Here is a 63,044-nt window from a genome sequence, read left to right as displayed (position 1 = left end):
GCACTGTGTGAAGTTGCCAACCATCCAGGAGTCTCCAGGGATTAAAGATTAAGCTTTAATTAAAGACTGGCATGTGACGAAACCGCCCGGGTTACGTCCTCCCAGAGCTGGCAACCCTGGAGCAGGGGAACTGCGGGGTGGGTCTGGAATGGCAGGGACCTAGCAGGGATGGGGTGCGATAGCAGAGCTTGGGCGGGGGGGGGGGACAACATAGGCCTGGGAGAGCACGGAAGTTGCAAGTCAGCAACATGAGCCACCCAGCCAGGAGCCTGGGGTCAGAGGGGATTTCCCCTCATCCCTTGTTTTGCCAATTGCTGATTAGCTGATAAACTGGGGCCCCTCCAGGCAGATCCTGTGACCTCAGCAATGTGGTCTGACGGGCTCTGCAGTTGGAGCTGAGATGCGGGGCTGGGACCAGGTTATCCATCCCGATGTAGCTCACGAAAGCTCATGCTCAAATAAATTGGTTAGTCTCTAAGGTGCCACAAGTACTCCTTTTCTTTTTGCATCCCTCAATGCTTATCAGCCTTATGCACTGCCTCTCCTCCCATGCCTGGTCCAGGATCCCCCTGGGTCCAACGTGATGTCTCCATGGGATCATGGCAGAACACCAAGCACAGGATAGCTGGATCCTTCCCTGCTGCTCCTCAGCATGTGAGTTTTCTAGAACCCTGGGGCCCGCTGGCCCTGGCCAAAGCCCCAAGCAAAGTGCGTAGCGCTGCTCGCGAGGCCATGCTGCTATTAGCAGGAGTCCAAATTCGGCTGTATCTGTTCACGGAAAAGTTCTAACTGTGAACGGTTCTACAGCTTGACAGAAAGCAGGGAACATCCCGGGCGAACGGCTTCCAGCAGGGTTTGCTTTGCCTTTCGTTGGTCTTTGAAATCTGTCAAAATTCGGAAAATTTCAACACTGTGAATCCTGAAAGTTTCCCCAATTTGATCCTGAGGATTATTCCCTGGAAGGTTCATCACAGAAGCCCTTTGCTGGATTTCCCATCGTCCTCCCACTTCAAATGGCGCAGTCATCCAGACAGGAAGCAGCAGCCCACACCACGTGGCTCAGGTGACCAAATCGCACAACACTAACGGCGAAGAGCCAAAGCGATTGCATTATAACCCTTAGCTGACTCCTCTTCATTCAGGCTCTGTGCTGAATACTTAGGAGTAATAAATCCACTGACAGGGATTCTGGATTGAGTCGCTAGCCCGGTGTTTCCCAAAGTGGGACATGCCCCACAGGGGCGCAAAGTAGTTGAGGGCACAGACAGACATCAGAATCGTTCTGCAGAGACTCCGCTTCTTTTTTTAGGAAGGCTCTATCTGCTTGGGTTGCCAAGGACCCTTCAAACTACGAGACAGGTGTAACCAATGGCTGCCTGAGTTTGAAGAGAGCCTATAAAAGTAGCTCGGAGAAGCGAACTGCCCCCATCATTTCAGTGGGGGCTAACTCAGGTACCAGTGCTGATACTTGTAACGTCAACATTGTAGGAAAGGAGGTGGAGGCTCCAGAGTCTGAAGAGCTGCATCATTTGTCCCCAGAATGTGGGGTGCAGACTGGGGGCAGGGAAGCTGTTTACATTCAGAGGGGTTGGCCTTTAAAGATGGGCAGGGCTCCATTCTCCTGAAAAGGGCACTCCGCTTTCACAAGGCTGGGCGGTGAGGCGCTAACCGAAAAATGGGCTAAAATTGTAACAATTGCTAGTAGGGAGTCCAAGCATCTCCAGTCCTGAGCAAGCTCTCCCTGCCAGCACCCGGCCCGGAAGATAAAAGCATCTGCTCTGTACCTGGGCAGGCTGGGGGAGCCTTTGTATTCTTGGCTTGCAATCGTGGGCCTCCAGGATCAGGTCCATCTTGTGCAGTGAGGAAGAGTCCTGCCAGCGGGGGCCATGACGTGGAGGAGAAGGGGGGATTCCCTCTGGGAACCGGTTCTCAGCCCTGGACACTGGCTAGAGCTGGGGGCTAGTGCAGAACGGTCCACGGGAACTGTGCTTCCAATGCTCGAACCAACTGGCCGCGCCAGCCAGTCTCCGGGCCCCGGTTGTGGGCGTGTCTCAGCAGGGCTTTCGTGGGCGGCCGGCCGGCTCCTGGGGCCAAGCCGTGTGGAGCAGCTGTTGTCAACTATTCCCCTCTCACCAATTTCAGATTCACCATCACAGATACTGTGCCCAAAAGCTGACTGTCAGAAGGGCGCTCACCCAATCGCAGCACAGACACAGGGCACGTGGCTTGTGCCCGAGCAGAACAGCTGACGTTGGGAATGTGAGCCCTGGGGAGGAGCGGCAGAGGGCACTCGGCGAACGCTCTGGGGGTGTAAGGAAATCGTCACTGTTGACTGGCGATGCTCACATGCCAAGAGGCGTGAGACTCCCAGATAAATGGCTGGGTACTGATGAGACACCCTGCTCTTCCGCTAGCCCCATGCCCGGGGTGCACATGGCCTCATCCGCCGGGCTACGTCATGGGGCAGGCGAGGCCATGGCATTCGCATTCCATGCCAGGCTCAGGCCCACAACGCGACATGCCTCAGCATGGCTGGTGTGATGTACAGCTTCTTCCTCTTCTTAACTCCTTCCTCATACGCTCACACCAGGGCATTGAGAAAGCTTCCTGCTCCACGGGAACCCAGCTACCACCAGAGGGTGGGCATCGTTCCTCCAAAGCCAACGCAGCAAAAGTCCCCCTCCCACCACCCTCTGCAAAAAGCACTCGCGTGTCAGATGTCCTTCCTCCAGCCCCCAGGCTAACCCCAGCAGCTCTCTGGCCATACCCTGATCCACCCCCAATCCTTGGGGCTAAACTCTGGGGCGTACGGGCCTGTGATTCAGTGATTCTGCCTTAATCCACCCCTGCACCCCCATACTCACGAAGGGAACCCAGGCCATGCCTGCAGCCTGTGGGACTGTGTCTTGGACAGCAGTGACCCAGGCCAGGACGTAGGGGTCAGAGCCGGCCTCAGCTAAACCGGGCTCCCTGTTTCGCCATGCTGTGGCAAAAAGGGTGAATGTGACCCTAGGACAGGTAAACAGGAGGAGTGAGTAGGAGCAGGGGGTGGTTTTCCCTGTGTGGACGGCCCTGGGGAGGCAGATACTGGAACAATGCGACCAGCTCTGGTGTGTGCGTTTTAAAAGGGTGTTAGCAAACTGCCGAGGGCAGAGGTGGCGGAAGTGCACCTTGAGGGGGGAGCAGGAGGACGGACAGCAGTCACCCCAGCCCCTATCTGCTCCCCGATCAGATCCGAGGCGCCATGGCAGCCTCTCCAGCCCCTCTGGGTCCCGCTCCAGCCTTCACGTCTCACATGTGAGCGCAGTTACTGCCTCCCCATTGGCTGGGGTGTGCCCTGCCCCCTCCCACTGTTAGGGGTGCCTGGCCAGAAACTGCCTGGCTCTCAGCTCCCAAACAACCAGCCAAGGGGCAGCAGCAACTTCGGCTGGCTTGGGGCAGAGTCCGAGGGGGAGGGAAGCCGAGCAGAGGCAGAGGCAAAGATGTGGGGGTGGAAACATTGATCAGCCCCTGTAACATTTCCATTGTGGGGGCGGCAGCTCCCACAGCCCCCCACCCCATCCCTGGTCCCAGGGAGACGGGACACGGAAAAGAACCACAAACATTATCCGAGAGCTGGAGAAAAAGCCCAACAGCGAGAGATTGCCCGAGCTCCCTCGGCGTAGCTGCTTGGAAAGACTGAGAGGTGAGAATCTCCACCGGAGAAAATCTTCCCTAGCTGAAAGAGGCAGAACAAGAGCCAGTGGCTGGAAGCTGCAGCCAGGAACGGTCCAGTTAGAACAAGGCCCAGGCCGGGCCCAGAGCGGGTGATTAATCATTGGAACAACCTCCCCAGGGCAGTGGTGGCTTCTCCATCTCTTGCTGGCTTCCGATCCGGGCTGGAGGCCTTTCCTGGAAGATGCTTCAGCCAAACTCCTTACAGGGTGGCGGCTGAAGCTGAATGGCATGTGCTGTGCCGGAAGTCAGCCAAGTTGGTCCTTTCTGGCCTCTGATTCTCTGAAAGCCACATAGCAGCTGCGTTTCCCCTGACACCTTCGTACAAGTCTGATTCAGAGCTCGGCTGCTTGTTAAGCCGTAAGCATCCTGGATGCTTTCTAGAGACCAGCAGGGACGGTGTCCAGGCCCTGGACCGATAACACTCCTGAGAGGGTTGCTGTGGTCCGTCCCTCCCCTCGGTCCCAACACATTTTGCATGCGCACATTAACGTGCCCCAGGCGAGCAGACGAGCGGAGCAAAGGGGTTGCTAACCTCCTGCATTACCCCAACAGCTGCTCTGTGGCTATGAGGAGTCTGTAAGACAAGCAGATCATATTTACATTCACATTAATGCAGCCCCAGTCCCTCGTCCTGCTGCTCCCGCCACTGAGTCAGAAGCAGGATGAGTAGATGTTCCAGACAGACATCCAGGAGTGGTGGGCTTGCAGGGATGGAAGGGACTGGGGCAGACACATGCTCAGACAAAGCTGGGAGCCCACAGCCCTGGCTGGCCAGGGAGGCAGGAAGTGAACATTGGATAATGGCAGGAGAACATGTGGCTTCAGCTTGAGATCCATAACTAGCAAACTCCTGCAAACAGTGCAGCTGCCAATTCGTGGTTCACCGCAGGTTGGTCTGGTATGGGGAGCGAGGCGGTAGATCTGGTGGATGGGCATTATGGGGGATGCATGGAGAGATGCAACAGTTGTCTGGCCGCTGAGGGAGAATGGAAGGATGGGCAGATGCCAGTGAATTGGCACACAGGGATAACATACACAGCCAGGCTCTGTATGGTCCTGTATGCTTGCGGCGCATGGTCTTTGTCACGACCAGTGTCCCCGCACAGATCTCTAGCTATTTGCTGACAGGATTTATTCGCCTGTGTGGTAGATATCTGTAAATATTCAACTGTGTTCCTCCCCACCCCCGCCGCGCACCCGCAGGGATCCATCCCTAGAACACAGCACGTCCCAGAGCTTCACAATTACTTATGCAAAAGCGATGTGCTTGTGCACATTTGCATGCCCGATTTGCAGTTGCAGAAAGTGGCTGGTTGCACATCTCACTGGGCACTTACTTACTCTCTCAATGTCTCTGATCGCACGTGCAGTTGGGGTAATTGTGTGTGCAAATTAGACAAATATGGGCAGTCTTGGACGGCTAAAGCAGGCTTTTTTTAATTAAGGTTGCGTTGGGAAAGAACCCCTCGAAAATATGACAAGTTTATAGCTATGTGAGGAAATATTCCAGTCCCCCTGGGGGCCATCACAGAGTATGCAAACCTGGCTACACCTACACAGTAATAATACTTTACATTTACACTTTAAACCTTCAAAGCACCCTAAAGACATTAGCTAATTAACAGTGAGTAAAGCACATGAAGTACTTGGCATGCCCGGAAAGATGCTCATCAGTGAATTCACACATAATTAGCAAATGGAAACGATATTAAAGGCAGGGCCCTTAGCACCACCCTTGTCAGGAAGAATATCTGGGAAAGGGTGTTCTCCTAAAGAGAGCACTGCAGGCAACGTCCCTTAGCCTCCTTCTCCACACCTCAGACAGGAGATGCTCTGGGTCTCTTCTTACCTTTCCCCTTCCCTTGCTGTTTAATGCCATTATTGTTTATTATTATTATTGTATTAATACTGCAGGACCTAGTGTCCCCATTTGCGATCTGGGCCCCACTGTGCCAGGTGCTGTACAAACACATGGCAAGAGACAGTCCCCGCCCTCAAAAGCTTGTAGTCTAAATATACAAGACAGGCAGAGGGTGAGAGGGGAAACTGAGGCATGGAGCAGTGACATGACTAGCTCAAGGCCACACAAAGCAGAGCCAGGAGTAGAATCCACTTCTCCTCTAGTTCTGCACCCTTTGCACCACTAGACCATTCTGGAGACATGAACTGCACAGTGGCCACAAGTTTCCCACAAATTCACAAGAGCTGTTTTCTTCTCCTAGCTCCTTGTAGCCAAATATTTGGAGGGTCGGTCCCTGGCCCTGCTGGATCCTGGACCCGGCCGAAAGTGACACAGCATCCACCAGGCAGTGAGAGGGCTCCAACCACAGAGCTCAGGTCCAGATCTGGAGCTGAACTTCCACAGAGTTTGGGCCATGTCTCCCCAGCTATCTGCAAAACAAGGCTGGGAAAAAATGACCTTTAAAAGATGGGGTTGTAGTCAAAGAAACAGGCTTCTGCCCATTTAAATGAAGGATTGCAAGGAAAGAGACATTCTGCCACTTCCCTGCACTATAAATAACAGGCATGCTCAGCTGTGACTCCAAACAGAAACCCAACCCTGAGGAAAAACAGGTGCCAAGGAAAGTGATAGCAAAAGCCCATTACTTCCACCGGCGCAGGGAGGGCCGGCTGGCTGGGAGGAGGAAGAATTCTGTTTATTACAGTCAAATGCTCAGACTTGCCGGATGGAAAGGTTTTCAGGCTCCCTGGCGCAGGCCATGGGGTGTGGAACGTGGCAGGGTGGCTCTTTGACTGGGCTGTGGGTCCAGGCCTCCCCAGGCCAAATGGTAACATGACAGCTACAAGCATGGATGCTCCCTTCCACTGCAAAGTTCTCCTCATTCCTAGTGCAGCTTTGGGGCACGTCTGATGCAGCTGCCCCTCCCATCTGCCCACTGGTGCACCAGTAACTCACCACCAGGCACTTGGCACATGTGCCCAGCCCCCACTTGCATCTGTCTCAGTTATAAACACACATCCAAGTGGATGAGCCCACCAGGGAGCTGAGTCACAGGGTGCCTGGTGGCTAAGCAGGGCTCGCTCCAAGCACCAGCCAAACCTGCAGCTCTGGGGGATGCTCTGTATCTGGGACAGGGCCCCAAATGACTTCAGCGTGCAAGTGACAATAAGCAGGAAAGATGCAGAGGTGTACAGAACTCCGGCCTGCTTCCCTCCATCAGATCTCCTGGGTCATGCCTGGGCCAGTGTGGGGAAAATCCCCCAGACCATTCCAGTCCCCCGTGTGCTTGTGACGGCAACCTTACTCGCAAGATGTCGCTGAGATTAATTTGCCCATTTATTCCCCCACCATAGTATCAGTGCAGAGGCCTCTCAATGAATGGAATGACAGGTAAATTTAGCCCACGCCTAAGCAGTATTTCCCACCCCCGAACCCCCATGCAGTCGGCCTGTGGAATTCACCAGGAACTTGGGTACATTTCATGAGCTATGTGGCAGTCCTGGGCTAAAATAAGGGCCATCCAATCCCATGCTCCAAACTGGAAGATGATCGCAGAGCTCAGGGCAGAATTCCCCTCTCCTCCCCTCCTCTCCCCTCCATAGAGCATGGTGCAGAGGGCTTGGTGCTTTAGGGTGTGAGCTGGGGGTCATCTTCCTATCAAACCTCAGGGGCTGGGCCCAGCTGGGCCCTGTTTACAGTAAGCAAAAAAGTGTGGAAAGATGCTATCGACTGGAAGGTCTGGAGCTTTTCAACAACCATGTGTCCACACACCCCCGCCTCCTGGGCACCTCTCAAGCATTGGGTGCTGTACCTGAGAGTCCAGGGCTGGCTGAACCAGTGCAGCCAACAATGGTTCCTCTCTCCCCAGTGCGGACAGGGAGCCAGAAATTTTGCGCCTGCCTCGACTCAGCAGAGCCTCCTATCCGTATCCCACTATGTACAACCTTTGCATGTGCCCATTACCAAAGAGTTCCTGCTCCACTAATGCACTGGGCCGGGCCTCTGGGCTAGGCCCCCTGCAGCCCCACAATGCGCTGGCCCAGCCTCGGCTGGAAGACATGCTGTGTGGACGCACTCCATGGTTCTACCAGGGAGGGTGCTGCTGTGTGGACATACTTAACCCCCTGCAGCAAGGACTCGAGAAGGAACCCACCCTCGAATGCAGCTGTCCCCCACAGCCTCTTGGACACCCTGCCCCACAGAAGCAGACGTGATGGCCTGATCCGAATGGCAAGTGCTCGGCTAAGGAGCCAATGCCAGATCCTCGGGATGCTATTGCTTCTAAGAGCACAGCGTCCGCCCGGCTCACTCCTACCCCGGCCCTTCGGTGCACAACCTTCATCCTAACTGCCCTGACAGGGCGTTAGCAGGTCAGCCCCGCGGCTCATTACAGTCGCATAGCACATCATGCCTCCCCCTTCAGGACAGACTTGCCTGTACAGCACCCTGCACTGTAGCAATAGTAAATAATAACAGGAGGTCCTCTGGCCATTATCTTTGAAAACTCATGGCGATCGGGGGAAGTCCTGGACGACTGGAAAAAGGCTAATGTAGTGCCCATCTTTAAAAAAGGGAAGAAGGAGGATCCTGGGAACTACAGGCCCGTCGGCCTCACCTCAGTCCCCAGAAAAATCATGGAGCAGGTCCTCAAGGAATCAATTCTGAAGCACTTAGAGGAGAGGAAAGTGATCAGGAACAGTCAGCATGGATTCACCAAGGGCGAGTCATGCCTGTGACTAATCTAATTGCCTTCTACGACAAGATAACTGGTTCTGTGGATGAAGGGAAAGCAGTGGACGTGTTGTTCCTTGACTTTAGCAAAGCTTTTGAAACTGTCTCCCACAGTATTCTTGCCAGCAAGTTAAAGAAGTATGGGCTGGATGAATGGACTATAAGGTGGATAGAAAGCTGGCTAGATTGTCGGGCTCAACGGATAGTGATCAATGGCTCCATGTCTAGTTGGCAGCTGGTATCAAGTGGAGTGCCCCAAGGGTCGGTCCTCAGGCCGGTTTTGTTCAATATCTTCATTAATGGTCTGGAGGATGGTGTGGATTGCACCCTCAGCAAGTTTGCAGATGACACTAAACTGGGAGGAGTGGTAGATATGCTGGAGGGTAGGGATAGGATACAGAGGGACCTAGACAAATTGGAGGATTGGGCCAAAAGAAATCTGATGAGGTTCAACAAGGACAAGTGCAGAGTCCTGCACTTAGGACGGAAGAATCCCATGCACCGCTACAGACTAGGGACCGAATGGCTAGGCAGCAGTTCTGCAGAAAAGGACCGAGGGGTTACAGTGGACGAGAAGCTGGATATGAGTCAACAGTGTGCCCTTGTTGCCAAGAAGGCCAATGGCATTTTGGGATGTATAAGTAGGGGCATTGCCAGCAAATTGAGGGATGTGATCGTTCCCCTCTATTCGACACTGGTGAGGCCTCATCTGGAGTACTGTGTCCAGTTTTGGGCCCCACACTACAAGAAGGATGTGGAAAAATTGGAAAGAGTCCAGCGGAGGGCAACAAAAGTGATTAGGGGACTGGAACATATGAGTTATGAGGAGAGGCTGAGGGAACTGGGGATGTTTAGTCTGCGGAAGAGAAGAATGAGGGGGGATTTGATAGCTGCTTTCAACTACCTGAAAGGGGGTTCCAAAGAGGATGGCTCTAGACTGTTCTCAGTGGTAGCTGATGACAGAACAAGGAGTAATGGTCTCAAGTTGCAGTGGGGGAGGTTTAGGCTGGATATTAGGAAAAACTTTTTCACTAGGAGGGTGGTGAAACACTGGAATGCGTTACCTAGGGAGGTGGTGGAATCTCCTTCCTTAGAAGTTTTTAAGGTCAGGCTTGACAAAGCCCTGGCTGGGATGATTTAATTGGGGATGGGTCCTGCTTTGAGCAGGGGGTTGGACTAGATGACCTCCTGACTTCCCTTCCAACCCTGATATTCTATGATTCTATGATTCCTCTTTGAGGGGCAGCGAGGTTGTGAGAGAGAGCACGTCCCATGTTAACCACAGACGATCAGGCCTGGACCAGTCATGTAACCCAACCCCCTTTGCAAGGAAAACTCGGAAAGACAAAACCTTCCCCAACAAAGCTCTGTGAGGGCTTGGTCCATTCTTCTACCGTTGACTTCATCCTGTGGGAACGGCTGCCAAGGGCTGGCACGTCTAGGCAGGCAGCGCCCAGGAGCCCAGGCTGCTGAGGACAAAAGCTGCCACCGATCAGCAAAGGGGGGCAGCAGCAGCCCCTCAGAGGGGAAGAGGCACCTGCCAAATCCATACCTATATAATCCGAGGGAACTGAGCGCCAGAGCTGAGAGATGCAGAAGCTGAGGGGGGGCAGGGAAAGCTGCCTCCATGGAGTAGAGGGGGACACCCCAGCTATACAAGAAACTGCCCCACTGTTGGAACCAGCTGGGCCCCCCCACCCTGCACTAGGAATTAAAGCATGGCCAGCAGTACTTTAGGAGCTCTCGTTAGTGGCATGTGTCAATTCCCACTGTAGATAGAGGCTCCGGCATCCAGGGCCACTGGCAAACTCCCATGGCTACGTTAACTGGAGCATTGACATTGCCACCTGCTCCTCCGCCCCATCCCTCCTTCTGCTTCCTCTTCCCCAGCCCTGTCCCCTCTTTGCTAAGGGCCTGATCGGGCCATAGTGGCCCAGGCCTGCATGAGGGAGGGCGGGGAGCAATCCTAACCCGCCCTTGTTTCATTTGCATGGAAAATAATCACAGGAGGCCCAGCCAATTCTCTCGGCGCCCTGACGCAATTAACAGCCCCAGCAACACTGAGCAGTCATTTCATCAGGGGCTCTGCTAGCTAGTCACCTCCCGGAATGGGGTCCCTCACGTGCCACTGGGCACCGGCGAAAACACCTTCCCACCCCTTCGACGTTCCTCTCCAAAAGTTCCTCCTGCCTGCAGCTGTGGCAGTCTGGCCAGGGAGAGAGGCGATCCCTTGGGTCCCCTCCATGGAACATGCATGGGGCACCGCCCCCTGTTCTCACACACACACACCATCTAGCACATGGCCAGGTAAGGAGGAGGCAAAATCTAGCCCTTGGCTGCTCTTTGGTGCTATAATTCTGTGCAGCTGGGGCTTGGTCTGCGAGGCCCCTCACACGCTGCCTGCCTTGCAGAGGGCAGGCTGGTAGTTTGCAAGTTCCTAAAGAGCAGCTCCCCATAGATGATCCCAATGCAGCAGACAGGGGGGAAAGGCCTGGGAGCAATAAAGGCCACACGTTCACTGGGCTTCCTCCTGAGCGGCACAGGCTCTGAGGTCTAGGGACATCCTGTGCATCCCAATAAAGATCTGACCATCCCTGCCCAGACGACAGCCTAGGGGGTCAAACGCTGCACTGCTTAGAGGTGTGGTGCATGCTGCTTCTGAGCATTCCCCCGGAGACATTCTGCCTGATTCTGCACCAGCCCCTACCACTCTGGTGCCACGGCTCGGCACCCTGTCCCTCCAGCCCCTGTGGCTGTATAAGCCAGAACTGGGATCTCCATTTCCCCCAGGCCTCAGCTCACCCATCTGCAGAAGGGGCTACAGTGAGAGGAATGCCGCCCTCCCAGGGATGCTGTGAAGCTCAGTGCTTGAACACATCTCACTTTAGATCGTCAGGTGAAAGCTGCTCCAGACTTGCATGGGGGCATTATTATCCCGGCCAGGCAGAGATGAGCAGCTTTGCATCTTTTTCTTCTGTGCTGTGCGGGGCTGATAACCTTACCCTGCCCTTAGACACGGCCATGATGGGTGATGCAGGAAACTCCGCAGTCACCGCATAGAACACAAGTCCCGTTCGGCTGCTGTGGGGCGAGGGCCCGGTTAACCAACCGTGGAACATTACCATTTTCCAACCTCAATTAAAAAAGCCATAAGAATAACATAAGACACCCTGTGACAGCAGATCACTCCATTACCATCGGGGCTAGAGGCAGCCTCTCTTTATCAATAAAATGGCTGTAACCGATCAGGGGGGGATTTGTGAATATTCAAAGTCCCCCCGGAAGAATCAGTCCTGTTGGGTAGGATTATGCCATCGTTTGCATGGTGCTTTGAAACTGCAAAGCACTGGGAAGTATTCGAGCTGCCCTGTGTAAGTCATCAGTCTTGTTATTGAAGCATAAAAGGGCATCGCCTCATTTCCCTTATTGCGCAAAGCACCCGGTTATTTTTCCAGTGGCTCCTGCATGCCATCCAATAACCAGGTTAATGGGACCGCAGCTGTATCATCGTCGAGGCGTTCTCACGGTCTGCGTGTCATCACCATGTTCTTTTTCCAGCATTATTTATTATTAGTCTTTCAGATGAAATGTAAATTTGAGGTCCTGGCCATTAAAGATCCCATGGGTAAATTCCACCTCAAAGGATTCACATCCTGCCAGCTTAAATCACCCCACTCCTCACACAGTTGGATAGTATTCTTCACTTCCTGTCCTAAATTTTGCTGTGCACTAGTAACCAGCCACAGTGTTCCACCCCAGACATGGCTGCACTTCAGTGGTGTGAGAAATGATCTGTATATGCTCCACATTCTTATATGGCTCACAGGGGTGTGAGGCCTAACTAGTATTTGTAAAGTGCTTTGAGATCCTTGAATGTGAGCCAGGATAGAAAGGCCCGGTAATATCATTACTGTGTTTCCCAGACTGGACAATGACTTTGGGTGTCCATGAGAAAGGGACAGGTGTGCACAGACTCTAGAAATGTCCAGTTTCAGAGTGTGTTGGTGTGGTCCCAGAGAAGATGGAGGAGAGCTGTTCTTTTGAACAGTGACACTTTGCAGACCATTATGAAAGTTGGTATTTCGAGCTAGCTTCATAGAGTTTAGAACTAGAAGGGACCATCAGATCATCCTGTTTGAGTTGCTGGATATCACAGACTATTATATTGCACCCCGTTACCTGTATTGAGCCCAATAACGCCTGTTGGACTAAAGCATCTGCCAGAGAGGCAGCCAGCCTTGATCTGAAGTTATCAGAGATGGAGAATCCACCACTTTTCTGGGGAGTTTGTTCCAATGGCTAATCACCTGCCTGGTGAAAAGTGTTTGCCTAGTTACTACTTTGAATTAGTCTGGCTTCAGCTTCCAGCCACTGGGTCTTGTTCTGCCTTGCGGTTAAACAGCCCTTTGGTACTTCGTATTTTCTCCTCGTGCCTTTGAGTATTTGGAGAGGGGAAAATCAAACTGAAATCTAGTTAAGGAATGCAGTTGTTTTTCTGGAGTAGATAGGGGTATGAGATCAAACCACAGCTAGGCTTGGGGGTCCCTGAGTGCTCACAAGAGCTTCAAGCGGCTTCAGAACATGCTCGGTGCATATTCGCTTAACTCGCAAATGGCACTGGAGCCAGCAGGGCATTCACCAGCCCTTTGCTGTTCGCTCCCCACTCCTAGCAAACAGGTTTGCTGGCAGCAATGCTTAGAAAAACAGCAACTTCTGGATCAGGGGCCTGATATTCAGAGGTGCCAGCCCCTGAGCTCCCACAAATCACCTAGTGCGGGTGTCGCGCTTCTCTATCTCAGCATCTCCGAAGAGAGGGTGAACGTCCAGACACCGCATGGGCATTAGGGGATAAGTTAGACAGTGCCTGCCTTACCACCACGTGTCCTAGGGTAGGACAGACCCTCAGCTCAACAGGGGCAGTGGCACGGCAGGTTCGGAGACACGCACACGCAGGTATGTGCATCCACGAACACTGCTCCGTGCACTCCGGGAAAGGAGTGCTGCGCTCGGAGAGGAAGCAGCCCCGCTGGGGGCTCTCAGCCATTCACGCCGGTATTTCTCCCGTCATCGCCTTCTCACTGTAGCCCAGTTTCCATTCTGCTGGTACGCAAATAGCACTTGGAAAGGCTGAGGGTGAGACCGAGCGTTAATTAGCACCTGTCAGAGCCGCCCCGTGCACGTCACCGCCCCCAGCACGCTGCTGCTCCACACAGGGCCAGAAATGCCACCTCTAACTTGAGAGACACAAGGTGGGGGAGGTAATATCTTTTACAGGCCCAGCCTCTGTGGGTGGAAGGTACAAGCTCTTCTTCAGGTCTCTGTGTGGCTCAAAAGCTTGTGCCTTCCACCCACAGAGGCTGGTCCAATAAGAGGTATTACCTCCCCCACCCTGTCTCTCTCATATCCTGCCACCAGCAGGGCTCCAGCAACCCTGCCCTCCCACCAGTTAACAAACACGTGAAGCGGGCCGGAGCCTGCGTAGCTATTCCAAGTTCACACCAGTGCAAATAAGAGCCAAGTCTGAGCAGGGTCAAAGTGTGCGGGTCTGTGAAACACTCTCCCCTAGCCCAGGGCTGAAAGCAGGTCCATTTCTCCAGCCTGTCTCCCCACCCCACATTTTATGGGGTCGGATGACGTGGGATCTCATCCGAACCCCAACCTTGCAAAGCCACCGAATCCTGGGGCTGCCCATCTCACCTGCCCAGGCATATGCTGAGCATGCTTTAAAAATGGAAAGAGAAATGATTAAAGAAATCGGTTCACAGACATGGGGGCAGAAAATCCCGATGGGCCCAGCTCTGCTATGCACATGCTGTCTCTAGTTACTGGGCTGTTCTAATGACAAGAAATCTGTCAGCTTTGCTGCCTCCCGGTGCTCCTTCCAGGGCTGGGACCCCGTGGCATGGAGTCCCCTCTACATGCCTGCCCGCCTCTTGCTGAGCGTGCATAACAAGCCTTCTCCCTCACAGCCCTGGGACAGCAAATCCGGTGTGGTCCCTCCTTAAAGGCTGGGCCGTACAAGCAGGATATGCATGTCCCTGCTGTGGCCCTGATGAGCCATCTGAATTCGCCCTCCTGCCAGTCCCGACCGCCCCCTTCAGAGGCCCTCGCTCAGCTTTGCTCTTTTGTCCAGGAGGTAGGTAGGCACCTGCTGGCGAAGGGCAGTCCCAGCCCACTGCGGGTTTCCCTGCTGCTCCCTTCCTTGGGCATGGCTAAGGGCCTGCCACTGCATTTACCCTGCCCTGTCCCTTTAACTGGGAATGGCCCTCCTGTCTTGGCAGCCTGCATGTGAGACAGGCACAGCCAGGCCTGCTCTTGCCTGGCCACTCCTCAGATTTCCAGCCAGCGAGTGACTAATGTACAGGGCACATTCCAGCCAAGGCTCCCAGCACCCTTGGGAGAGAGCAACAGCCCCCGAGAACATCGGCTCCCCTCGCCCCAGCCCTATGGAAGGAGGCAAAGCTTCCCTCCCTCCTTCCGCCAGAAGCGAGGCTCCCCTCGTCCCTCGGGAGAGACACACGGCTCCGCTCACCCGCCGCAGCGCTCCCAGGATAGGGAGAGGCTTCCGTCCCCTGCCAGCCGAATGGCAGAGCTCCCCTTGCCCTGCACAAGGAGGGGAAAGGCTCCTGCCCCAGTGGGCCAGAGACACCCAGCTGCCACCAGCCGTTTCCAGCCCCGCTCAGGGAGAGAGCCCAGGCTTCTCTCACTCTGGCCCCCTCCAGAAGGGGCGCACATGTGAGACTGCCTGCAGCCCCTGGGGAGAGCCAGGGCTCCCATCAGCCTGTTCCCCTGGAAACAGAGCCGAGGCTCCCATCCAGAGATACCGTGTCCGGAGAAGGGGAAATCCACTGAGCAGGACCCTGGTGTGTGAGAATTTCCCCACAGAATGAGCGGGACCCAATCCCACCATTCTTCCGCCCTCCCCGGATCTGGACAGGCAGCCCAGCCCTTGGTGTGAGCTCTGCGCCCAAATCCCATCCAGGTCCCACCTCACCACATGCCGAGCTCACGCCCCGGACCCAGACCTGCCCTGCCCAGACCCGGACTCCACCCGTGGACAATCAGTGGACTGATTTTATGTCTAATGCATAAAGTTGCAGCCATTCTGCTACCCCTTCAACGGCACCTCCATGTTCTCTTTCTTGGTGCCATCTGTCCCCCCATCCTGGCATCCCTTCCCCTGCCTGTTACGGACCTTTCCGGTGCTGGCGGATCAAAATGTCTGGGCCCCCAAGGAGGGAAAAACAGGGGCAACGTCTCCTAACATGAGCCCTGGAGACCAGGTGCTGTGCATCCAGCAGGGCAGCAAGGGGCTCCGGGAGATTATCTGCCTGACACCCAGATGAAAGCTGCCAGGGGACCGATAGGAAATCAGCTGCCGGACACTGATACAGGCAAGGAGGCTGCGCTGGTCGGACAACGTTGCTCTCTGAGCAACCCCGGAAGGACTGACATGGACCCAGGCTGCTGGCAGGGGCTGCTCCCGGTTCCAATCCAGACCACTGCGATCTTCTAGTTTGTGATGTTTGCCATTGTGCTTTGTCCCAATGACTCCGATAACGAGACTCCCCCACCACCTCTCCCCGTCCTCACGCTCACCAATCTCATGGTTAGGAGACTTCCCATCAGCCCCTCACTTCTAGGGCAACCCTAGACAATTCTTGTCCCTCCATGGAGCTTACACCATTCTCCCATCCACAGGGACCTGCCAGACCTCCTGGAATGGTCTCTTAGAATAGGTGCGAACCATTTATGCCAAACCCTCTGTTCCACCTGGCTGTGACGCTGGAAGCTCCTTTCCCAGCGCCGAAGCAGAGCTCTGTGCGGCTCCAAAGCTCGTCTCTCTCACCAACAGGAGTTGGTGCAATGTTCCCTCCCCACCATGTCGCTCTAATACCCACGTGCTGTCATTCAGCCAAGGTGCACACGTCTCTCTTGATCTGGCCTCGTAAATCAAGCCCTCAGTCCAGCCCCTTGTTCTTTGTCCGATTCTCCTCCTGTGCACTGAGACCAGGGTGCAGGGCGAGATGCCCAGTGCACAGTTGCAATAATTCACCGCTGGGGCTCCATTTGTCTTTTAAGTTCCTGACTTTTGCATCCTCCTTTGCTCCTCGACACTCCAGATTCTGGGGTGTTCTGGCACCTGGCCATTCAGCTGCTGCTTCAGACAAACCCTAGCCCAGATCGCTGCTGTACTCAGCTGTCCAAGAGGCATATGCGAAGTGGCATAGAGAAGAAAGAGCCCTTGTCATCCCAAGACCACTAACCCTGAGCGCTCAAGCCTGGGTGACCCCCCAGCGCTTGCGTTTCAGACCAGCCGTGCTGAGCTCTCTTCGCTAGACTTGCACGGTTTTGTTTTGCGCTGGCAATTCAGCAGGGTCAGGCCTGAGGCTGCTGTCGCTTAAGCACCCTGGTGTGGTCCTGTTATAGCGGCTGGGCAGGGAAGAAGAGAGCTCTGAACGTGAGCAGGTGCCTTCTCCACTTCTTAATCTTTGAAGTCTCCCTAGAGACTCCCCAAAGCTGCCCCAGATCAGCCGTAAGTCTCCGGTTACCTCTTTTCCCCTTGCACTGGAGACTGTGGCTAGGGAGAGAAGGGAAGGCCGGGCTGGCCACACACTCGCCCCTGCTTTCTGTCCCTTTGTGCAGGGGATTAGGAGCCGCCTTTAGACAAAGCGGGCACGTGCAGCTGGGATTTACAATCACTTTCTAAATAAGGAAAAACCAATCGGCAGGCGCACTGGCCCCACACATCTGCCCCCCTGTAAGCTGCATGACGAGGTCTTTTTACAGAAGCTCCTGAGGTCACAGCACCCGTTCCTGTACCACTAGGCCAGCCTCTCTGATCCACTCCTCTGAACAACGGTGATTCAGACCCGGCAGTGCTGGGCCAAGATGGGGGCAGTAGCCCTGCTGCTTGCAATTTGTCCCTCGACCTGCGTCTGCCTTCCTGCCCAGTCCGAATGGTGCCTGCTGTAATCAATACCGGGGAGTTTAACAGCTGTGTTCCGGAGGTCTCCCTATGTGACAATAAACCCAGAAACAAGGCAGATCTCCATTTGCATAGCCCTGAACCGTTCTGTCGAGAGGTATCAAAACCAATCAGGCGAACAAGATTTCATGCAAATCAGCTGCTGGCGGCCTTCCCTTGGATCGCCCCTTTGAGGGGGATGCAGGAAGACTTTTGGTTATTTAATGCAACCCAGATCAATGTTTCCAGCAAACCAGACATGCAAAAGCAACCTGTCATTACCTGGGGGAGGAACCCCTGATCTGTATCAAAATAATATGCCACAGTTAAGCAACAGGAAGAAACACGTGCAATGGACAGCAGGGTCCTTCCACAACAGAGAATTGCTTCATTTCCAGATCAAAGGGCAGTGGGGTATCTCTGCAAAGGGGACAGGCGAGCAGGGCATGCACACACCACACGTCAGTGCGGGGAGAAAATCACCCACCTCGCTCCGACACAACGCACAGTCTCCCAAGGACACTTGATGCTGACTGCTTGCGAGAAGCTCTGACGGCCTTTAGGCCTTGTCTACACAGGAAAGCATGACCAGCTATGCAATAGTTACCCCACTATAACCCCCGCATGGAAACACTCTTAGTCCAGTATTAGAGGGACTTTTTTCTGGTTTAGCTAAAAACCCCTTCCCAAGAGTCCACCCAGGGGGAGTTACAGCAGCAGAACTAGACTGGCTTAAATTCACACCTTAGCTTATACTGACAAAAAAACCCTTTCCCATGTCGACAAGGCCTGAGGCTGAGAAACAGCCTTTTGTTCATCGCCCGTAGGAACTACTTCCATGGACTGCAACCCTCTCTTGGTGCCAGTCCACTGCTATCGGCTGGACAGAGGAATTTATTTACAGTGACGGGGGGGGTTTTGTGCTTTGCTCTTTAGTCTGTGTGCCCAGCAGGCGGTTGGACGGAAGACACCTGGATCTGGACTACGTGATTCCCCAGTGAGCCTGCTGCAGCTTGTTAAAGTGGGCTGGGGAACAGCTGGAGGAGTTGGCGCATTGTTTGGCAAGGTCCTGGTACTAGAAATCGCCAGTCAAGTTATAGAAACACCATGGGCTTGTGCGTTACCAGCTAAGTCAGAATTATGCTTCTTACGTGATTTCCTACCAATTCATGCGACTGCAAAGTCTTTTTGAAAAAAGACCTCAACGGCCTTTGATTATGCACCGAGATTGTGCCTTTGAAAGTGGAAAATTTCCTATCCCAGTTCTTAAAGACAGTTCACTTAGGGGAGGGCGGGGAGTTGTTTCATAGAAGTATCTTCCATTGACAAAAAGGTATGATGATGTGACACAAGGACATCTGAAGAACTGTATGGGGACCCAGCCATAGTAAACTAGAGCTGGCATAGGTCAGGATTGAGGTGCATTGGCAGGGCTGTCTGGAGATAATACTTAGAACTTTTCCTCTGCAGGGACCTTCAGAAACCTTAATCAATCTTCCTTAGATGCCTGCCCATAATGATCACCTTCCCCATTTCCCAGATGGGGAAACTGAGACAGAGAGGTTAAGTGACTTGCCCAGGATCAAAGAAAGAGTTGTTGTCAGAGCCAGGATGAGCTGATGGAAAGCCCCTGGTTGTCTGAGCTGAGCCAGCACTTCCCCCTATCAGCACTGATCAACCTCCCCTGGGGTTAATTAGTGACTGTTCCCAGAGTGCTGTAAAAGCGCAAAGCAAGATTCTGCCTTGGGACATTCCCCAGCTGCAGAGGGGAGTCCCGTGTTCAGGGTCTGGCTGCTGGTTTGGAATCAGCAGCGCATGGATGCTTCCAGCAGCCTCTGCCACTGGTGGTTGCTTTGCTGCCCAAAGAGCATGGTGGCTAGGAGGCAGTGATGCCCTCACACTGCACTGGTGCCGTGCAGAGATTTCTTTCTTTCTAGGATGGTGCAACAAGTTTAACTTCACCAGAGCAGGATGGGGGCAGGTCTCCCTCTCTCCCACTGCACCTGAACCCTTCAAGACCTTTGTAAACTGGGCACGGATTGTTACAGATTTCAGTAATGAAGAGGGAAGCTGTCCAACCATGCAGCTTATACCATCAGCCCCCAGCTCTGAGACAAGTGCAGAAGCAGATGGCATGAGCCACAGGGGCTGCAAGCAGCCGCTGTGGGTAACACAGCTCACACGGCAGACAGCTAGCAACACCTCAGCACTCCCCAAAAACATGCCTCTGCAGCTCCACTGCTGACTAGAAGTGGGGCATGCCCTCAAGCTGGCACAGATGGGGGCTTACACAGCAGGGCAACACATGCTTTGCCATTAAACATGCACTTAGCAGATTACACATGAAACCTGCTAGGCATGCCCTGATCTTCCCTGGAGCCCAGCTTCTGGGTCACAAGCACCAGCTAACAGCCGGGCAAGGGTTAACTGGACATGAGACCTTGCCCGTTTTGCATCTCTGTCTCTCCTGAGCCACTGCATGCTCTGCCTGCTCCTTGATTGTCTCTTAAACAAGGGCGTTCCCTTCTCCGAAGGCTCTGTACCTCAGTGGCTGAGACACGCCACCTTGCAGGCCAGAATCAGCCTGGCAGAGCTGCTCAGGGACTATGGAATTGTGGAGAGTGGCACCTTCTGCCCATTCCCCATGGGCACCACCCCCCTCCTTAGCTGCGCTCCAGCCCCACGGAGGGCCCTCCAACTCCTGCAGGTGCCACTGAGTGCAGAGGACCCCTTGACATCCTGATGCTTCTTTTGGGGGACTGAGGGCAGACCACTGATGAGCCCGGTACTGCACAGTCTGGCAAGTAGGTGCTAGGGTTTTGGTCACACTCTCCGCTGTGAACAGCGCAGAGAACTGAGAAAGAGGGAGATTTATTTTACTTTGATTTTATTTTCTCCTTCTGAAGAGGGCAGGTCCCCAAATGCCAGCATGGCCCCTGCCTGGGCCACATATGTACCCCCAAACTCCATTATTTACTCACTTTGAACCCAGCTGTGGTGAGATCAGCCCAAAAAAGGGGATTACATTTATTCAGAAACCATCCCTCTGCAGGGTGGTCCTCCCGCCAGAGTTATGGGGTGTCAAGCTGGTTTGCGGCCAAGTTCAACAAAACAAATACAGACCATCCAAAGGACAGGACTTTAATAAAATCAGTCAGGCTTTTACAGAACAACCGTCAGCAAATACAGTAAAAATGAGACGAGACCAATACAAAACCATCTTCATAAATAACTGGGGTCAGCATTCCCAGAGCTCTTGGGCTTTTTTGACTGTGGCAGAGGAAAAGAGAGAGAGAGAGAGAGAGAGACAGAGAGACAGACAGACACACACAGAGCAAGAGCCTTGATAAGCCTACACTGAGGAGGTAGATTTTTGCCTTTATGGCTAAGCAGCCGAGTCTCTTGCTATTTTCAGCCTCGCTGCTGAGCTTTATTGAGCCAGCGCTGGCATGTGGCACTGTCCCTCCCACGCTACTGTACTGCCCTGCGTGCGCTTTCCAGCTTGGGGAAGGAGGTTATATTGATCTCCTCCAGGCAGATCATAAAGCTCCCGCCAATCTACACTCGCTTCCCAACAGCTCCACACGGCAGGCAGTTATCCATGAGGAACGTCTCTGCTGGGGCATGAAATCAAGATGCACAACATCAAGGGGATGCATCACGGCAGTTTGTGATAAGACTGTTTCCAGTGGAAGTAAGTAGTAACCCCGCAAATCATCGTTTTCCTATTATATGTCACTTACAAGGGTCACTTCCCCCCCTACACACACACAAGCATCTCCCCAAGGGATCAGCTATTAAAAGGCAAGCTGGCTTCCAGAGAAATGTACACAGAACTACAGCAAAGTAGAAGCTGTGAAAAGAATGAGTCAGGGAGCAAAGCCAACAGCCAGGGCAGCAAGATAAAAGTACAACTGAAAGGGGACTTTCAGGAGGGACAGATCTGCCATGGCCCCTCCGGAGTCACGGAGCAGAAGAGCATGCCGCTTGGGCTGACAGTTCAAAGAGCAGACCTGGCTGTTCTTTCCGTGCAGCGAAGACGAGTTTGTTTCCATCGCTCCAAACTCCAGGTCCTCGACAACCCAAGGATTTCTCCTGTAGACACCCATTTCCTCCTCCCCACAAAAGAGCTTAACTAATGTGGGTTGGGAGAATTCACTCCCCTGGAAACCTTGTGCAGAGGGGGGCCATGTTCTCTTGGTAACTGAAGCAGAGTGAAGAGTTTCAGGGTAGAACAAAACCAAACCAAAATTAAGTTTCATCTCGATCAAGCTGCCTCCTAAAACTGCTTTGTCTCTAACACTTTTGGGAGCTAGTAAGGCTGAGCATAAAACACAAAGACTTGCTGGTCTGGGGGGTTTCAGAGGACCCCTGAGGTGACCATCTGAGGGATGGAGAGCGTGGCACACGCGCACCCCATCCACCCAGCCGGCGGCACACTAGGCCTTGCGGAAGAACAAAAGTTGAATTACGTGCCCGATGGTCCAAGCTGGGCTGACACAAACCGGCTCCTAGGGTGCATGAGACACACTTCGGATTCTACCACTAACCGGAGCTCTGCTAACGTGGCCGACCCTGCTAAGAACATTCCTGCCCGCTCACAAGGCAGGACGGGGCAGGCTCCGCACAACTGGTCCACCCTGCCTGGAACGGAGGGTGCAGTCCAGGGTGGGGGAGGGGTCTTAACACCAGATCCCCCGAGTTCCTCCTTTGAGGGGGTTGTGTTTGTGTTGTGCACGCAGGGCTGGAGAAAAGCCCTCCACTGCAACAACCAGATCCTCAGCCGCCCTGCAGGAGGCGGGCGTGTGTTGGCTGGCCCATGAGCTGCACAGATATTCCCTTGGGCTCGCCCACGAGGTGTGTACACACGTGTGTTCTTCCAACCGTCTCAGGAGAGCGAGGGCGTTTACAGTCCTCTTGGCGCTGATTCCGAGAACGGTGCAGGCAGGTGCCAAATATGATCGAGGCAAGCAGGTGCAAGCCAGCCCTTTGCCCTCTCACTGGCTCACGGGGGACTATACTCCAGGCTCTTTATTAATAGCTTGCATATTTACAAGACCAGTGCCTAATAGGAAGGAAACCCCTTCCCAGGGCCAGCTCTGTTGACCGGGGCAATGCGCAGCCCTGCAGTAACTCCGGAGACTACTGAAAGTCCCATTTGTGCTGCCAGGCTGGCCCCGCTCCTCCCCTCGGCCCCCGTGCCAAGGAAACTCGCCCTCTCTCATTGCTAGGGCCTTGCAACTCTCGAAGTTCTCGGCTCGGCGACGTCTCGTCGCTGCAGGGACCAGATCTCTGAAGGCCGCGGGCCAGGGGTAGGGGAAGGGGAAGGGGAGGCCAACAGGGGACAGGGACTAGAGTTAAAGGATGCTCTGTCAGTGAGACTCCACCACAGGGCGTTTCCCAGCAGGACCAGACTGAGTCACGCAAGAAATTAAAACACCCCCTTGTACATCACACACACACACACGCTCAAAGGCTTTGCGATCAGAGTTCGTGGCATCCATGGAGTCACTATACGTTGGATACCTTTTGGGGCTCTCTGGCTTGCCGTAGTCCGTACAGCCACTTGATCACCCTGGCATTGCGCTCGATGACAGAGATGCCGTAGGGCATGCGCTCCGCCTGCTTGCCCTCCAGGGTGGCGGCACTGCGCTGGGAACGGGTGCACTCCAAGCTGGTGGTGCTGGCGCTGTGAAACTTGATGGAGACGATGTCCGAGCTGGCCCGGGCACAGTGCTCCGCCCCTATGTCCCTGGCCTCCTCGGGGTCCAGCCCGCAGTAATTGAAGAAGCGTTCCAGGTCGGCCGTGGCCCGGGAGTACCTGTCACTCAGGTCGGACTTGGACCTGTGCAGGAGGGTCTGCCGCTTGGCGCTGTCTGTCCGCCTGTCGTGGGGGCTTCTGTTTGGTGAGCTAAGGGAGCTGGTGGAGGGGATCCTGGCCTTGGCGGGTGAGACAGGCATGGGGGTGACCTGGATGGTTGGGGTCACCCTGGCCCGATGAACCCCGCAGGGCCGGACATCCACTCTGCGCACAGCCACCGTGCTGGAGGGCTTGGACGTGACAGAGCTCTCCGACAGCTTGCTCATGCCATCCGAAGGGCCCTTCCTCCTCCGCACAGCGGGGTGCCCACCCAGCTCTTTGCCCAGGGGCTCCCTCGTCTCTGCTCTCCACTTGTGCTCCCGGGGGCTCTCCGACTTGGGGAAGGGCAGGGGGCTGTCACAGATGTTGATGAGGTTGTTGAGGATCTCCAGGTTCAAGGAGGTCTTTGGCCCACAGGCTTCCACCCTGCGGCCCCCTTGCGGGGTCTTGCGGTTTGGCATCAGCATGGCTCTCCGGACCCCCGGGGTGAAGAGGGGCTGCTTCAAGAGCGGCTTCACCGGCTCCTGCTTGGTGCTGGCGACCTGCTGACTCTTCACGTACTTGGCTTTGTCCGCCTCCAGCCTCTCCACGGCGCTGGGCTTCTTGGCACCGGTGGCCGCCTGCTGGCGGAAGTACTCAGGCCCCTTGTTGAGGATCCGGAATGGCATGGCCGAGGTGAAGGGCGCCGTCACCGAAACCCCCTTCATCACGTCCCCAGCCTGGAGGGTTTCCACGGGCATGCTGCTCAGCTGCTGCACGCCCCCGCAGCTGCTCCTCCCCACGCCGCCCACTCTGCTTGCTGGCTCTGCCGTGCCCTGTGCAGCAGTGTCCATCAAGGGTCACATGCCACCCATGTCCGGTAGCGAAGATTAAGGCTGAGTGTCAGTCCCGGCAGCAAAATCCCTCTGATCTTCCAGAGGAGCCTGGAGCGACGAGTCCAAGGAGCCGGCAGCCTTGGTGGGGTCTGCCCCGGGGTCACGCTCCACTCGCTGCAAAGAAGGGAACAGAGATCAGTGCACAGCCGAGAGCTGGCAGGAGCGTGCCGCTTCCCTACGGAACGATGCTGCCTCCTGCTTCTGCCAGCTCAGCCAGACAAAGGCACGGGCAGGCCTGCCGTCTTCGCCAGGAGGCGGGGGAGACCCACGCCGGGCTTCCTATTTCAAGGCACAGGCCCCGCCCCCCTTCCAGCCAGGTCTCTCCCGCCAGCCAATGGACAGAGGCAGAGACACTTCAAATAGAAACCTCCCCCAATAGAGGGAGAGCGGCTCTAGACAACTCCTTGAATGAAAAGAGGGGAAGGAAGGAAGGAGGAGAGCAGGCAGTTACAGCCTGGCCTCCTGCCATGATCAGCCCCTTCTCCTCCATGGCCCTCAGCCAGGCTTCCCCGCCCACCCCACCATCACCTGCCCTCTTCCCAGATGGGATGCCCAGCCGACCCCCTGGGCCCCTGCCCCTTGGTCTGCTGGGATGCCCCATGCATCCCCCCTGCCCCCCGGGGAGCTGCCCACGAGCCACAGCCATCTGCACGAAGGAGATTTACATGATATCAGTGGGGGATGTGAAATAACATCCCATGGAAACATGGAGGGCTAAAAACCCAGCGTCCAGATCATCCAAACTGCGGGATCCCCCCCACGGCTGAATGGGTGAGACAGGGCCCCAGAGAACAGAAAGGGCCCTTGCCTAGACAGCTCTTTAAACTGTCCCAGGATCTGCAGAGGCATCTCTCACCTCCCTCGCAAAGACTAGGCTCACCCTGAGCTCGGACCCCTGCCCCAGGAGACCAGACGCCCTCCCTTGCTGATGGGTTAGGCAGCCCCTCGGGAGGCCGGGGAGCTCTGTGCTGCGGCTCCTGTGGCAAACAGCCTGTGTGCGCCTCTCTTCCCTGCATGTCCCAGCCTGGCTGAACGGGACGCGTGGTGGAAGCATCTCACACTCTCCAAAGGGGACAGCGACACTCAGCCTGATGGCCGGGCCGGCTCATCTGGAGCCACGAGTGTGAGGGAACGGTACTGCAGAGGGGGGTCCATGACCGGGCAGCGCTGCACGCACGTGGAAAAGTGATCGCGCCGGGCAGCTGGATGCTACACCAGGGAATCTCTACGGGAAGCCTCCCCTCCCCATATCCCTGCTCGGCTTGTCACAATGACAGGGCCTCAGTCTGGGGAAGGGGGCCACAGAGAGGAGCTGCTGTCTGCCAATGAGAAGCACAGGTGCCGGGCTAGGAAACACAGCCCTGAGACAGCCATGTGCCCCCCCTGCTGAGGGGCAGACAGAGGAGAGCTAATGTCGAGGGGGCCCACCCACACTTTTGGGGGATCTTGCTGTGAACACATGCTGAGCACTCGGAGGCCTCCGGGGTCCACTCGGTGAGTGTCACCCTCAGTGTGACCTTTGGGGAGAGTTGCTGTGTTGAATTCTTGCACGCCCAGACACGCAGGGAGCAGGGGCTGATGTCACGGAGGCAAGAGGTAGCTGGAATTTAGGGTGAGGGGACATATAGAAGGAGCCAGGCGAAGGACCCTCATTACTTTGCACCAACCCTACCATGCCTAGGAGGAGCGGCCCTGAGAAAGCTCTGATGTGCCCCACACGCGTGTACGCAGCTCCCAGCACTCACATGAAATGCAACTCCCTACAACGCAGTGCTCTGTAAACTGGAGGCTTCTTTCTTTCCACCGCCCTCCCCTCCTTAATCCTAGTCAAAGGGGCATTTTAAACAGCTTACAACTGCTCCTGTCTCTCATTAGCCCCGGGGATTAGCAACGGGCAAAGCACAGCGATTCGCATGGGAAATGCACCGGGAGGTCAAGCTGCTCATCGGCATATCTTAGGACTGGGAAAACCTTGGCAAGGCAGCCTCACTCCCGGCCCCTCAGCACATCCGGTCCCAGCCAAAGCGCAGGAGAAAATGACTGGTCAGGGAGCTCTTCCGGAGCTCAGAAAGGAGATGTGGAGTTAGCTCTGGAGGGGGTTCAGAAGGGCACTCATTTTTTACCCGTTCTGGCAGGTGACAGTTGGGGACTGGGAGCCAGGAGCTCTGTGTTCTGCTGCAGACACCCCCGCCCCCCCCCCCCCCCCGTGTGACCTCAGTCTAGTCACTTCACCTCACTCTGCCTCCCTCTGCACCACGGGGCTAACAGACAAATGCGTCTTCACTTATCTGCCATTTCCTGGTCCATACATCAGTGACAATGAGTCTGTGGCCTGCTTGAAGGTTGGGCTCAGAACCAGAGCGGTCAGTCACCAGCAAAAGGGGAATGCCCCCGACCCTGAAGAGCCGGACAGCTGAGTCAAACATCCACCGCCAGGATAACTAGCCCCTGAAAACTCGTCTTTCCTGCTTCAGAATGAGGAGCCAATCTCCTCTAGCAAGCAAAAAAACCAGGCTTGGAGTGCAAAAAAAAAAAAGGGTGCCTTGTAAAGAACTTAGAAATGGGGTTAATTTTGCTTTGGAGGCAGAAGGAACCCAGCAGGCTCTGCAGGGGCATTCCCTGCCAGCTACCAAATGCCAGGTCTAGTTCTGCCCCCAAAGCTGCAAGCCAGCTAGCTGGCGTAGCAGATCGAAGACCCTAGCACAGTACAGCCTGATAGTTATCCAGCTGTGGGAAGAGCTTTGAGATCCAAGGGCAAAAGACGCTACAGAAAATGTGAAGAAATAAAGATCCAGGGTACCCATTGCCATGATCTCCAGCTATCTCAGCGTCTTGGCTATCAGCCTGCAAATACATGCGAGGCAGCCCTCCTGAATGGCAACGGGGAGCCGCAAGCATGGTCAATGGCTTGTCCCACTGAACAAAGTCTCACCCTTGGGCCTGCGAACAGACTTACCTGGGCACGGACAGAGAGAGCGGGCATGGACAGAGAGAGCGGGTGCTGACGCACTCCACAGGGCACGCCCAGTGGGAGGAGCAACCTCTGAGGGCAGCTGAGAGGTTTAACTCAGTAATGTCTGGGCAGTGCTTTGCACCCCTCAGGGGCAGCTGCTAGAGAAGGAGACACAAACCATTGGGATGTTCCAGCCCTACATCCACTGAACCCAGCTTTCAGCAGCATCCTCAAGGCCTCAGAGCCGGCACCTCTCTCTCCTCCAGAGCTAATAGGCACATTGGGAAAAGAGGCACCAAAAGCAGTCACAGGCCTGTGAAACGGGGCCCAGAGCACCCCGCTGCTGACGCAGCCGTGACTCGCCCCCGCAGCACCGAATGATGGTGGCCACGGCAGTGAGCAGCAATGAAAGTGTGGGGCCCTCCCGCACCGTGCTGGGCACTTCAAACCACCTGCAAAAGCCAGGTCCCCTTCCCGCCACCCCCCGTCCCCCGTCTGTGCACTTCACTGACTCGCACGGAGTTTGCACAACCTTCCCGTGGACCCACAGCGACCACGTGGTCGTCACCGGCGGGCTGGGGAACTTTCCCCTCTAAGCCTGGGGAGTTTTGCCACAAGCACAATAACCAGCCCCCCTTTGGCTGCCTAGATTGGCCCATTACTACCCCGCCCCACAGCAGCAGAGACGGCAGCCTGATCCCCCATCCCAACAGCAGCGTGGCCAATGCAGGGGGAGAGGGGAGGAGAAAATGTGAGAGAGGGGGTGTTTCAAATAGACCTTGCAGAAACCACATCCCAGGGATGCTCCCCTCTGCTCGAGCCCTGACGCTGCCCTCCATTGTGCTTTTTCCAAACTGAGACAATCAAAGGCCTGGTCAGCGCTGCTCTGTCCCAGTCCCCTTTCTTCCTTCAGCTCCCGCGTGCAGCCAGCTCCTGGTTACTCCACCTTCCTTTGAACTTTCAATAGGCCCTACAATTTTTCCCCATAAGCCACCGAGTTAAGTGCCGATGGCGTCGTGTTGGTTTCATGTTCAGTAAGCAGGTTGCTCACGTCAATGGACTGAGATTGTAGGGGTCAGGGGCAGTGTCCCACCCGCCCCTCCACCACCGAGCTTCTGGCCACCCTCCTTCAGCAATCCAATCCTTTCCGGAGCTTCATTTCTTTTACCTTCCAGCAGAGCCAGAGAGAAACCCCCAGGGCTTGATTCCCCTCTCGCTCTGCTGTGACCCCACTGAATTCCGCGCGTCACTCCCAAGTCACACCAGCGTTAGCAAGAGAAGGACCAAGCCCCGCCAGTGGGTTTAGACACTCTGGCCACATATAGCTCCGTGGCATAGACACGGCCTTCACCGATGGAAGGGGGTTTTCCACGGAGGTCATTAATCCGCCCCCGAGGGCTGGTAGCTAGGTCCGTGGAATAATCTTGCCGTCAGCCTAGCCCGTCTACACCAGGGTTAGGTCAACCCAATGACAGTGCTCAGGCGTGAAACTTCTCACAGCTCTGAGTGATATTACTAGGTCGACCTACGTTTTAAGAGGAGACCAGGCCTCTGCTAAAACCCTGCCCAGCCCATCGGGCGGGTCCCCTGCTCTTCACACAGATCTGGGAGCTTTGCAAAGAAGCTGAAGGAATTGTCCTGTAGCCTCTGACCCTAACTGGAAATGCTGAACTGCCTGCCTTGGCTCAGGCCTCCCAAAAGCCCTCTGCCACTACAGGAGCCTGGTTCCGCTTTGGGCCGCAGCCGGACCCTAGGCTCCAGGGAGACAGCACAGCAAACCCCAGTAACTTACCAGTTGTATTTCCTTTCCCCTCGTGGCTGCAGCTGGATTCCAGGACAGCGCCAGCCGGCTCCACCTGAGGTGTCTCACGGGGCTTCCGCTCTCCGCTGCAGCAGCGCCTACTAACCCAGCCGCTCACCTGGAGGAATCAAGTAACCTGCAACTTCCTGTTTGTGCTCAGAAGGTAAACCTCCCTCTCCGCCCTGTGCGCAGAGCAAACCACCCTCCGGCACAGTGACCTGACCGGCAGGAGGGGGCAGGTCCTGATGCACAACAGCTGATGTAGCTGCGAGGAGTAAATTGGTTAGTCTCTAAGGTGCCACAAGTACTCCTTTTCTTTTGGCCTTCCCGTGTCACCGCCGCCTTTCTGCCTTGCCCCCAGGGGTGCTCTCTGCCTCGGTGTCTAGCACCATATGCGGGGGGGTTGGACTCCCCAAGGAGGAGACAACCCGCCAACTGAGCCACTGCAGCAGGAGCTTCCAGCGTACTCCCCGTCTGGCGACTCCAGACACACAGAAGCCTGCCCTGCTCCCTTCCTCAGGGCCCGAGGGGAATCCTGCCACATGAGCTGGAAAGAGAGAGGAGTGTTTGAGGGGGGAGGGGGTGTCCTAGGAGGCACATTTACACATGGAGCACAGACAGTCCCTTCTCATGCCTCAGTCAGTCGCTGCTGGCCTGTGGCTTTTTACAGCCCCCGCCTTGGCCAAAGGAAAGAGCCACTCAGTGCAGAGAGCACAACCCCCAGCTGGTAAGTGACATGGCAGTGATTGCTGAGCTAGGGAGAGGAAACATGGGTAACCCCACAGAGCGTCTTGCCTCTCTTACAGCCCTGTAGGGAGACAGGACACGCTGTTTGGAGTGTGGCCTCTGCACCGCTGGGGTATGCTCTCCTCAGATGCAGCTGGTTATTTATATTACAGTCGTGCTCAGAGACTCCAGCTGAAATCAGGGTCCCATTGTGCTGAGGGCTGTACAGAAACACAATAAGAGATGATCTCTGCCCTCCCTCCACTCTAAACAGACCAGGAAGACAAAGAGTGGGCGGGGAAACAGGCACAGAGGGGTAAAGTGACTTGACTAAGGTCACATACCAAGTCAGTGGCAGAGGCAGGAATGGAACCAGGTCTCCTGGCTTTCAGACCAGTACCCTATCCACTAGGCCATGCTGCCTCTCGGCTACTAGTGAAGTTTGGTCTTGCATGGAATGGAAAGTACAGCAGGCACAAATCGTTCTGGCTGGAGAGACAGACAGTCTCAAGGGACAGATCAGAACCCCACCTCCTCGACTCTGTTATAATCACACCAGACTGAGGCTCCTTTCCACTGCCTTCAGGTGGAGTGAGGAACCAAACTCTGCAGATCAGGAAAGGGATGATCTGAAATGCCAGCTCTCCATGAGGGGATCATTAGTCAGACCATTCTCTGCAGCCCTGACATGGCATCTGCCAGCCAGGAATCTCGAACAGGAATGGCTGCGGTCTCACAACACAGAGCACGTTCTTGGATGGTCTAATAATAACAACAACAACGATCGCTGGCATCGCATCCTGTGAGTGAGCCTCATTATCCCCATTTCACAGATGGCAACACTGAAGCACACAGAGACTGACTCACCCATATCACATAGAGCCTGGGAACCCCAACTCCTAGTCCTCTGCCTTTAGCGCAAACATCCCCATCCCTTATTAGCCTTCTCCTCCTTGCTGAAGAGGTACCTGCAGGTAGGCAAAGGTTGCATCAGCACCCCTGTCCCCAATTCTCCATCTGCTGGAAACTGTCTTGAGAAAGAAATCAGAGGAACCAGCAGAGAAAGAGGGAGAGAGCAGACCCTTCCCCACATCCTGCCCTGGCTGTCTTCTCTTTCCCACCACTCCCCAGGTGGAGGGACACTTCATCAGGTCAGGAGTCTGAGCAAAGGGGGTCAAAGCCCTTCCCATCTCCCCGAGGGAGCCAAGGTGCTACACGCAGAAGTGGAAGATACCATCGGGTTCAGGTGACCCGTTTACACCCGCGGGAGGGCACAGAAGCTCACGTCAGGAGGTTTTGTGCTGGCTGCACAGTCGGCCTCCAGCATTGCTGGTCGTTTCCGACCAAACAGGTTTTCCAGGAGGCGAGATCTTCCCAACCTCCTCACAGGGCCAGGGTGGAGGGGGAGGGGAGTGGCTTGATTTCCCCTTTCTCATAAGCCATAGAGACACCCCTGCTGCCTTCCACCCCCACCCCCTGCCTGGGATCCACAGCACCCAACTCTACATTCTTGTAGCTGGACAGAAGCCAGCCTGGGCACCAACTGCAGAACAAATCTCACATCTGAGCTGAAGACGGGAGGGGCGCGTACAGTAGAACTAGTTCTCCGTACCACCAGCAAAGCAAACGCAAGGCTAGCGCATCAAATGCCAACAGCCTAATACTGTGCCTGGGGAGCGGGAGCTAGGCAGGCATTACGGTAGACTGGCCTTCCATTGCCCTCAAGACATGGCTCACGTCCATGCAGTGCTGTGCTGAGCCCCAGGGTCCCTTGGACACTGGCAAATTCCAGGGGCTCCTGGGGGGGTGACGTTCTACATTTTTAGTGCGTCTACCTCCATTTGGGAGCTGCATTTTGCAGACTCCGCCTTTTCCTTTAGAAAGAGAACGCTGCCAGCTCTGCCCCCGCCCAGAGAACCTTCCCGGTAGCTGACTCAGACCATTGTCTCCAGCTACACAACAGGAGCAGGGAAAGGTGTGGAGCTCTGCAGCCCCACTTCACCTTACCAGATCTTTAACTTCAAAGCCTCACCTATGCAATGATGATCTTATTAAGCAACAGCAGCCAAAAAAAGCAACATGTGGAGCTGGGGGATTTATTTAAAAGCATTATCATTACGAGTCAACCCTCCTTTCCTTGTTCTAGGACTTTGGAGATTTTCAGTCACAATACAAGTTGAGTGGGTTTTTTCCCCCCCGCCCTTCATCCCGGGGATTTTCTTTGTTTCCCAATCCCTTGCTAGCAATTGTAACGCTTCCAGACTCACTGATGGCACTGGCTCCCTGTCTGCAGGAAGCCTAAAGCAGCTGGCTGAACCAACTCAAGAGTTAAAACCCATTCACACTCAGGCCTGGTCTACACGAAAAAGTAGGGTCAACCCAGCTACATCACTCAGGGACGGGAAGAATCCACATTCCTGTGCAGTGTAACTAAGCCAACCTAACCCCTAGTGTAGACAGCACTAGGTCAACAGAAGAATTCTTCCGTCGACCTAGTTACCACCACTCAGGGAGATGGACTGCCTCCACCAAGGGGAGAACCCCTCCAGTCGGCACAGGTGCTGTCTACACTGAAGAGCTACAGTATTGTTGTTTCAAGTGTAGACAAGCCCTCACATAGCTCAAGTATGTCTACACGTGCTGCAATCACACCTCCCGACTGCAGTGTAGACACACCATTAACTGTTCTCACTTGAATCAGTGGATCGGATGAACATGTATTTCCGGAGCACAACAGTGAAAAGTAACTAAAAAGGCACCTTCTTATTCAATGGAACTGCTGCCTCTGTGCAGCCAGAAACACACGTACTGAATTTAATGACCAAGATAAGCCTTTTTACTCCGGCTAGCACTGACAGCACAGCTCTGGGGAGGGAGCGGGGGTCTAGCCTGCCTCCTGCCTCATCAAGAAAATGATTTACAAACTCCCTGTTGCAGGGTCTCATTCTGTCCTCAGTGACAGTGCATGGAGCCTGCACAGCTGTAACAGAGCACCGAATCTTTTGTCTGTGGTGAGATGGGAGAAGTAAAGAACCCAGCTTGACTTTCAGAGCCCAGGCAGGGACAGTTTGTGGGGCTAGTGGTTAGAGAAAACAGGTTTTTATTTGTAAACTTGGGTAAGTTTGATCTTGAAAAAATCACTGCAAGACAATGAAGGTGGAGCCCTATTATGCCATTTTAAAGAGTCAAACTGCATTTTAAAAACAGAATTCTAGATGATGTAAATAGTCTTCCAAACCACATCAAGTAAACCTGGGTTTAACCCCATTTTAGACACAGCAGATACAAGCCAACTAACCACGGAGTCACAAAGCAGATGCACATTATCTCTGGAGCCTCTGCAATGCCTCACCCACTTTATGGTCTGAATGAGTGGAAAACACATCATAGCTTGGTTCTCCCATTTGGCTGTCTGATGTTGCATCATCTGAACTGTTCCATACTTGCTAAGGCTATAATATTGATTGCCTGCAGATAGGGGCATAGACTTAGTCATACTGGATCAGCCCATCAATTCCGGTCTCCTGCCTCAGGTAAAGTTGGTTACCTGATGCATCAGAGAGAGGTAAAAAATCTCCAGAAAGAGCCTACCAGTCGTGCAGCTCTGGACACGAAGAGGAATTCTTTCCTACCCCTGCAGGAGCCGGCCCTGCTTCTCTCGCTGTTACTTGCGGAGCTGACCTTTTTATCGGTCGCACAATTGGCCAGGCCTTTACAAAGGCTGCCGCAGGATATGACACTCTGACCTTCTGGCTGATGATACCTTTGCTTTCACTGAAACATGTAGCAGTGGGAGATAGTCAAACATGGCCCATCCCCCGGCGCTTTGGGGCAACCTGATAAACAGCATTTCCCAGCCCTTTCTGGAGACCCATTCCCCCCCCTAGAAAATCAGAACCAGATGTAACCAGAAACAAGACCAAGAACTGATCCCCTCCCAGCTGCCAACCAGTGTCCAGCACCCATGGGTCAGGCACCCTGTACCCCACTAATACCCAAAGCCCTGGGGCAAAAGGACACACCCCACCCCCTCAGAATTCCCTACCATGTTCTCCTTCCATTGCCACTTGCCAGTGCCCTTTGAGTGCAGCTCATGCTCATCCCATTGTCTCACCCTAAGTACAGAGTCCGCTGGTCCTGATATCTACACACCCAGCCTGGGGCCCCACACTAGGGCTGGTGATTGGGAAAAGGGCTCCCCCTAGATACCACCCTAGGATCAGAGTTAGGGGCTCATAGGGCTCGAAACATGAATATCACTCCCAAGCTACAGCCTCCAACTCTGGGATTTCTCTTCCGCCCCGCCTGGGGACAGGGGCTCTGGGATTCCTCCCGAGCCCCACCACCACCGACGGGAGCGGGATCCCCTACCCCCACAGACCAAGGGCTCTGGGGCTTCGCACACAGACACTCCGCCTCCAGGGGAGACGAAGGAAGTCCCGGCCCCTTGCTCCCGACGCCCCCTCCCCGGCCCCTCTTACCGCAGAGCCGAACACTGAAGGGGGGACAGAAGGGTTGCAGAGGCTGCTGCGGGTCCTAGACGCTCCAGTCCCCTTGACCCCACACGCCTCCTTCCCATTGGCTCCGCCGCCGCCATTCGAACGTTGCGCGGCTGGGGTCGCTAGGCGACCGCAACTGGGGACTTTATGAATGAACCAGGTGGGGACTGCTCGTTGGGATCTGCTCCTCCCCACCCCACCCCACCCCCATCCCCTGGGTAGGGGTCCTGCTTCTCCCCCCTCCATCCACAAGGTGGGCCCCCCTCCCCTTCATTGTTACTGTGGGAACGATTCCCCACCAGTCTACACACAGCCAGCCAGGGGTCCACCTTCCCCCTGCCACCCGGTGGGAGCTACCTGCGTCCCCTCCCCCCAGCCATTCTGTAAGGGGTGAGGGGGAGCTTGCCCCGCAGCACCCCATGGGGAGTCCGGAGATCCCTCTGCTTTAGACATAATCAAACACTTCAGAACCTCTCGAAAGTTCTGATTTGAGTTCTAAAAATGGGCAAAAGTTCCTGAGGAGGAATTCTTATTTTAGCCAAACCAGCTCTCCCAGCCCAGTCTTGCCCCCAGTGACCTGCATAAGACTTCACAGATTTCATAAGCGCAGGTTCAGAGTGAAATAACCTATAGCAACCCTGGATGCTAGCCAGGGCATGAACCAGTTACAGAGCCTGCCCCCATGTCCTTGCACAGCAGGCCGCACATACAGAGAGACCAAAGCCATTCTGTTGGACAGGGTAATGTAGGGGCTGCGGAGTGGCCGTGCAAGGAGACTCTGCCGGCTGCATGCCACACAGCAATTGTCCATGGCGATGTTTCTGTGACAGCACTAGTTGTTTGAGAGCAGGGCAGAGCTGGATATTGAAGGGTTGGAAGCTTGGCCTTTGGGTCTGGGATTATATGGATCCAAAACCAAGGGGGAGCATGTGGTTGCTTCACTAAAGCCTGGAAGAGTCCTCTTCCCTGCTTCCCACAGAGGTCCCCCACACAATGCCCTGTCCTTCTGGCTTCATGCAGGAATCCAGAAGTTGGTAACAGAGCACAGCAGTGGGAGAACAAAACTAAAGCAGCAGATTTTGGAAGTGCCAGGGAGAGCTGATAAGGCAAGGAGTTCAGAGTGAAATTCTGTGAAAACAAATGACTTCATCCCAGGAGGGTTACCCTGGATTTATGCAACTGAAACGAGCTAAAGATGGATCCGCAAACCTAGCTCAGCTAGAATAACAAATGACTGAAGTACGGGTGTAGCCACCATATGATTAGCATGAGAGGTCTGAAATAGTCTGCGTTATTTTGATTGCCTGTATATTTCCACCTGCTTGTTTGGCTGTGCGTGGGAGTGTGGTGCAGGAAACAGGCTGAAAGAGCAGCTGTCATATGGGGTATGCACCAGAGCCCAGCATTTCACATATAGGGCTCCAGGTTGTCTGGCAAAAACTTCCTTCAGGGAACTGCCTATACATGTTTTACAGTGTGTACCCCAGCGTTTTTAAGCAGGGCGTTCCAGTCATTTGTGAGAACTTCAAAGAGCCTCACCCTCTCTGGGAATATCCCCTGGGATGACTTAGAGGTAAGCGCAGCTAAACCTTGGAAGCAACTGACAGGCGCCTAGTGACACACCCATGCAATGAAGTTACACCAGAAAAGCATTTAGTCCAGTCTGATACAAGCTAATATCAAGATGCCCATGATGGACAGTTAAAATGGGCCTCTACAGAATAAACTTGACGGTTGAGATTTGAAAGCCAGCTGCGGGATTTTGCACACTGCTCATGTTAATTTTAATGACTCTATACCTACTCAGCTGTGAATATCTCTGCTGATGCTCCTGCCTTCTGGACCACATGGAGAGCAGGCAGTCGGGCAGGGTCTCTTCTGCTGCTCAGAGCTAGAGGGGCTGCTCCTTTCGTTCAGTAGCTGAGTTACTGTCTCCCTGTTGCTCTAGGAAGCCGGAGGGACCCCATTACTGCCTGGGCAGGGATCATTCTCCTTTTTAAATGAACTGGTTCAGTGTGTGTGTGTCACTGTCTAATGCAGAGGAGCCTGATTGCTTAAGGGTTAAAATCCAAACTGTCCATGTGAAGGCTCCTCCCATCTGCACCCAGTATTTGGGCTGTAAAACACAACACACTGCACTGCAGTGGGAAGACTCCAGTACTTCCCAAGAGCTAAGTGCAGACCATGGAGTCCGAAAGCGTGGCCCTGGCCAGCCCCTCCTCCCAGGGGAAGGACAAGCTGCAGTTTCTCCTTACTGGTGAACGCAACCAACAAGCAATTTCTGCTTGTGTATCAAAGGAGGCATGAGCACAAGCAAAGCTGCTGGCCTACCGGTTCCAGCAAGAATGCAGTGTGAGACTCTTGGTGTTGCCAAGTCTGGACCCCGCAAACTCAGTGGCTACCCAGGTCTGTCTCCAAAATGGGAAGGGGAGCTAGGGGAAGGAAGGGAGCCCATTGTTCTGACTTCCCAACTTCAGAGGCCCTGGCCCTGGCCGAGCTCTGCTGCTCAGGCTCCGAATCCAACCGTTTGGACCAAGTTTTTGTTGCAGAGTGGCTGAGGTAACCAAGGCTAGCATCTGCTATGGATGGGATTTGGAAGGAGAGCGGAGAGAACCAGGCCAAGCCCTTTCAATAGCGTAGAACAGGCCTAGGTGACATGATGTCTGCTGGAGTGAGGTCAGGGGTAGGCGGGAGGAGCTCCCTGTCAGAGGGAGCAAGCCTACACTAGCACAGAGGGGTGCATGCAAGCCAGCCCTCCAGCAGTGACTCACCAGGCCAACCCAGGAGCAGAATGCAGGGGAGATAGGCATCAAACAGGCAATTGCAAGTCTCAGAATATGATATGTGAGGGTCAGCCCTGGCTTGGCTTGAATCCCCAGTTAGGGGACAGTTGTGGAATCTTAGCTTGTCGTTAAATCTATCGCAGAGGGGCTGGGAGGGGGTGTTCAGACCCAGTGGCACCAAACCTGCAGGGGAGAGACTGGCCCAGAACGCTGAGACTCGTGAGAAAGAGAAGTTGGCTTCTGTGCTTCTGCCCACTTGGGCTGAAACCTCAAGGTCTGGGCTGCTGGGAACCTCAGAAAGGAAACGAGCCCCTCCTGGTTTGGGATCCAACTCAGGACCAAAATGCCAGGGCCAGGTTGGAGTCCAGGGGCTGGAATCAGAATGTCCCTTTCTGGCTGGTTCAGGAGGCCAAGGACCAGGTTAGCTGGTAGCCTGGGGTGAACGCTCAGTATCACATCGTGATTGTTTCCCTCCGAAAGAAGATGGCTCTAAGGCTGTTTTGAGCTTACAGACCTGAGTCCCCTGCCCTTGCAGCTGGCTGTTTTCCTGTATCTCCCCACACCTGCTCACCAACAGTCACCTCCAAGGGCAGTATAACAAACTGCCATCCGGATGTGGCTGAAAGATCCCAGCTTGGAATATAAACCTTGGCGCTCTCCCCCTTTGATCCCAGGGAAGTTCTGTTTACTCACCTTATCTGTTTCACTCTTTGAAGGTCTCCCTGTTTTTATTTGCAGAGGGGCCTTTCTGAGAACTGGCTCTAAAGGAAGGTCATTCGGTGTTATCAGCAAGGATTCTAGAAACCACCAGTGTGACTGACAAGTCCATGCTCCATCCATGTACTGGGGTGCTCAATACAATTCAGACTGATGCCCTGCTTTTCTGAGCTGCTTCCTGACAGCCCGGAGCAGTGACACCTACACAGCTATGAACTTTATTTCCAGGTTCAGCTCACTGGGGTGTTAATTCCTGTTAATTAAGCCATTTGCCAAGCCAAGACTGTTAACCACTTCACTGCTGAAAAACCCACCAGCTACGTTGCGAAAGGCAGCGATGGTCTAGTTTAGTGGACGGAACGTGCGCCTATGAACCAGGCACTCCTGAGTTCTGATCATGGTTCATGACAATCCCCTGGGTGACCTTTGGTAAGTCAGCTAGCCTCTTGCCATGCCTCAGTTTCCCTGACTGTAAAGCAAAGATATTTCTTACCACACAGAAGTGTTCTGGGGATGAACTGGCTACAGTTGGATCTGCCTCTCCTTGAATATATTAGGAGCAGGATGGAATTCTTAATATCTGTACAGCACTTTGAAACCCTGGTGTAAGTGCCATTTATTTAAGTATCCTCACAGCTTCTTTCAGAGTAGCAGCCGTGTTAGTCTGTATTCGCAAAAAGAACAGGAGGACTTGTGGCACCTTAGAGACTAACAAATTTATTTGAGCGTAAGCTTTTGTGAGCTACGTGCTCAAATAAATTTGTTAGTCTCTAAGGTGCCACAAGTCCTCCTTTTCTTTTCACACTTTCTTGTCAACTGTCTAAATGGGCCATCTTGATTATCACTACAAAAGTTTTTTTTCTCCTGCTGATAATAGCTCATCTTAACTAATTAGCTTCTCACCGTTTGTATGGTAACTTCCAACTTATCTGTATATATATATATCTTACTATATGTTCCATTCTATGCATCCGATGAAGTGGGCTGTAGCCCACAAAAGCTTATGCTCTAATAAATTTGTTAGTCTCTAAGGTGCCACAAGTCCTCCTGTTCTTTTTATTGATATGTGTTTGTCCAACTAGGCCCCAATCCTTCAGTCAGACTCCCGATGGGATCCGTAGGTTTGCAGGGTCCATCTGCATGGATCCAATTGTGGGATCAGGGACACACGTCCCAGGCAGGCATGCCAACCCGGAGCCACTAACATTTCCTGCCTCAGTTCAGACTTTCAAGAGATACTCAGCTTTGTTTTTTAAATGACAAAATGTCAAACACAATAGAGACCAATGAGCCCAGCTTAACCATGGAAAGTCCCAGTGTTGTCTGGAAAGTGGCCATTTCCAAGCAATCTCAGATTCATTTGATTCTGTTGGGGTTCATGCATTCCTGGTGTTCGAAGCATTAGAACAATCATCATCTATTGCATATTGAGGAAGCTCGTATTATCTAGAGACTTGCACTTGGAGGAAGGAAAAATCCATTTCTCAATCAATTATCTTGTCATTTTTAGTGGCCTCTTTTTTTTTTTTTACACTGACATGTAAGTTCCTGCTCCTCCCTTCTTTTTTCCCAGACACTCAGTGAGTTTCCCAAGAGCTGACAAGCCAGCTATCCCGGCCAATCATTCCACAGGGAAATTCTGCCACAGCACGTGCCTAGCCCATACCAGCTGCTACCAGGCTGCCAGAGCTGGAATCAATTTTGGGTTTGACTCAAAGGATCATTAAAAAATACAAAGAAACAAATAAAAGAGGAAAACCCCACGCGCACACACCGGTGATCCACTCCCAACCATCTGAAACCTCTGAAGTTATTGCTACTGGAATTCTCTTGCTGAATGGCATAAGGGATTGACAGGTTTCAGAGTAACAGCCGTGTTAGTCTGTATTCGCAAAAAGAAAAGCAGTACTTGTGGCACCTTAGAGACTAACCAATTTATTTGAGCATGAGCTTTCGTGAGCTACAGCTCACTTCATCGGATGCATGCCGTGGAAACTGCAGCAGTTTGCAGCAGGGGTTGAGATTTTCTCCCTGTTGGAAAAAGAAGTGACATCTGTCCGTCTAGGTACTCATCTGGCCGGCATTATCGTCCCATTTGAGTGTCTCACAGCGCTTAATGGATTTATCCTCAAAACACCCCTGTGCAGTAGGGAAGTTCTATCATCCCCATGTTACAGAAGGGAAACTGAGGCACAGAGAGGCTAAATGACTTGCCTACAGTCATAGAGGGAGTCTGCAGCACAGCGGGGAATTGAACCCAGGTCTCCAAGGCTAGTGCCCAAACCCTGGGCCCTTTAGTTCATCCTGCTGATGATTGCCTCACCTTTCTGCCAGTCTGGATTGTTTCCATTTAAGCCCAAAACAGAATGAGAGCAATCAGAGATAGGAGGGAAACCCAAACATCCCATTTGTCTATCATATCTGCCTGGCTCCCTGCTAGTGCAGGACCCTCATTACTGTTGTTTTATATCTATAGCACCGTAGTGTCCCGAGGCCCCCAACAGGATCAGGGTCCCATTGTGCTAATCCCGGTACAACTCACGGCCCTCATGCTATAAGAAGACAAGTGATGTGTGATGGGGGGTGAGAGGTGGCAGAAGGACACATTTTTCCTTGCCGTATATTTCTGAGGGCTTTGTTCCATTTAGCAGTCAATGAAATATCTTTAGTCACTGAAATACAACAACTGATCATAATATGGTAGCACTTGTAGGCCCTGGTGCAGCAGAACAGCTGAGCCTCTGCTTAACGTCAACCACATGAGTTGCTGTTGTTGTCTTGTCCCAGGAGAATCCTATCAGGCCACGAAGCTCGAGACTGAATTCGGCGACTTGCAGGGTCTTGGTAAGGGTTTGATCCCAGGTGTCCGATCCAAAGAGCATGCCTTCCCTTACAGTCTGACATTCCAAAGCATGGGCAGGTGTTAACCCAAGGGGCCGAGTGGATAAATCTTAGTCCCACCTATTGCTTTTCACTCCCGCCGGGTGGCCTGTCTGCAATCTCAGAACTGTGGATGTTCTTTTCTGAGATGCTTTGATATCCATCGAGGATTTGTTAATCTTTTGCCCATTTATTTCAGCGAATATTTCCCTTGATAGGACATCAATATCCTCGACCACTGCCATTCCAACCTGAGTTCCCCATCCTCCAACTTTGCCCAGATCATCAGCTACCTCGAAAGCCAGTATATTGCCTCACTCTCCCATCCTCTTTCTGAATTGCATTGTTGACAGGAGTATGTTTTGTTTTGTTTTTTAAAAACCCAAGGATCGCCACCTGTGAGTCAACAGACATCACAACACCCGCCTTGATCTCTGCTCGATTTCTTGCAGTGCAGGGAGAATAGCATTCATGTCGGCCATATAATTCAAGCTAATATATCTTGAACTAATGCTCTTTGTTGGACCCCCTCCATTAGGCGATTGGATAAAGACTCCACAACCACCATTCCTGGAGGATACGTCTGGTGAACCCCCATCAGTGTACATGTGACTCTATTTGCCTTGTGACTGTTCCTGTTGGGTGATCTTGTGGGCAATTTTCCTTAGAGTAGCCGAGTCCACATGTTCCTTCAAGCAGGGTTCCAAAAGGGAGGAACATTTACAAAAGCAAATGGGTTCATGAGGGTGAATTCCTGGACATCCCCACTTCTTCACACACCTTTTCAAACAAGATGATCATTTCAGCCTTGACTTGGTTTCTCAGTTTCTGAACAGCTCTGAACACTGATGCCATTCAGGGAGGAAACAAAGAGGATTTCCGTACTGAATTAGCTGTTCTTTTCTACAGTTCTCAAGAGGTTGAACATCAGGCTGTGGTCACAAATTGCCATAGGAGTAGATCTTACAGCTTCAGTTATCACGTGGACTCCGGAAGACTGCACAGCATGGAGCTTGCCAAGGTTACTAGGAGCCGTAGGTGACTAGACAGGTGAAGCATACTCAAGCATTGGGCAAACTATCGAGCAGTCTGTTGTTTTCAGTGTCCTAAGGCATGAACCCCAATTAGTGTCAGTGATATATTAAAGATTCAGCCTCTTCTTTGCTTTAGCTGCCATTTTTATGACTTGTGGTCTAAAGCTTAGCTTTAGGTCCAAGGTCACTCTGAGGTATATAGAAGTCCTCTCAACAGCAACATCTTCGCCATCCAATGTCAGTTTCAGGCTGTAGTTAAACCTCATATGGGAATGTAGGTGGACTTCGTTTTTGCTGGAGTCAGCTGGAATTTGTGAACCTTTGCCCATATAGTTCCCACTTCTAAGTCCTCCTTCAGTTCCTTCTCCAATACATCTGTTTCACAACCCGTAATGCAAAGTGCGATATCCTCTGCACACGTGTGTACAGATGATTCCAAGCAGCCTGACAAGCCCGAATACAGCGGGAAAAGAAGAGGACTAAAAACTGAGTCCGGAGGAACTCCCTCCCTGAATGGCCTTGTCTTCGAAAAAGCACCATGGAGCCTTATGGTTATTTTCCTGTACCCTCGGAAATTGTTTATCCAGAGATATGTGTTGCCACAGAGTCCCATCTCACTGCTTATCATGCCAGTGGCTATCAAACGCAGCACCGAGATCAAAAACGACTCCCATTGACTGTAAACTCAAAGGGCAACAGGTCCATTGACAGGGCCAGCATGATGTCTTGTGATAACCCAGACTAGGGTCTCATTTCTTGGCTGTCAGGCCTCTGGGGAGAGGCAGAGCCAGTCTCATGGCTGTACTGTGACCCCATGGGCCATTTCAGGAGTTGTCACAGGGCTCTTTGGGGATGGGGAGGGTGCTAAGTGATGCTGGGAGCTCGCCTTGGGATTCCAGGGTTTAAATACCCCAGCCACACATCGTACAGGGTATGGCGGGAGATCTAAGGTGGTCGCTGCTCTCAGCTTTTGTGTTAAACACTCTCTTCAGTCAGCTGCTCTGTGAGTGAAGCCAAAGAACACAGGAAAAGTTGGCCCTGCTCTTGATTTTCTTTCTAGTTCCCTTTCTGTCTGGCCTCATCTCTTTTTCTCCTATGTCTGTCTCTGTCTGGCACCACTTAGCCACACTGGGTCTGTTTACACTGCAATTTAAACACCCGCGGCTGGCCCATGCCAGCTGGCTTAGGCTACGGGGCTGTTTAATTGTGGTATAGCTATTTGGGCTCAGGCTGCAGTCTGGGCTCTGGGACCCTGCAAGGGAGGAGGGGCTCCAGCCCAAGACCCAATGTCTACACTGCAGTTTTACCGCCCCGCAGGCCAAGCTCGCTGACACGGGCCAGCCACAGGTGTTGAGCTGCAGTGTAGACAGACCAAGTGTCCAGGTGCTTCGATACTGTCCCCTCTCCAGTCTTTCCTCTCCTCCGTCTCTTTCTCTCTGTTCTCTGCACTCGGTGCTAGCTGTGTTCTCCTAGGCCCCCTCTCTGTCTCCTCCTTTGTCCCCTGCCAATGCGGGGATGTTACAGCCAATGCCGTGATAGAGCAGGCTCCTAGCGAGCTGGAAATGGAAAGGTGTCCCGAGGCGAAGTGTGTGCATAAAAGGCTGCTCTGTGCCCCCGCCCGCTGTCTTCTTGTCCGCTCCACAGACGTTTGCCCGTGGGGCCAAGGGTCTAGGTCTGGGCCTTAGCATCAGCTGACCACCGCATGCAGCCGGGCTGACAGATGGAGATTTACCGGGCAAGGCGGTGGGCTGCGGGTTCCCCTGTGCTTGCGGCAGAGAAGCCCTTTGTCTCCATTCGACGCCTGTTACGGTGAATACGTCCATTAGGGAAATGGCTTTCTCTGCGGCGGGCCCTTCCCCCCTCCCCCCAGATGGCGGGCCTAGCTCCTGGCGGCTGGGGAGTGCGGGGAGAGGGCTGGGGGCCTTTAGAAAGGCAGGCGTAGGCGGTGCCCTGGAGACCGTCTCCTTTGTCCCTCCTTCCCCGCAGGGAAGTGCAGGCACAAGCCTTTCAACTTTCAACTTGACCTGCTCCATTCGCATGGAAATCAGATGCAAATGCTGCTGGCAAGGAGCAACCTGCGGCCTCTCTGCTACCTCCTTCAGCCCTAGCTCTCGCTGCGCCAGGCCGGTACTGCCCTCCCTCCAGCTCACAGCCACCCCTGCCAGGCTTCGCACAGGGCGCCCGTTTCCAGCACTGTCCAGGCCCTCTCCGTGTTGGCTGGCTCAGGAAACAGGACTGGACGGAGCCATTTTTAAGCCGAGTTTAAGTATAGTTGCCTAACTGGGCTCATGGCCCATGGGGGCTTTGAGGGCCAAACCCAGGAGTGGAAGGTTTCTAGCTGCGTGGGAATGGGACAGAAGGGAGGGTCGTCCCCAGGAACGGAGCAGCTGCCCCAGTGATGGAAGGGACGACCCAGCCGCTCTCTCTGAATCGGTGGATCTGGAAGGGTTGGACACAGCCAGCACCTCTCCCTGGGCAGGACATGGCCAGGGAGGGTCCAGCTGCCACCAGAGTGGAAGAGAAATAACAATTCACTGCTTTTATATTGTGCCTTCCAGCTGAGGATGGTGAAGCTCATCACAGACATGGCAGAATTAGGCCTCACAGACACCTTGCGATGAGGGCCAGGCTCGTCATCCCTGTTTCACAAATGGGGAAACTGAGGCACGTTGAGGGGAGGTGACTTGTCCCAAGGCCACATGGCCAGGCAGTGGCAGAGCTGGGAACAGAACCCGCAATGGTATTGTTGTTCAGCCTCATCCTACACATGCCCACTGGTAAAGCAAGTCCCCTTCTGCGGTACCCACTCAGCTGGGCTCCTGGCCCCCTGCTCTCTCAGGGGCAGGGCCGTCTGCCGTGCTCCTGTGCCAGACGTGGAAGTGTCCAGCACCTCGTTACTCCAGCGTCAGTGAGTGAGGGTGGCCAGCTCTGTGTTTCCCCTGGCTGGAGCTGGGGGGCCAAGGAGCCCTGGCAGCTGTTCTGACCAAGCTGCAGGCAGGCAGAGTGTCCCCATGAGCTGCTAAGTGTCTCTGTGGGCAGTGGCTGGGTGCAGCAGAAGGGGCTTTGCTCTCACCATCCTGACCTGCACCTCTGGCAAGCCCTCTAGTCTTCTCCCCATTCGCAAGCCTATGGCTCGCACTGAGGGGATACGCCCGGCAAGGGGCCATGAATGCCCCCTAGAGAGCCACTTTGTAATGGGCACCACTGTTCCAGGCAAGACAGGGAGCAGAGGGTCCCCCGACTGCCCAGCCCCTCACAGCAGGTCTCGTCATGGAGGCACAGTGAGATGGCTCTGACTATGCAGGGTCCAATCCTCACGGGTGGGCACACGCGTGCGACTGGAGCAGTCGTGCGATCCCACCCGTTTCCCTCCCCACAGGAGCGGCGGTGGGAACGCAGTCCATCTCCCCTCCGAGTCTCACTCGCACAGGCCGGGTCACTGAGATTGGTTTGCACGTTTAGCTGTCCAAGCCCAGCCGATGCTCTGGGCACAGAACACACACTCAAACTGATGGCCAACGCACCCCAAACTCCTCTCAGGGCAGGGCCCAGCCCTCCCCCCCCCCGCCCCCGCCCCAACCCTGTGCATGTAATGTCATGGTGTCCGAGAGATCAGGCTCCAATGGATCACAGAAGGCAGATCCACACAGAGGAGAATGCCCTGCCTCTGCCAGCTGGCTGTTTAAACCCTGAGTGTCCTACATGATCACCTCTGTCTGCATCTCGAGTTTCTGCTACAGACCCCATCATGGTGGCATCTGGGTGACGGCTGCTGCGTGACCAGGAGACGGGGGAGAGGGTCTGATGTAGCCAGGACCCAAGCCAAGGTAGTGTTTTACTGCTTAAAGCCAGCAGCTCTTTTGGAGATGCCTCCTGGAGCAGGGATGTAACGTTCTCCCTGCGAGAGAGGAGGCCCACGAAGCAGGCAGCGGCATTCTGCGCCCGCTTGAGGCCTGAGCTCTCTTAAGGTGCAGCCCCAGGGAGGAACGGATGTCCCCATTTGAGAGGAAGACCAGACAGAGGTAAAGAATCGGCCAAACCAGCCACATCACAGGCAGGTGTCTTTAGCAGGAGACAGACATGCTTCTTAAAGGGACCCTGGCACCGTTTCCTGCTAGAGAGAGGGGTGCCAGGCTCCAGCAGTCACAGAGTGGCTGTGATGGGTCATCCATTTCCCCTCCCTGTGCATGACACTGATGGGCCCGCACAGGGATATGTGATCTGTTGCCCCTGCCCGTGCATTGCACGTACATGCAGAAGAGCGGGTTGTGGGAGAAAGCAGAGAAAGCTATAACACAAATCCAGTGGCTGGAAGTTCAAGCTAGACAAATTCAGACTGGAAATGAGGTGTACAAGGTGAGAGTATTTAACCATTGGAACAATTTACCAGGGGTCGTGGTGGATTCTCCATCACTGGCAATTTTAAAATCAAGACCGGGTGTTTTTCTAAAAGATCTGCCCTAGGAATCAGGTCTCTGGCCTATGTTATCCAGGAGATCGGACTGAATGATCACAGTGGTCTCTTCGGGCCTTGGAATCTACAAACTGATGAATGTTGCCTATTTCCCGTCTTTGTGTCACATGCGTGTTCACTGTGCCTAGGGTATGTTACCCAGGCCCTTCCCTGTGCATCGCACATGCCGTGCTACCAGTGGGAATGGATGAGATCTCTCTCCAGCCCTAAAATCTCGCTGCTCTCCCCGCTGTGAACTGGGGAGTAGCATACATGCTGGCCCTTGGCAAGAGGGCTCTTTTCACAGGCAGGTTTAAGCAGCTCGGTCTGTGTGACACCCTGTCTGAAGCCACAGGGGCTCATCCTGCAGGTACCGCTCGGTTACCAAATGTTGCCGTCTGCGTCTGGGGACTTCGCTCACATCTGTTCTGGGTTCAGCGGGGACAGCAGGGATTTGGAGGTTGACTTCTCCGATCTGTCGGCTGACAGGTCAGCTGCTGCGGATAATTTGGGAGGGCACAGTGGGGTGGGGAGGGGAGGGCGCAGTGGGGTGGGGAGGGGAGGGCCAGGCATTTAACGCTGCTTCATGCAGACACGCCAGGCGGCACGTGTCAGACAGATTCATGCAAAGAGCATGACACCAAGGCGCTGCCCTTCCATGCTGATTACAGCCCTTTGTGCGGCCCCCTGCCCCCTGCTCAGCAGCCAATTAGACTTGGAAATAGCCTTCCTGCCGACTGCACAGCGCCGGGACGGCTCCTTTGTGCAGCAAAGGCCACAACATTAAATGCAAGACAATCACCATCCCCTCCCCCCATCCCATCCCCTTTCCCTCCCGCTCCCCGGCACAAACCTCCTGAGCTCACTAGGCCTTCAGCTGCTGCAAGGCTGGTACCAGGGCGCCGGCTGGGCCCTGGGCTCTCCCGAGCAGGCTGCTCCCCTCTGGAGCACAGGGATCGGTCGGGTGTCACTAGGGTGGCACTGGCTGATTGCTGGAGCGTCCTGTGCAAAGGAATCCGAAAAGAAAGCCAAAGTCCAACAGAGTCCGGTTCGGCCCCATCCTCCAGGCCATTCCCAGCTGCTGTTCCAGCGTATCTGATCCTGTCCAGGCCCATCACCCTGGCATCTGAGCACCTTCCAGCAATGCTGCTGCAAGCGGCCTGGTGCTTTCCCCTTCCAGGTGAATGGGAGGGGGGCACCTAACCCATGTTCCACTAGGGGCTCCGTGCCCGCAGCGAAAGAGAGGGGTAAAGCTTTACCTGGAGGCATGTCTGGTAGCCCGAGAGCAGGCCATTCCTCAGGGAATGTGATGGGGGTGGGGGAGGGGGGAGTTAGAAGGTTATTAGACCAGAGGGCTGCTGTAAGCCACCCTGGAGAGAGAGCCACATCCAGCTGCTCGAGCAATGACCGTCTCCCCCAGTGCGCAATGCTCCCACTCGTCTGTTCCATTGAAAGACAGCGATGGAGGCCTCGGGGAATCCACCCCTAGTGACAGTGGGATCCAGGCAGGGAGCGGAGCGAGACGTGGGGTGGAATTCCATGTGTGTTCCTTCCCAGCTGCTGCGGCTGCAGCCTGAACCAAGGCAGGGCTCCGGGCTATGGGGACCATCTAAATCACAGATCCGGCCCCTCCCAAGCCCAGCCCTCCAGGCCTGGATTAACCAAGCACGCTCTGGGATCACTAGCACAGGGTCCCATCTCAGGGAGGCCCTGAACCACTGGATTGGGGCAGGTGGCATTGTGACCTGGGGCACGGGGTTACAGTGCCACTCGGGTTTGGCCCAGCCACCCCTCCGTCTTGGTGGAGAGGGGGACCAAATTTGACCAAAGGTGGGGAGGGCTGATTTCCATAGTGCACAGGGGCCCAGAATTCTTTGAGCGAGCCCTGGCCCCCCGTAGGTCAGCCTCACAGGTGCCACGCCAGCTCTCCTAAGTGGCAGCCCCATGTGGTGAATGGCCCCATCCTCTCACACAGCAGCTTCTGAGCCCTAAGGAGGGTGAAAGCCAGGCAGGGCGGTGAGCAACAGGGCCGCCAGGGGGGCTATAGGTTTCTGAGCTCCTGGGGGCAGGGACCTGCCATGGTCCAATCCATAAAGCCACCGCGCCGAGCTGCAGCAGAGGGGCCTGGGGCTGATCAGGGGAGGGAGAGAGGAGGCAGGCGGGCTGGGGATGCAGGGGACGTGTTTCTGCATTCCCTTTGGGAGAGCCGCTCAGGGGGCAAGGGCACTTTGGGTCACACAGCAGCACATGGTCTTGGGGACCATCGGAAACTGTTCGGCGAGCGACACCTTGTGGGCATTCCAGGGAACAGCTTCTTCAGCAGTATTCCCCCACCGTCCCTGCAATGCCTGGAGCCGGGCTCCTGGAGGCTCAGCTGTTTCATTTCTCCAGCACACAGCCGGAAAACTCACCCACAAAACCAAATGACAGTCCTTGCCCATTGCCCCAGGCCATCTCCCATCCTGCATTCCCAATGGCTGGGCTCCTAGATTCCCTCTCCTTGGCGTTTGCCCCCTACCATTATTCTTGTTTGCTTCCCTCTCCTTGGCGTTTGCCCCCTACCATTATTCTTGTTTGCTTCCCTCTCCTTGGCGTTTGCCCCCTACCATTATTCTTGTTTGCATACAATCCCTCACACGGCTCTGTATCCTGAAAGAAATGAGTGCAGGCCTGAACCGGACACACAACTAGAGCCTGGATCCACCGTCCAACGCTCCACCTCCGGGACTGTCTGTCACTCTGATGGACTTCCCATGCCATGGCACCGCTCCGTGCCTTTAATAAAGTTCGGACTTTCCCCCTGAGAATCCCCTGGGGGATGGGGCCCAGGTTTGTGCCAGTTCAGCCCAAGGTCTGAATTTCAAACATCTGAGGTCACTAGCTTACACTACAATCTGCTTTTTAAAGCCTCCCAACGGGTTGGAGCCTCTGAATGGTACTTGCAACGGTGACCACACAATCCTGAGAGGGAGCAGATGTCACCACTGCTTCTACCCAGTGTGATAGTGTGTGTATGCACCACTGCCCTCTCCTGGCTGGACTCGAACCTGCTCCACTGTGTGTCCTGGCCCCCAAGAATGCTGGTCCAGATTCTCCTTTTGGATTGGAGCTGAGTTTTATTTCCCACTGTCGCCCAGATGTTTTGAGAAGCCACAACACATGCAGCGTGGCATGTTCCCAGCTGGCAATGGATTTGGTACCAGTATGGAATCCTTCCCCCAGGATTCTGCCCCAGGGCATGAGAAGTTCGTTGAAACAGGATTAGAAGAGGCTGTTGCTGCAGATCTGAGACCCCTCCTGGTCCCCATTTCACCCAGACCAGAGTCTGTATCGGAGCCCTTCAGCTCATCCTCCGCCTCTCCCACTGGATGCTCACAGATCCTGCTGGGGACACTGGACCATGATGGGGCAGTATTGTGAGAATTTAACTCCTAATCCCTGCCCCATCCTCCTCCCAAACCCCACACATTTGACCCTAAGCAGAGGCCTACAATAGCCAGGCTGCTGCTTGGTCCAAGGAGACCTGCCCAGTGTGTTACCAGAGTGCCCGGCTCTGTGCTGTCCAATATGTCCATGCCACATGTCAAAGGGTCCATCCGTTTTTTCTCTGGTCTGTTTTATTACTTAGCCCTACTGTTCTGGCCCATTAGCACAATCCAAGGGCCTTGCTCCAGGCACCAGCATGCACAGGAGAGAAAGCAGGGGAATTCACCAAAGGGCTCTTTAGAAGTTGCAACACAATCAAAGTAACAAACGTGCTGACACAAAACTGACCTGAACCAAGGAATTCATCCTTATCTGGTGTGTGAGACAGCAAGAGCAAGCGAGTCTAAACCGGGGTTGCGTGAAGCATGGGTGACCCAATGCAAAGAAACAAAAAAAGGGAGAGGGAGTGTTGTCTAGTGATTAAGGCACAGGGCTAGGAATCCACTCTCTGCTCTGCCACTGCCTTCCTGTATGATCTTGGGCACGTCTCAGGACAGCTATGTGCCTCAATTTCCTCATCGGTGGCATGGGGAAAATGCCCCCACCCCCTACAGAGGGCGTTGGGAGTGTTCATTAATCGCTGGGTGTGAAGAATGGTGAGGTTCTCAGGTGGAAGGTACAAAGGAACTGCCCAGAACGTCTGCGCAGGTCTCCAGTTCTGCCTTCGATTAGCCATTTCCCGCCCATGCCTCTGCAGGTCTTCTCCCTGCTGGCCCAACACGCACCACGTGTCCTTGTCTCCCTGCAACCACCGCGATCCCCCCCGGGGGAGAGAACTAGGAGAATCAGCCACTCCAGACTCCTGTAAAATATGAGAACGTCAGACATGTCCCAACTGCGTGGGGGTCGGGGAGAAGGAGGGAAAAGGTGAGCAGTCCTGACCCCCGGCTCGAGTCACTAACCCCAGCCAGCTCCCAGCCAGCATGAGGCCTCTTGTTCTCAGTGGCACTGGGGCAGGAGCCGTAAGCACCATCTGGCCACGCCGGGTGCCCCTGACGTCGGTGGGGTGGTGGGGAGTCTGGGGCTGCAGTTCTGGCAGCATTGCCTGAACCAGCAACCCAGGATCCCCGCATCTCCAGGGGGCCTGCTCAGTGGCTCTGCTCCCTGCAGGGTTCTGGGCCCGGCTTGGCAGGGCAGGCTGAGCTTGGGGTTCTGCTGGGGAGGAGCAGATCAAGGCCAGGGAAAGGGCGACTGACTCAGCTCTTCTGGAATACGCAGGCTCTGGTTTCAGGGTGGAGCTGCGGGCAGCACGTCAGACATTTGAATTCACCTGCCTTACTCCCAACTTAGCTCCTCCTGGCATCGCATGCAGCCTCTGTTTGTTCCGTGATAAACTCCAACTCAGGCTGGAGCTGGGGAAGGGGCCTGAATTGTCCTCGTCCAGCTGCCGGGAGGTAGATCGGGGGTGGCAGCCTGCAGGGCCCCCTCCAATGGAAAAGGAAGTTGCTAGGACCCAAGCTTTGGTACAACCCCCAGGATCATTGATCAGCTGCCTTTGGGGGCCCTCTGCCATTCTCCAGGGTGCAAGGTAAGGGAGCCCATCTCTCCCCTTTGTCTCAGGGCTGGCGAGGGGCCAGGGGAGTAGGAAGGCCATGCATTGCCAGTCCAAAGCTGCATCTCACCCAGTTTCTTGGCTCCAACAGTGGCCAGTGGCCTGAGTGAAGCCAGAGGGAGGCAGTGAGGAGATAACTGCCTGCAGGGGTAGCCTCTTCCTGGCCTCCTCATAGCTCTGAGGCCAGAGAGTTCACAGCCTTTGCAGAATGCCATGTCCTCTCTCCTGCAGCTGGGGCGGCCCTCATTCTCACTAGAAATGCCCAGCCCTGTTGGGAGGGCCTAGCTCCAGCCCCAGTGGGATCCTGTGGCCTGGAGTTCCACAGGGTAAGCACTGTGTGCTTGGCTTGTTGAGGGTCTCAAGCCAGCTGAATAAAATTTGCCCCATAAAACGCTTGGTCAGTTTGCCTTTCTTCCACCTTCCTGAGGGACTTTCAGAGCAGTCCTGTGGCCGCCGGGGAGCGGGGTGGAGGGGAGCAGGGCTATACGGAGTGGGAGGGGCCCGGGGCTGGAGTCAACTGACCCTGAGGAAGTAGCAAAGCCCCCCTTCCTCCTCTTTCCTCCCCAGAGGCAGCCTGGCTCCATTCTCTGGGTCCCTGCCAGGCCAGAGTGGCCGGCGCTGGCCAAGCGATGGCACTGCTCACCCACCTGCTGGCGTGCGTCTTCGGGATGGGCTCCTGGGCAGCCCTCAATGGCCTGTGGGTGGAGCTGCCCCTGCTGGTGACCAAGCTGCCTGAGCAGTGGTACCTGCCCTCCTACATCACCATCATCATCCAGCTGGCCAACGTGGGGCCGCTGCTGGTCACCCTGCTGCACAGGTTCAAGCCCGGCCTGCTGAGCGAAGTGGCCATCATCTATGGCATGGTGATCGTGGGAGCCCTGGCCTGCCTGCTCCTGGCCTTCCTGTGGGGTTTTACCTCCCCCGTCGCTGGGGAGCCGCACAGCACGGCCTTCTTTGGCCTCGCCTTCTGCCTGGCGCTGGTGGACTGCACCTCCTCAGTCACCTTCCTGCCCTTCATGGCACGGCTGCAGCCCCGCTACGTCACCACCTTCTTCATGGGGGAAGGGCTCAGCGGGTTCCTCCCAGCCCTCGTTGCCCTGGCCCAGGGCGCCGGCATCACCAAGTGCATCAACGTCACCCGGGTCGCCAACGTAACCATGGGCAACAACACCTCCGAGGGAAGCCAGTTCCAAATGGAGACCCAGTATCTCCCAGCCAACTTCTCCACCCTGGTCTTCTTCCTCCTCCTGACCGCCATGATGGTCGCCTGCTTGGTAGCCTTCTTCTTCCTCACCAGGCTGCCCAAGGCGTGGGAGCTGTCAAGACAAAACTTGTGTCCTAGTAACATCACCCTCTACTCACTTCAGGAAGCCCCTGGGGATGGGCCCAGGCTATCTGCAGGAGGAGACTCCCCAAGGGGAGGAAAGGCAGCTGGCTCCGACAAGGGATCCCATCGTACAGACCCAGAGGTTACCTACTCTCTGGCCAAGTTTGCCTTCATCTACCTCCTTGTTGCCTGGGTGAACTCCCTAACCAACGGGATCCTGCCATCCGTGCAAGCCTATTCCTGCTTGCCCTATGGCAACATGGCCTACCACCTCTCTGCAACCCTGAGCTCCATGGCTAACCCGCTCGCCTGCACCATTGCCATGTTTCTGCCCAGCAGGTAGGTGCATCCACAATGCCCTCGGCAGCACAAACAGCCCCTGATTTACAACTCCCACAGTGAGCCGGGTTATGCGACACCCGAACCCACAGGGGCTCCTCACCCATCCAGACTGTTCAGCACCCCCTCATGGACACTGAATGCCGCCGACAGGAATCAGGGCCGCTGAGACAACCCCTCGCCAGCCACACACCGGCTGCATACGTAGGGACCATTGGCCAGGAGGGGCAGTTATGGGAGTCTAGAGTTAGGCTCCTGAGTCTGTACCTAGGCGTCCGTAAGTGCCTTGATTTCCCCCCGGGTTTGCTCAGCACTTCAGCAAGTCAGAGTGTGGATTTAGGACAGAGCTGAATGCTAGGCCACCAGGTTTGGAAATCGGGGTCATTCCTGGGGACAAATGGCCCTCCCAGCTCCACTCACTGTCCCAGACGCATCTCTGGGGCTTTCCAGGTCTCCAGGGGAGTGAAACGCAAACCGATACAAACTCAGTTCCTGTGGTTCACTCCCTTGGCAACCGAGGAATATTACAGACACACTTCCCCTGCCCTGGGCCATGCCCTGCCATCTCTAGTTCTGAGCTCTCCTCTTGCTAAGCCCAGGGGAGAGGTGGGGATCGCAGACCCAAAGGGCAGCTGGCTCTGGCTGGGAAGCCCTTGCTGACCCTGGTACCTGTGTGAACCGCAGGTCACAGCCCAGTCAGCAAAGCAGCAGAGGTATTTACTGCTTCAGGAAAGACACCCCCCACCCCATAGAAATACCAGGGGAGTTTGTTTGTCCCCTTAACCCTTTGCTCTCCTGCCTGCAGGCCCTCGGAGCTGCCCAGATGTCGGACAGGCAGACCGAGGCAGTTCTCAGTCTCCATGCAGTGGGCAGGACTCGTCCATGTCTGGGCCCAGCAAGTTCTGGGAGCTGTAACTCCAGCAGACTTTGCAGGGCAGGGTGGGCTGAGCCGGGGCAGCTGTGCGGATGCCCAGCTGGGAGTCACTCTTTGTGTGTCTCACACAGGTCACTGACCCTGCTGGGGGCACTCTCCGTGGCCGGGACAGGATTTGGGGCCTATAACATGGCCATGGCTGTCATGAGCCCATGCCCCCTCCTGCAGCACGCGGCTTGGGGGCAAGCTATCATTGTAAGTAGCTGGCGCTGAAGTCTCCCCCCACCCCCGGTCTCTGGAAGGTCTTTGCTACCGTCCCTTCTGTTTCGGCTCCAGGATCCCGCACCGGTGCCTTCCCCTTCTCCCCTGCTCTCAGCCTGTCCCCACTCCCAGCCCCCATCCCTGTCCAAACGGCTGCTGCCAGGAATCTGCGACCCAACCCGGGGATTCTCTTTCTGTTCTGACAGGTCCTCTCCTGGGTGTTCTTCATGGGGAGCCTCAGTTACGTGAAGGTGATGACCGGGGTGATCCTGCGGAGCCAGAGCCACAGCGCCCTCGTGTGGTATGGGGCAGTAGAGCAGCTGGGGTCTCTGACGGGGGCCCTCATCATGTTCCCCCTGGTGAACGTCTATAGCTTCTTCAAATCTGCTGACTATTGCAGCCTGCAGTGTCCAGCGTGAGCCTGGGCCAGGGGAGGTGCTCTGGGGAGGAGCTGTGGCAAGGGACTTGCTGGCCAAGGACATCACTGACTCCAGTGACTTCCATACTGGGCATAAAACACCTCCGCCCCGATCTCGTGAGCTTGATGGATGTCCATGCTGCAGCCCATATTCTCCAAACACTGCATGCCAAAGCACACCCCAACCAGTCATGCAAACAGTGCTGGCTCCAGGGCCGACGCCCACTGTGCTTTGGCTGCACAAGGACAATGGACCCACACAGCTGAACGGATGCCACAGCTGCCCCTCAAGCCCTCCCTGACAGGCTAGGGGAGTGGTGGTTTCTCTTGGGAAGTTTAAAGCAAAACGGGTCAGTGCACGTGATCTGGGAGGAAGCAACTAGCTCTCAGCTCTGCCCAGTGCATGGACAGACTGTACTCAAGGGGTCTCTTGTGCACAGCGGAGTCCCCCTACAAAACACAGTGTATCCATCTCCATCCAGCGCGACTGGCAGGCTCTGGATGGAGCATTCCCCACATCTCGATGACCCAGGGCATCAGTTCAGGTGCTGTACCCAGTCTGTGCGCTTTCTGGGAGGCAAGTGACTCTCTCCTTGTTCCAGCTCTGCTCAAGCCTGACATCTGGTTGCGCACATTGACTCTGCTCCCCGTGGCATGCCCTGGGTCTGTGTCACCTGCCTTGATAAAGCAGCTGAAGTCAACTTTTATTTTTCCCGATTGAGTTAGATGGATCACTTCTTCCTTCTTTCTCTTCCCATCTCCTCCTGTCCCAGTTCCCTTTCATCTGAAATTTTACTGAGTGGTTTCCATTCTATCGTTCTGAGACACTCATAACATTCCTGCTGGAGTTTAGGGAACTATAGAAATCATAGAAACGTAGGGCTGGAGAGGAGCTCGAGAGGTCATCTAGACCAGGCCCCTGGGCTGAGACAGGACCAAGTAAACCTCGACCATCCCTGACAGGTGTTTGTCCCGCCTCCTCTTAAAAACCTCCACTGACGGAGATTCCACAACCTCCCTTGGAAGCCTGTTCCATAATTAAACTACCCTTAGAGTTAGAAAGCTTTCCCAATATCTAACCTAAATCTCCCTGCCTGCAGACTAAGCCCATTTCTTCTTGTACTACCTTCAGTGGCCATGAGAACACCTGGTCACCGTCCTCTTTACACTGGCCCTTAAAACTGTTCTCAGGTTCCCCTCAGTCATCTTTTCTCAAGACGAAACCTCCCCAGTTTTATTAACTTTTCCTCACAGGTCAGGTTTTCTCAACCTTTGGTCATTTTTTTTGCTCTCCTCTGGACACTCTCCGGTTTGTCCACATCTCTCCCAAAGTGCAGTCCCCAAAACTGGGCACAGGACTCCAGCTGAGGCCTCCCCAATGGCAAGTAGAGCAGGACAATGACCTCCTGTGTCTTACATGTGACATGCCTGCTAATACACCCCAGAACGGCATTAGCTTTGCCCTTTTTCACAACTGCAGCACAGTGCTGACTCATTCAACCAGTGAGCGACTGGGACCCCCGGCTCCTTTTCAGCAGGATGATCACCTTGCTGGCTATTCCCTGGCTGTTACTTTGTAGTTGTACATTTGATTTTTCCTTCCTATGTGTAGTACTTTGCACTTGTCTTTATTGAATTTCATCTTGTTGATTTCAGACCAATTTTCCAATTTGCCATGGTCATTGTGATTTCTAATCCTGTCCTCCAAGGAGCTAGCAACCCCTCCCAGCTTGGTGTCATCTGCACATTTTATAAGCACGCTCTCCACTGTATTAGCCAAGTTGTTCATGAAAATATTGAATAGCACCAGAACCCCGCGGGACCCCACTAAATATGTCCCCCCCCCACCCAGTTTGACAGTAGACCACTGATAACTACTCTTTGAGTATGATCTTGCAACCAGTTGTGTACCCATTTTATAGTAATTTCATCTAGACCACATGTCCCTAGTTTGCTTAAGAGACTGTCATGTGGGACTGTGTCAAATGCCTTACTAAAATCAAGATATCTCATGTCTACAAGCTTCCCCCATCCACTAGGCCAGTAACCCAGTCAAAGAAGGAAATTAGGTTGGTTTGGCATGATTTGTTCTTGAAAAATCCATGTGGGCTATTCCTTACCACCCTGTTATCCTCTAGGTACTCACAAATGGATTGTTTAATAATTTGGTCCAGTATCTTTCCAGGTATCGAATGGAATGTCTCTCTTTTTCAAGAGAGGTGTCAAAGTGGGAACCATTTCCTCAAACGGGTCAGATAAATTGAGATCGGGAACCAGATCAGACCAGGAACTGTGCAATCTCTGCAATTCCCACCTTATGGGGCAACAACAGTGAAATTCGGAGCTTGGAATCTTTAATTTGCAAGATTATTGGCACAGACAGACACTGTGTGCTGCCCCCTTGGGGTCAGGCCTGTCTCTGCTTGGACTTAAAGCACATACGGCTGTCCCAAAAGCAGCCCAAACAATTCCATCTCCTCTTTGAACACATCCGTCCGAGAGCCAGAACAGAGCGGAAGACTCCAGACTGCCACAGGCTGGGAGCTGTTCAGAGCTGTGTTGCTAGCTAAGCTGAGCCAGGATGGACAAGTAGCAGGATAGAGACCTCTCAACCGAAAAGCCTAAGTGATGCTAGTGGTATTCCTCTGTAAATCCCATTCAGAGTAAGGAATGCTTAGGGTTAATGGATGGCATGATGTGGATGGTACCAGCTGCAGATGAGATGGAAAAGTCAGGCCTTGACCCCCTGTAGCCACTGAAAAGCCCAATGTATTTGCCAACCCTGGCATCCTGGCCAGATTCCTACCTGGGTGTCATTCCTACCTAAACTCCCCTCTCGTTTCAATGGGATATATTCTTCTTCTTCACTTCCTGTCCTGAACTCTAGCGTAGTGTTGTTGGTATTGTTATTTCCCACCCCAGACGTGGCTGCATTTCTCTGGCATCATTTGTAATTCTGTGGAGTGCCTTAAATTTGTGAAAGGTGCTGTCTAGACCGGTACTCCCCGCCCCCAGGTACTCCACTCCCCTGAGTTGCACTGCATCTGCCAGGTGAAAACCAGCTTCAGCCGGTTCTGGCATGGCCACGTTGTATGGGGTGAATCCAGCCCTGCCAGGAGCTGCATCCCACAAACATCCCTGTGCAAAGGACAAGGTGACTGATACACAGGGCAGCCCTGTGCCAGTCATGCCAGGCACTTGCAAGAATCCTGTAGGTTTGTGAGCATAAGGGAGAGGCCTTCCTGACTCTGAATAGGACATGGCCTTTGCATACAGCGCTCCGCTGCGGATCTTCACCCTGACTGGGACAACCTCGGTACCCACAGCGCAGCTTGTTCCACCAGGCGTCACTGAAGCCCGAGAGAACAGAGAGAGAAGGCAGAGGTGGGCTGGTCAGGCCTAATGCTGGTTGTCCCGGCTACAACGCTGGGTACGGAGGTCAAGCAGGGTGCAGGCCTGCAGGAGAATAAATGGCCATTGCCACCTTGGGCTAGGGCCTGGCTGGATTTGCAGCTAAGCTGGGCCAGGGCCAGTCAATTCTTGCATGGGACACTGCTAAGGAAAGTGATATTGAGTCCCAGATGACCCAATGCCCTGGTCTGTGTGTTCAGAGGGCCCACAAATGAGCCTGGGATCCTGGTCATTCAAGAGCTCACCCAAGCCCCATGCCCTGGTTCCAGTACCGGCAGGTCTTTGCCTTTTGAATGGCATATATTTGGACCTCTTCCTGTCCTGTCCCAAACACTGTTGCTGGGAGATCCTACCCAGAACTGGCTGCATTTTAGCCCCCAAGGAAGCGGCCCCTTACAGCTCCCAGTGTGTAGGGCACCTCGGGGAGCAGTTCTTCTGGGAGCGAGGTAAAGGCCAGGGGCCTGACAGAGCTGCAAATGAGGGGTGCCCCGATAGCGCTGTGCTGGTGGATGGGAGAGGAGAGCCAAGTTCAGGGGCTTAATTAATCACGTCTCCCCCGATCCGCGAACCTTCCTTCTAGCCCACATGCAGGAGGCCAGAAAAAGGTCAGCTGTGACTGCAAGGGAAGGGGCACTTAACGCCCCTGGTCCTGCTGTCGGAGCACGTGGGGGGGCCGAGCGCTGGCAGCAAGCCCTGCCCCTGTGCCCCTGCCATGCTGGGTTCTGTGAGAGCCTGTGCCCAGCGGCTCATCCCCTGGAACCCATCCTTCCTCAGTCAGCTGGAGCATGCACACGTTAATTCTTTCATGGTTGATCTGCAGCATCTTCAGTCCTCCGGGAATGAGGCACGGAGGGGCATCCCTTCCCCTCCCCCAACGTGGGCAGCCTCGCCCCGGCGTGCAGCTGTTCTACCGCCGACTCCCCCACCCCCCTGATGGCGCACGGACGCCGTGCTCCTTGGAAAGGGGGAGAGGGAGCCAGACAATGGCGGAGGGAGCCCTGTCCCCCCCCCCGCAGTTAATCACAATTAGGGAGCGGGGTGTCAGCTGCATTGCTCAGATCATCAATCACGGGGTGTGGAGGAGAGTTGGCAGAAGCAGCAGCCCCAGCAAAGGGAGACACAGGGTGACCCAGTTACCATAGGAGCAGTGCAGCAGCCAGGAGATTGCTGCTCACAGGATCGGGGGCGGGGGGGAGATGGAAGGGCCCCCACCTCGCCACACTGTTGCACCAGTCTCTAATGAGCCTGGGCCTGGAGGCAGCTGGGGGAGGGGGGTCAGCAAGTGTTCCTCCCCCAGCGGGATGTACTGGCAGAGAAATCCTGCCGCGATGCCCCCAAACACAGGCAATGGCTGTGCACCCCCCGCACCCCCTGCCTGTGTGCAGCTGTCTGCTCTTTTGGCTAGGCGTGGCTGTGCCCCTTGCCCAGCGGGCCCCTGGCGGGGGCCGGGAAATGCTACTACCCTACAAACGCTCAGGATGAATTGGAGGCGAGGGCCCCATGCCAGCCGCTTCCCCAGCAGCACACAATTCCCTTCCAGCAAAAAGCAGGCACCGGCTGTGCAGGCGGGTTTGCTGGCTGCCCGGAGCACGCACCCAGCAGCGTCCCAGGGAGCAGGGCTGCCTAGAGAGGCCAGCAGCCTCCCTTCCCAAGGCTGGGGAGCAGAGAGCATCTCACCAGCCACTCCTGCCTGGGTGGCAGGCCCTTCTCCCTGATAGCCACCAGGGGGCAGTAGAAACCTGCAGTCAGTGGTGCCTTGGGGGGGGGACCTGTCCAGGTGCCCCCCAGCCTCCGGGGGCATATTGCACAGGTTGCTAAAGGCAGTAGGGGAGTTGGGTGTTTCAATGTGGGCGTGGGGAGTCCCAGCCTTTACAATATGGGACAGACGAATGCCTCCGGTGGAAGAAAGGGGAGTCCCGCCCCTGTCACATCCCCGCCTTGATACCCCAGGCCCAGTGCGGCGCTTTCCCCATATCCCGCTATAGCTTCGCGCCCCATGTGCGAGGGATCCCCTGTCGTTTGCCTCTGGCATGGAGGGTACAAACAACATCCACTGCACCTCCCGGGTCGGGGGGGACGACTCATTTCTTCTACACCTCCCGCCACCAGGGTGTGCCTTGCTCCCCTCCCCCAACTGGGGGCTTCTTGGCTAATTAACTCGGAGCTAATAAGCCACCGACTCAGCCTCCTTTGTGCCCCTGTGGCGGGCGGCATTGAGATGCAAAACGCCCAGGGCCGGGGCCTCCCCGCAGCCCCCCGCTCTGTCCCACGGCTCCCAGGCTGCAGCTGGCCAGAAAGGGCCAGCACCACCTGGACATCCCAGTTTCGAGGCGGAGATCCCCCTGCGGCCTTGAGCAGCGAGGGGGCCGCCTGGCTGCTCGCCCATCTGCTTGCAGGCCTGCCCCCGCCCCTCAGCCTGCTCCAGCAGGAGAGCGTGCGGGGCAGGAGAGGGAGCTGGCTGCATTCTCACATGCACCCCTGCAGGCCGACGTGTCCCCCACCCACAGAGCAGGCCCAGGGTGGCCTTGTGCACCGAGCCTGAACATGGGGAGCAACTCCAGCCGCTCCCCCAGCGTCAGGCCAGGTTGTGCTGAGGGAGCGGATGGGGCCTGGGGCTCAGAATTGCCAGCCGGCAAGGGATGGGGCCAGAAGAAACAGCCCTGAGCACCGGGAGCTCCATGCCAAGGAAGAAAGGGTCTGATCCCCAGGGAGCCATGTGCAGGGGTTGGGGGGTAACGCTCTGGTGTGGGGGTACCTGGGCGAGCCTCCCCTGGGGACACTTTGCTCAACCAGGCCCTTTGGTGCAACCTGCTCCCTTGCAATGGCAGAGCGCCCACCCTCCGAGCTGGCGTGGGCAGCACGGCCGGTGGGGATGGGCTGGCAGCCGGGCTGGACTCCCCAGAGGAAGGGAATCCCCCTGCCTTACAGCTCACCTGGCTGGGCATGGGGTAGGGGGGGCGACATCCTGGGCTGCAGTGAAGCGCTGGGGAGTTCCTGGCGTTTTGATCCTGCAGCACATTTTTCCAAAGCTGCTGATTGACGTGGAGCCCGAACCCCAGTGCCCGGGTGTGAGCCCTTGTACCCCCACCCTGGGCGTGAGCCCTGTACCCCCACCCCGGGCCTGAGGCCTTGTACCCCCATCCTGGGCATGAGCCCTGTACCCCCACCCCGGGCATGAGGCCTTGTACCCCCACTCCGGGCCTGAGCCCTGTGTCCCCACCCCGGGTGTGAGCCCTGTACCCCCACCCTGGGCATGAGCCTTGTACCCCCACCCTGGGCCTGAGGCTTTGTACCCCCACCCTGGGCGTGAGCCCTGTGCCCCCACCCCGGGTGTGCCTTCTGCCCTGCCATAAAGCCCCAGCCCGACCCCTCGTTCCCTCCTCCAGCTCCAAAGCTCTGCAGTGCACCTATGTAGTTCTATGTAGGCCAGCCCAGAGGATGGTCTCAGATGCCCAAGACATGTGTGAAATCCAGGCTTGGGATCCCGGCCTGCCGTTACCGCACCTGATGTAATTCTGGGGTGACTCCACTGGCTTCAGCGTGCGTGAGTGTACGGGTGCACACTCTCACACCCAGCATGCGGGCACTAACCTGCAGTCTGGGGAGACACTACGAACCGGCCTTGGCTCTGTCGCACCGAGGCAGTCAGCGGGTCCCTGGTGTCACGAAGAGCAGAATGAGGCCTGGGGTCTGCACTGCACCGGAGCCGTTACAGGCGACCGATGAGCATCAGGCGGCTGATCCAGCGACGGACGGGCCTTTGCGTCCCGACTGCTCTGCAGCTGGCTGACCTGAGCCACTCGTCCCACGCGCTCCAGCGTGACTCCAGGTGACGGCCCTGCCGCTGCGGAGCTGGTGTTTGAAGCAAGTTTGGCTTGTTGCTCTAAACGGCCAGCACGCTGGACTGACCTGGCTAATGAGCTGGGTCAGCTGCTGGGATGTGACCATTCCAGCGGCTTCAGGCGCGTGTTGGTGCCTGGCAGAAGTGGAGGGCGGTTGTCTGCCGTGTGCCCAGCCTTGTAACACCCTGTGTGCTCGAGCGGTACCATGGTGGCACAAGGAGCGCAGAACAATGTGTTCGGGACCAGCGTAAGCACAGGGAGGCAGAGCGCTACCTGGGCGGATGCTTCTCCTTTACACCCTTTTCACACCAGCCACAGGGCCACGCTCGCATCGCGGAGCCGCGTCAGGCTTTCGCACTCACATTGCTGGCACATCTCATGCATGCACCTCTACGCACAAGGCCCCAGCCAGCTGGTCTGATCATTCCCAGGGTACAGAGGGAGAAACTGAGGCTCTGAGAGGCCTATGGTCACACGAGTCAGTGGCAGAGATGAGAATAGAACCCAGATCCCCAACCACATCCTAAGCGCCCACCCTTTGCTACACACACACACAACTGTACATTTCCTCTAAGCTCCACATTAGAACTCAGTGCCATATGTTCAAGGACCCCAGGCCCTGTGCCCAGCCCCACCCACTCACCCACAAGCCAGGGTAGCACTGCATTACAGAGAAACTGCCCTTGGGGCAGAGATGCAGGGCTGGTGCTAGGGTCCCGCCCTGCCGTTAGCCATGAGGCGTGCAGCAGTAGAGGGAAGCTCTGCCCAGGCTGCTGAGACTGTGGCTTACGGCACTGGGTTTGCCAAGCAAGGGGCCAGGATCGGCTGTCACCCTGCGGCACAAGAGGCTGGTGCTGGCATACCGTGCGGGCTGGGAGGCCTCGAGTGCACCTGGCATTCCAGCTGCTCCTCGGCAGCGGAGAAACACAGCGTGTGCCCCGGGGGGCGCATCAGGCAGAAGGGAAGGGCGGCTGGGGGGCCACCTCAGGGAGAGAAGGGTGGGGGGACCTGGCTGGATGTGGCCTGCAGGGGCACGATTCCATGGTCCAGGAGACAGCTGTGGCTCAGTCCAGGGCTCTGGATTTGGTTGGAAAAGGCTGACACAGAATTGTAGGAATCAAGGCTGAGCAGCCAGGAGACGTGAGCCAGTCCGCCACACACCGGGGTCTTTACACTTCAGTGGGTGGAGCGGGTCCATGCCAGGCTGGGACAAGCAGGGAGCTCACTGCCCAGAACTCTCTGGGGGCTGGAGACTAAGCCCAGCTCCTGTACACACGGGAGGGAAGGTTGCAGGCCCAGTGCTGACCCCTGCGAGGGACCAGTGTCACCCACTCCACACTGGAGTCTTCTGCCACCCTCTGTGCCTGTCGGGCATGGGACCAGCTCTGACCCTTTGCCTGTCCACAGTGCATCAGGGCACCGAGTCGGCTATTTACAGGGTGTTCAGCCAGAGGAGGATACAGCAGGCAGAGGAGGGCAGGATCTCTGTCCCACACAGAGACCCGGGGCCCCTGGGGCAGCCATGCCGAGACAGTTACTGCAGCTGCGGGCAAAGCACTTCCACTGTCCAGTCAC

General features: G+C 55.1%; 2 protein-coding genes across 2 annotated transcripts; one reads left to right on the top strand and one right to left on the bottom strand.

The window, feature by feature from the left end:
- Window positions 1-20,503: 20,503 nt before the first annotated feature.
- On the bottom strand, window positions 20,504-28,948 carry FAM110A (family with sequence similarity 110 member A). Its single transcript, XM_073308742.1, has 2 exons — window positions 28,859-28,948; window positions 20,504-24,227 (listed from the first exon to the last, which is right to left on the bottom strand). The coding sequence occupies exon 2, from the start codon at window positions 24,069-24,071 to the stop codon at window positions 22,890-22,892; it is 1,182 nt and encodes a 393-aa protein (XP_073164843.1). The 5' UTR covers window positions 24,072-24,227; window positions 28,859-28,948; the 3' UTR covers window positions 20,504-22,889.
- A 22,678-nt stretch (window positions 28,949-51,626) lies between these two features.
- SLC52A3 (solute carrier family 52 member 3) lies at window positions 51,627-54,217 on the top strand. The gene is made up of 3 exons (XM_073309434.1): window positions 51,627-52,663; window positions 53,669-53,792; window positions 54,005-54,217. Exons 1-3 carry the CDS (start codon window positions 51,627-51,629, stop codon window positions 54,215-54,217), a joined length of 1,374 nt encoding a protein of 457 aa, XP_073165535.1.
- Window positions 54,218-63,044: the final 8,827 nt, after the last annotated feature.

The sequence above is a fragment of the Lepidochelys kempii genome, chromosome 13 (genome assembly GCF_965140265.1).
Source record: "Lepidochelys kempii isolate rLepKem1 chromosome 13, rLepKem1.hap2, whole genome shotgun sequence".
Classification (NCBI taxonomy): Eukaryota; Metazoa; Chordata; order Testudines; family Cheloniidae; genus Lepidochelys; species Lepidochelys kempii.
This window is presented reverse-complemented; position numbering and strand designations above follow the sequence as displayed.

Bases quoted from the DNA above. Each gene is read 5' to 3' on its own strand.
- FAM110A (XM_073308742.1), bottom strand. From the start codon at position 24,071: ATGGACACTGCTGCACAGGGCACGGCAGAGCCAGCAAGCAGAGTGGGC.
- SLC52A3 (XM_073309434.1), top strand. From the start codon at position 51,627: ATGGCACTGCTCACCCACCTGCTGGCGTGCGTCTTCGGGATGGGCTCC. The intron at 52,664-53,668 runs GTAGGTGCATCC...TGTCTCACACAG, and splicing joins GCCATGTTTCTGCCCAGCAG to GTCACTGACCCTGCTGGGGG. The intron at 53,793-54,004 runs GTAAGTAGCTGG...CTGTTCTGACAG, and splicing joins CTTGGGGGCAAGCTATCATT to GTCCTCTCCTGGGTGTTCTT.